The sequence below is a fragment of the Medicago truncatula genome, chromosome 3 (genome assembly GCF_003473485.1).
Source record: "Medicago truncatula cultivar Jemalong A17 chromosome 3, MtrunA17r5.0-ANR, whole genome shotgun sequence".
NCBI lineage: Eukaryota > Viridiplantae > Streptophyta > Magnoliopsida > Fabales > Fabaceae > Medicago > Medicago truncatula.
In genome coordinates this window covers 37,630,851-37,691,798 of record NC_053044.1, presented here as the reverse complement: position 1 = coordinate 37,691,798, position 60,948 = coordinate 37,630,851, and the positions used below count along the sequence as shown (strand labels likewise).

Here is a 60,948-nt window from a genome sequence, read left to right as displayed (position 1 = left end):
ATATTTAATAAAAAAAACATAAAATTACCCTCTTAAAAAAACAAATATAATTACAAAATCAAAATTAATACAAAATTACATTTAAAACATCAGCAGTTACTTCAATACAACATAAAATTTGAGATTCAAGATGATTTATTTTTTAGATTCAAGATGAAATTTATGTCCATTTTATTGAATACAAAAAAAAAAAAATCATAAAATTTGAGATTCAAGATGATTTATTTGTTTAGATTCAAGATGATTATAATTAAATAAATAAGTTTAGGCAACATTTGTATAAAAAAATGTTAAATATAGATATACAAAAGTTGTATTGAATCGAGGGTATGACTCGCATGTATCACTATCGTTGAAGGTAACCATGACCACAATATAATCAATACAAAATACAAAATGGCGGAACTGAACTGCTAAGCCATGCGAAACCAACATACCTATTTAAAAAAAAGAATCTTTGTTTCTCTTTTACATTAAATGTACAAGCACGTTAGCACTATACTACAAAAAATATACACCTCATTTACAAGAGGGAGATTTATGTCTCAACGTTAGCTTTGTTTCCAGAAAGGATGAGGGAGATTTCAAGACCACGGCTGAAGGCTTGATTAAATAGAAGCCGAGACTGGAAAGTGGAAATGAACGGAAACCATGATAAAAATGCTATTGGTGAAAAAATAATCATACCCATTCCAGCATCATACATTCTAGCAAACTCACGGACAGATTCCCAGAGGCCAAGACTCTTCATAATACCCTTCCATGTAATTGCCAACTGCAAAAGAGTACAAAATTATATAAAATGATCCAAGTGGTAATTTCAAGTGCCAGCATTGACATTCAATAAAAAGAGTTGGTTTTACATAAACCAACTCTATTCAGACAAATGGCAGAAACAGTACAATGATTCTACATATACTCGTTGAGAGCCCCATGTTGAAAGAGATATGGTCTAAAGAGTGTCTATCAACCAACTCGATAACGCACGTGGAGTCCTAGGTGTGGGGGGATGTTTTGACAGTCTCATATCAGATGAGATATGACTTGAAAATATGTTTATAAGTGAGAGGCCTTCCTCACTTTAAAAACCGGTTTTGTCGGGTAGAGTTAAGGCCAATCCAAATATTAAAGAGTATGTATAATTTATCAACTTATTTTATCTTTTTAGACATCTAGAAAACAAGTCATTATAGCCATAGCATTTTTATTCTCTAAGTTAACCGGGAAGATATGATAATACCATCCCTTAGAGCAACATACTTTATCAAAAGGCTCTATAAATAATGTATTGCCGAAGGAAATTTCTATGGTGCACACTTATTTTCCTTGACAAATGAACTGGTATATAATGCAGGACAATTCTCAACAGACCGTGATTCAGAGGTTCCAAAAAAACTAGGAAACTTGCTTGCTGATGATTATTTGCTATGTGCTACATGCTGTCTGACATGATCTCCAGATAGATTCAAATCGAGAAAACCCGCGCAAAAATAAACGAAATGTCAAACTTACAGATAATATTCCCCATCCAGTAGGGATAAAAGCAAGGATGCTCGCGAAAAGGTCAGGTATTGAAAGTGGAGTAAAAGCAACAACAAGACACACAGCTGCAACAAGGCCTATAGATACAACTCCCTGTAAAAATCTTAACACAAGCTGAAAATCGGCCGATTTTTTTGGGCTGTAAGTAAAGATCTGCAAAGCAAAGAAATATCATAAACCTAATGAACAGGTGGTGTCAAAAAGCTTAAAGGGGAAAAATAATTAAGATAGCTGATGATGGAAGTAAATAAACGGAAAAAATGCTTTACATAAAAGAGAAAATACAAAAAAAATATATAAAATTATCAGGAAAAAATCAAACCTTAAATATCAAGACAAATCCAACCAATACAACCCACGAGAATCCATATATCTACAGAACAGAAAATAGTCAGAACCTATAAACTAAAGAATTGAGTATGTACTGTGTTAATGAAATATTAAAGAAGCCCCAAGCCATTTCACACGAGTATGATGTATAATTTACAGAGCCAAAGCAGTAATTTTGTATTATGTTTTTTTGTTAGGACTATACATGATAAGTATCAAATACATAGAGCGAGACGAAATGTTTACCGCAAGTGATGTATCATCTCCAGTAAGATGTAGCTTATACACAACACCATATTGAAACAAGAAGAACCTTGCACTCAAAATCGTCTCAAAGATACGACCCCTCAAAGTTTGGATATGCATCTACAGAAAGAGTAATTGTCATTAGATACTAATAGAGGAAGCATCAATATGAAGGCTATAGAATATAGATGTTGATTGGGTTATTAGTATTTAGTTTTTGTTATTTATAAAATGTGTGACTATATCCATCAAAAAAAGGATGCACGGTTTCTTGGATATGTTTCGTAAGCACCTCTGTAACCAAGATAAAAGTATATGAGCTCAAGTATACCTTGGGTTCACACCTATATGAGCACAAGCATACCTTGGGTTCACACCTATAGTTATCAAAAGTCAAAAACTAAACGGGTCCATGTTGTTGAAGTTATGGGATTTTTAGATTGGAATATTATTGATAAAAACCAAGTGATCGGGGCTCAAGTAGTTAATGAGCTCCACCAAAGGACGAATCGTTTGGGAGAACTCGATTCGATTCCTGTGTGGAACAATTCTTGGCCAGGATTTACTTACCTCCCGGCCGAACTCTGGATCACTAGGGCCCCTTCCCCAAGGAACCGGAGGGTTAACAGCAAAAAAGAGCAATGATGTATCTTGACCAGAAAATTACACAAACAATCAAGTGAAACATTAATGTTACCTGTTCTTCCAGCCACCAAGACTCCCAACTATTTTCTCCTTTCACTCCTACTCCTCCTTTGTAAAGGAGCCAACTTGTCCAATCATCAAAATCTTCCACAGTCCTGTGTGAGAATTCATCATAAACTTACACACTTGCTCACATAAAATAAGTTATAATGAATTCAACATCTCTCAAAACAATGAAAAATGGATCAAATTTACTAATGGATCGAAAACCAAATGTCAAGGCATTTGGCCAAACTAGTGTCCCCTGCACAAACTTATTTTGGACTTTGAGCTTCGTCCCCTGTTGTCCATTTAATTTAATACCCATAAATAAACTAGCTCAAAGCCTACCTTGTTCTAAAATATTGAATCACAATAGATAAAAAATTAATGTTACCTTATTATTAAGTATATTTCTGTGTGACTGAACAACTATAATTAATTACCGTATTTACATTATTTATAGCACCAAGTAATTAAAACACCGAGCAACTTACTTTTGCCACTCGAAACCAGAAGGGTTGAAAATGTATGGTGCAAAAAGCCAAGAAATGACAAGGAACCAACTGCTAAGAGTTAGCAAAACATATGTCACAGCACCTCCCTGTGCAAATCCATACGCAATGTAAACTATAAGAAGCAGGGCGACTTCAAGCCTGTTGCATTACACAGATATAATATCATCAATGTAACTGGATTTCTTTCAACATTAGCCAAAACAAAAATAAAATAAATTATAAATAAACTATAAATTTGACTCACGCTTTGACGAAGTGGCTTCGAGAATATAGTCTATAATTTTCAGCAAATTTTATGTGACGGACAACGAACCCTCTACCAGTTGCTCGGTACTATGGTGAAACGTCAAACATATTAAAGGTTTTTTTTAGCAGAACATAATAATAATAATAATAATACTAATAATAATTCCTTCAAAAAAAATAAAATAATAAAATAGACATACTTTGGCACCTCCGTGGAGAACAGTACGCCCAAAATAATGAGTTTTAGTTCCCAAAGAGAATGTGAAGAAGACAGAACACAACTGAAGTTGCATTGTGATGAAACTGAAAACAGCCTGCAAACATTTTCACAGAATATAGACAATATTTAAGGCCACAAAGAACTGAATATCTAGGTTGAAGATATAGGATTGGGATTAAGGAGGAAAGAAAAAAGGAAGGATGGGTGAAAGTACGAAACTGAATATAATTTATACATGTAGGAAAATTTTAAAATTCAGGATATGGGTACGGATAAATATATTAAACAAAAATTTTTTGTCTAAAAAAAAGCTTACATAGATCCAGAACTGATTCTTTTTTTTTTTTATGAATAAGGAATCACTTTTTTTTGCTTTTAACTACAAAAGTAATCCCATCTAGCATAAGAAACATTGTGGCGCAGTGGTACTGTATTTCCATTTTACTCCATGATACTAAGTTGTAAACCGCAATTGAGTTTTTTTTTTTTTTTTGTTGCATTTTTTAAATTTCTTTATTATAAGCGCAAATTTTAAACATTTAAATTGTTATTGGTTTGGAGAAAGCAACAAATGGACTTATTAAACAAGCCCAGGACGCAGCTTATTAGACAACCCGAACCTCCCCATAAACAATATTAACAACGTACAAAAAAAGCTAGCTACCGCCTGTCAATTTTTTCTTCCTGGCCGCGTTTTCTTCTTCCGTCATCTTCGTTTTTTTCTTCCGTCTCATCTTTCTCCACGATTTCTTCATTTATTCTTCTTGTGCACCTTCGTCCTTCCCGTAGCATCGCATTATTCTTCTCTCACCATCTTCTTTGTCAAGTTTTATTATTTTAATGATGTTCTTATTGTGTTATGGTTTTGATGTTTGGCTGGCATTCTAGCCATATCCAAACATATTTAGGAATAATGAAGCCATGTCAAAACTGTATCCGATATTTTTTCTTGAAAAAAAAAAAAGTAAATAAATGATGAATACATATTTGGACATATCATATGCATAGCTGTATCAAATATGGGCCAAATAGATACTTTAGCATCTTTTAACTATCCAGGCTTCCTGGGTAGGTAATAATGTTTTGCAATACCTTAACATTTAATATTCTTATTTTTATCTATACCTATATATAAAGGGAATACTTAGTTTTAGTGTAATACTATTTCTTCTAAGCACAACCTTCATTTAAACTATTGTATTTATAAAAAAAATTCTTTTAATAATATTTTTTAAATCTTTTAATTAAAGAAACCAGTTAAATCCACTACTATATGAACAACCCACTATAATAGTAACAATATCAGGCCCTGTAAAAGGGAGCTTATTTTGATCTTAATTGCCAAAATTATATATGATTGTGGTATAAGCCTGAAAAGTTATAAGTAACCAAATGCAGTAAAATGGATATACAATTAAGCATAATAGAAAAGCGAACAGACGGGCACATTAGTGTCCGTCTTTCTGGTAGTATTAATACTAATAAAACAAAACCAATTAAAGTGAGAAACCAATCAAGATTCGGAGATTAATTAAAAAAAAAAAAAATGCCTCTGACAACATGGACTAACCTTCAGCAATCCTAACTCAAGTATAAAACCCATTATCATTGGTACTGCAGTAAAAACACCAATCTGCACCAAAAATTGTGCATTCAAGGCTGCATCAAGTGCTGTGTTACCCAATAGTTTTGCCTTTTCTGAGACAGCTTCATCAAGACCAGAAAACGCCTGAGAGAAAGCAGATCATCAAAAAAATGGTACCAAGATCATGAAAGTCCAAAGAATATGGATTTGGAAATATCTGAATTTTTCAACAAAAATATTTTCCTTTAGAAATCATGCATGCAACACGACTCTGGATACAATATGTAAACCCAATGGAAAAAAAAAAAACTAGTCACCTAACTATCACGTTTCATGAAACTGACAATGTGACTAAATGAGAAATGTCCCATATTTGCAATAAGACCCCTATCATACAAGCCAGTGCATGCTTAAAGTAATACATGTTAAAAATCTTGAGCATTACTTATCAAGGGAGAAACGGAAATTAATAACACTCTCCAATGTAGTTTCAATTCAACTTCCTAAAGTTCTAATTGAGGGCTGAACAAAAAATTGTTGTAAAAGGAAAGAATAACTACAATAACTAGGAAGATATTATATCCTTTGTAAATAAGCTACAATAAGAAAACAATAGTCCACTCAGAGTCAGAAAAAAGTGGTGAAACATAGCAGATAATCAAACAAAACAATTTACCAGATATGCTCTTCCATATAGGAATATATATACGGTGAGGACTGTCATCTGCATTGTAAGAAATAAGAAAAGGTTAATGGACAACTAAAAATGGTCAACATCACCACGTTTTCCAAGAAAGAAATGAGAGCTTAAGAACTATACCATGGTACAAACATAATAACCAACAGTCGTGAAGTAGAAAGAAAGCATTCTAAAGAAATCAAACAGTTGTCCAAGCCTGTAAATATCCCTGCTAAGCACTTGCTCTCCATTACCACCTGCTACTTTCCCTTCAAAGAGGGCAATCTGGTTTAAACCAACATCCCTTCCTTTTCCAACCTAAAGAAAGTAAAAGCAATTAACAACTGAAAAATTACATGGAGCTTAAACAAGAAAGTATCCATGGTGTAGTTGAATAGTCAACCTGAATGTATTCATGGTGTGTGACATTTCCAAGCCGCAACGTAGAGTTGAAGCCTGCACAATGTATTTATTTCTCAATTTCACAAGATTAATCGTAAAAAATTGCACAATCATGGTCCTAGACAGATGGCGAGAATAGACAAGCCCCAATCCTAGTGAATTTTATAGTACAAATTTTAGACGATGTGGTTTATAAAATCTATCTCCTGAAAATAGTATAATGATCAGTCATTTTCTATCTTACACCACATTCTTGTCAGAAAGGCTTAACTAAGAACTACTCCCTCCGTCCCATATTATAAGCAAAAAAAAAAAATCACACTTATTAAGAAAACTAAAACATAGTAGTTTGCAACATAGTTTCTTGTCTTACCCATGAAATAAGTTTTATAGGAAGATGTAAAAACAATTTTCATTGGTTATTGGTTATTGAGAAAATGAAAGAGAGAGCAAACTGAATGCACTTTGCATTTAATTTTCCTTTGGAAAAGATAATTTTTTGAAACAACATAATTAAAAATGATAAAAGTTGGTCTTTTTTGCTTATAATCTGGGACAAAGAAAGTGGGCTTTTTTTTGCTTATAATTTGGGACGGAGGGAGTATTTGAAAGCTGTACTAACTGCTGCCAGCTAAAAACTGCAGATTAATACTCTTGGTTACACTATTTATTCTGCTGTACAACTAACCAGCAAGAAAATATCCATAAATAAATATGGATTACAGAGACGATTCTTTACTCACCAGCATATATATCTTCACTAATATTAATAACACGTGAAGCTTTACTAATCCCTCCACGAGTTATGTGAAATATTCTGTCAAATACATCTGGGTGCCCATAGTGCATGCGAACTCTGCAAGATTTTTTCCCAACAAACAAAATGTCGGTAAGTATGACAATCCAAATTAATAAAAGCTCTAATTAGCATTGTCTGCAAGAGTATAAAATTAAAAACGGATCAAGTTTCAAGATTAAGTAACACACGATTAAGTAACCTACAAATTAAGAAATTCAATTAAAGTCCGTATATTCAATTATCTATTATTAAAAATTCTCTCTCTCTCTCTCTCTCTCTCTCGTTAATTATGTGCATTTATTCACGTGAGAATAAGGGTACAATTGACAAAATATTAATAAATGTTGTCTAGAATTTCTAAAACAAAAAATAAATAGTAATGCAAATTTTCTTACAGAACAATCATCAAAGATTTAAAATGAACCTCTTGTGTGATTTATTTTATAATTCAAGATACCTACAGTATGATAAAATGATGCAGGACATGTGTATGTTTGAGCACCTCAACCAAACTGTATTCTCTCTTGTTCATCTATAGATATTTTCAAGTACCATGTCGAGCATCTAGATCCGGGGTCTATATGTAACAGATATTATAGTTGCTAGAAAGCTAAAGACTCCATTTGAAATCATCTAGATAAAGCTCTAAAATCTTTTTAATCTAAGATTGAAGGGAATTCTATTTGAGGCATGTTAGGCACTAAATATGGATACTCGTTCCATTCGGGATTTGAACCGTGGTTCGCCACTTTGTGGGAGTGTAGCCCCTTCCACTAGACCCAATCCCTGTTGGTATATTAATGTTATCTTTACTTATGTCGGCTTTGAATAGTCAAATATAAATTGGATTTCTGAAAATAAATCAAACACGTATTGAAAGTGTTTGAGGCTTGCCGATATAGCTTTTTCCCACCCAGTGGAATCAGCACACACGTCAATTGAAATCATCTAGATAAAGCTCTAAAATCTTTTTAATCTAAGATTGAAGGGAATTCTATTTGAGGCATGTTAGGCACTAAATATGGATACTCGTTCCATTCGGGATTTGAACCGTGGTTCGCCACTTTGTGGGAGCGTAGCCCCTTCCACTAGACCCAATCCCTGTTGGTATATTAATGTTATCTTTACTTATGTCGGCTTTGAATAGTCAAATATAAATTGGATTTCTGAAAATAAATCAAACACGTATTGAAAGTGTTTGAGGCTTGCCGATATAGCTTTTTCCCACCCAGTGGAATCAGCACACACGTCAATTGACACAAAAATAATCACCCATGAAACATGTTTGCTGATAGACCAGCACCATCGTAAGATTAGAGGGTGTAGTAAAAATAATAAAACAAACAAATTTATGACTTAACCAATCACTTCAATTATTGTTTAAATGTACACACCATCGGCACTAAACACAAAAAAAAAACACAACTTACTTCAGAGGATTTGCTAAAACGCGTTGGGCCAAGGTTACAAAGCTAGTTTCTTGATTGGACATGAACCAAGCCAAGGATGAGACACTGCAGAAGTATCAGCATGCAATACGTAAGCGAATGAGGGGGAGCTAAATCCCAATACTGTAACTTCATTTATTGAATTTATAAAGGGTGAATGCCATACCTTCCAGTAAAAACATGTTCCCTGACTCCAAGAATGCTCGGAGGGCGAAGGCCGTGTTTCGCATGAAACTCCTCAAGAAGATTTCTCATTTTCATTGCCTCCTCAAGATAATTGTCCTGGAAAACAAAATGTATCCAATAAATATGTCTAGTAAAACTGTTTGCAGTTACTATTTCATTTACAAACATATATTTGATGGAATACGAAATATTTATTATCCATTAAATATCATTAGTCCCGAACACCTAACATAGACTAGCAAACCAAATATTATCCAAGATCAGTAAGTGATGCCTGAGAAACTGCATTTACTAGAGATATGGCCAAGTAGTCCTTCAGAGGGTTGTAAGATTCTCATTTCTAAAAGATAACAAAGCCTTCCCTAGATCTGTTATTGGGCCACCTGTTTTTGTCCATGCTTCAGTTTCAAACGTATGGCGTGAGGACTGTGTTTTGAGATGCCACATTCATGAGATATATGACCAAAGTAGTCTTTATAAGGCTTAAATAAATCTCGTCTCTTCAGATAGCTTTTAGGATTGAGTTAGGACTCAACTAAATCCTAAGATTATACAACAGGAGAAGTAATATTTGCATATAAAAGCAAAAATAGAGAATTTGGGTGAAGTACAATAAGATATAATCTGCTAAAGAGCGTGACTGCAACATATAATGTGAAAGTGACTAACTAAACCATCTATTTTGGTCTGAATAAATAGAAGTACTAGATTCAAATAAAAGTAGTAAATAGAAGTACTAGATTCAAATAAAAGTAATTGTGAAAAGGTTTCAACTTTTAATTATCCATGGGCACCTCATAATTTAGTAACTTGTTCAACATCATGATTGCATAAAGCTTGAATATGAAAAAACATAACCAGATCTTACATAGTTAATTAAGCTTTTGTAATTTACGGTGGAAACCCCAGCTATCACAAGATGCAACAGTGCAATATTAAAACAGATAAAGAGAGAAGGCATAGCGAAACATATTCATAACATGACAGACTAGGATTGAGAAAACCTTCTTTTCTTTCATTGATATTTCTATTTCTAGACTTCGGCTATGGGGCCCAACACAACCCCCCAAAACCAACTTGTACAGTGAGGACTACCCAAGTCTTATAAGCACTACCTAGGCCATATATCTAGTCATTTGTGTCTCTCAACACACTCCTCGAGCTCAGGACTCGATATATGAAGAGTGGGGTGATGCTGGTGGAATAACAGAGATCTCAACACCACCCCTCAAGCACAGGACTGAACATTTGGAGCATGGACAAATGTGGGCTCAATAACAAAGATCTTGACCTTAAAACAGATGCAGGATAAGCCTTTTAAGCACTACATAGGCCACATCTCTACTCAATGTGAAACTCTAATAATAGTTTTAATATGTTCATTGTTGCAGTACTATATAGGGATGTCAATGCAGCCGGCCTGCCCTGTTTAGACACAGCCCGCTAAAAACGGTGTGGGGCAGGCCAACTTGAAAATTAAAAATATAAAAATGAAAATACATAAATGTTGAAGAGACAGAATGAGCAAATATCCATGAGACAATGTCCTGACCTGATTCATATCAATAGTTTGAAGTGCATCACCACGGGTGAATATTATCGCATGATTTTGGTTCTCAGGCTTTCCTTCACCAAGCTTTGGATCCCCAGGAAGTTTGATAGAATATATTTCCTTTTGTGCAAGAAAGGCATAAAGATCACGTCAAGGAAAAGAACACAACATTTAAGGGAAAAAAGTGTAATTGATCAACAATGTTTTTATGACAACTTAGTAATCCTAAAAGTAAGAATATAATGTCCCAAAATAGCACAATGATTTATATTTCAATAATGATTTACAAAGCATCCAATCCAAGAACAAAAGACAGCATTGCAACTTAAAATATAAAGCAAGATGAAAGAAAGAGTTTAGGAATTACAAGACATTTGCTACACATACGCTAATATCAAGAAATAAATTAATAACATACTTGTATAACTTAGACTAAAAAAAGGAATCGAGACATCGAGGCCTAAGAGGTAAGCAAACAATCAACAATAAATCTCTTTGAATAAATTTTTTTTTTTATTAAGATAATGTATCTTAATCAAAGTAACTAAAGGAGGAGAAAAAGTGAACACAAAAATTATTTTAAAAAAAAAGGATGCATATCAGTGAGTTAGAGGTAAAAGCCCTAGAAATAATCATGCGTAGTATGCCAAAGAGAGGTTATAAACAACAAACAATAATTGTTCTAGGTGACTACTTTCACAGTTTTCTTGGACAAATGTTTAGAAACAGAACAAATGCAAACCGAAAATGATTTCTTAAACAAAACAGGACCTAAATTATCTTAAATTATAACAAAAGTGCATGGATACAAAGCGTGGTGAAAATTCTTTTATCTAGGATTTAAACTAACTTCAGTAATCTCAAAGGAGATTTTTGTGTAGGATCATTCAAGTGTTTTCTTTTTCCAACAAGCCAGGATCATTCAAGTGTTAAACGAGTTCATGTATGTTTTGGTTTTGTAGTGTCTGATGAATAGGATATTGCTGAGCTTATGTACTTTCTCTTGTATATATAGGATTCAAACTACTGTTATGTACTCTGTTAGGGGTAGTTAGCAGTCAGTTACTGAGTCTCGGGACTTCTGTATATACTATAACTTGGAGTTGATGAACTTAAAGCTCATAAGAACAATTGCACAATTCAGGGACACTCGTTTCTCTCTTTCATTTTCTCTCGATCAGAAATTTACATGACGGTGTGTCTTACATCGTTTCAGGCCTAATCTTTCTTCGTTAGACTTTGCCTTCCTCTTTTGGTTCCGGATCTTTTCAAGCCACGGTTACACGCGTTCGGACGCATTTTCTCTAACAGTTCCAAAGCACCGTCTGTGGTCTTTTGCTTACTGATTATGGTTGTTTTTAAATCTAAAGGACAGCCATCCACCTGCAAACCTCATCCTAAGTGTGAGCGTTATCATCATTGTATTGTATGACATACTATTGATCGATATTGGAAAGTACATGGTCGTCCTACACATCAGTACACTGATCCTCCCCAAGCCCCTATGGTTCTCTGGCTACTCACGAAGATTTTCTACGGTGGGTAGAGTATTGTCAGCTTCTCCGTATCTGCTATTTTGATTGTACAAACTGGTAATTCATTTGCCTGCATATCTCAGTCAGCTTCCTGTAACCCATGGGTTCTCAATTTTGGTGTGAGTCAACACATAACTGTAATAATTCTCTTTTCTCGTCTCGCACTACATCCGGTTATTACCTTAGTACAAGTCTAAACCAATGGTTCCGAAACACAGCCCTAAGGAGTTGGCTCTATCCAAATCCTTATATATCTGTGAGTTGCATTTGTCGTTTATGTGCATGGATATTCTTTAATTTAATTTCTGCTCTAAGTTATTCTTTCTTCCGTTTGTTATTCAGAATCTATGCTAGCTGGAAACTCTGTCAGAGTTAGTTACAACAAGGGGTGTGCCTTAACCCCTTAGGAAGTGTAGGATTAGAAAACTATATACACTGCTGTACTCTTTTCTGTTACCGTTGAGGAAAATCAATTCACAGAATATTCATAGAATGAAACTTTAGATCTCTCTCATATTCTAAAAAAATGCAGACAAATTCATCAAATTTTAGGCATAAAAGTAGTTACCAATATTATTAATATGCTAATCTTATAAATGGGAAAAAAAAATTAGTGCATCATCCAAGCCAAATGAGGAGTTGCACAAGTTCAACAAATATTTTAAACCATGACCTATGAAGCACACGACACCTACGATTACACTGAAATATGTCATTTTCTCAAATTATTATCTGTGTCGATGTCCGTGCTTCATAGACCGTGACGCAAACATATAACATAAAAAACACATAGTAATGCCACTAGCAAGTGAATGCATGATGAGTGAAAAATGGCATTAGTAGAAGCTTTTTACTACCTGATCCTTTCCGTTTATATCGGCTTTGACAAGCTTTGAGTAAAACACCCGTGGGGTGGTTGAATCAGTTGTACTTTCATCAACATGAATAAAAGCAACTCGGAGACCCTCATTCCTGATAACAAAGACAAAAATTTGATGTCAGTTAGAATATTTTTAAAAAATCAAACAATAACAAAGAAATTATGCTTTCTAAAGGCAGATAAAACCATGAAATAAAATTTGATTGAGATAATTCAGCAATAGGGGCTTCACTTTAAAATATGTATCAGAGTCACATTTTGTAATCTAAAATGCCACGGATGAGATGGCTTCAACACCCTCTCAAGTTATAACAGAATTTACATCACAAAATTTTTAAAACAAACAAAGTAACAACCACAATGTTTGCAGTGAACACCACAAGATGGATACTGATAGGAAATGATTTCCTAAAAAAAAAGGAGTTTATCGAATGCGCTCCACTATGAAAGGTTATTGATGAGGTTTTAGATTCCCAATAGAACTGCAACTGACTATGCAACGGTTTTGGACAACTCTGATGCAATTATGGCACATGCAAAAATATCACAATAGAAAAGATACAGCAAAATATGCAATACACTAACAAATAAAAACAAGAAAAAGAAGATAGATACCCTGAAATTTCAAATATGCAATTGATATTTTGACATTAGGTGGCATATAAAGCACACTACAAACATTAGGAAAGTAGTTATTAGAGTGAAAAGAAGAGAGAGGAGAGAGCAAAAGTTATTGTACTGGTTTGTAGAAAAGTGAATTGTTACATTGATAAGAAGTAGCACCAGTTTATATATACCGTGTTCTTATCTTCAGTTAGTTACACATAGCTGGCAAGCGCTAGAATATAGAAAACAGAATACAAGTGAAAGCTTATAGAACTAATGATCTATCCTCACAGTAGTAATGCTTGACTATCACACATTCAAGGCTACTATCACACAGATGCCCATATAAATTACATAATCATAATGTCATTCTTGAAACTAAAAGTGCTTGGGAAAATATGAGCACACGATTTTGATACCTCTGCAACAACAAAGCAATATCAGCAGCTTCTGGTGCCTTTCGCTGCTTTTGTTGACCATAAATTTGGCATGACACAACATAAGTAAACTTCAAATCTGCTTGTGCTCGTGATTCACGTGATGATTCAAAACCTTGACTTGAAATGAAGTTGTTCCGAGAATAACTGTCCACTATTGATACAGCAGATGTCAGCAAATATACATGCCAAGCTTAAATGGAACAAAAAAAATAGAGATCATAGTGCAGCACAATTTTTTTTATTTAACTACCTCCCAGTGATCTGCTCTCCATATAGCTTTGCAGCATCAAAGCTCTCCTGTAATACATCATACCACGCACTGCAAATTCAAAGAGAAACGAATTGAAGAAACATCAGCACAGTGTTCAGGGAAGAAACCAAAACTACTGGAAATACACTATTTACGCAACAACTCGTGTCAAGTGGAAACATAAACTCAGACAAATAGGATTTGCCAAGAATTTATAACCTGTTCTAGCCAGAGTCTGCCCTCGATAAGACACCCAAAAACGAAGTTCCAAAGAGTCGCTAGAATTTTCTTGAAGTTCTGCATCCTCAGTAGACGAACGCCTCCCAATTCTTTCAAGAAAGTTGTCCCATTCATCTGCAAAATACAATTGTTCAATTTCAACCCCGAAACAGCAAGGATCGTAGAACAAAATCCATTCCATAATGAAGATTAACAAACAGCTATAGCTTTTCACACAGTTCCATCTTGACAGATGAATTAGCAAGACAAATTTATTTCCCCTCTTGCTTTTATTTTACTTTTTTTTGCTCTAAAATTGGCTAATGGGGAAAGGGAACACAATAGGGTAAAAAATTATGTCTCAAGACGTAACGATTAATGGATAAAAAATTGAAGAGCCAAAATTAAATACAACAAGGACAGAAACAGCCTGCATTCAGTCAACATCTGAGAAATATAACATTGTAGTAGTGTTTTTCTGAGTGAAGAGAGCAAAGTTCAATTCTGTGACGAATGAAATGATTGTATTGTTGATTCTTTCAGTGATAGAGTACAATATTTAAATAATGCATACAAAAAATTAGAGGAAATTCAACTAACACTAACTGTTACAACTGAAAGAATTATATAAATATTGTAAAAGGGGATCAAAGAGAAAAGAAATAATACCTGGAAATATCTTTTGAAGATAGAATAGAGTAGATATTCCATCCTCATTCTCCTTTTGCAATTCAGATGTACTATAAAGCACAGTTTCACTATAGTATGGAGTGAAAACACTAACAAATAAAACACAAGTGACAGATGTTAATATTTAAACAGACAGAGAGAGTTAACACAATAAAGTATATGCATATGCCCTCATATACCTGAATGGCAATGTTTCACTGACAGGTTTTGCTGAAGGCATATCCATAAATAATGAATTTGAGAAAAACTCGAGTCTTCTCCTGGCTTCTAGATTTTTTGGAACATTAGCAGCAGAGTCCTTTACAGTAAGCAGAAGATGCAACCGCTTCACAAGCTCTTTCTACAACAAACATGAACAATTATTGTATATGTATAAACACTAAAAATAATGATGACCTGTATAAAAATATTAGGCACTTACAATTTCAGGATCATTAGGCCATTGTATCCTAGAAAAAAGGCGGCCCTCTTCCCTAGCCCTTGCCAAAACGTTCCATGTATCAAGATTCTCCCTGGAAATAAAAAATAAATAAAAAAACGAATGAAGAATATTACGAAAAAATAGTAGTCTATAAAACGGTCAAGTAATTTCACTTATGCAACCATGTACCTTAAATCCGAGGACACCAGGTCATGAGTAACAACATCATACAGCTCATAAACAGCTTTTGCAGCACCTTTTACAAGTGCAGGATCATTTCGAGTCTGACACTGAGGAGTGAGGTGTGGTTAATATATCATTTGTACCAAATATTATAGCAGGAATACCCTAATGATGATTTTCTACATAATTTATCAAGTTATTTCTATGTTAATAGTGGAGTGTTTCTAAACCTTGATTATAAGATAAAGAAAACTACCAACAAAAAAAAGATGGAGATCAGAGAAAACATGAAACAGTATATATAAAATCATATTTCATAATACAAAATAGTCAACAGAAGAATTACCAGGAGTCCAGTCAATGCCGTAAGTCTAGACAAAACAAGTGGAAGCTTCTTGAGAGACAAGGTTATAACAAGTGAACCCTCTAATATACTGTTATTGATCTCTTTAAAAATTCTATCCACCCTGTCAAAGAGAATATTCACAATCTTTCATCAAGCATGCATTTGTCACTGAACCAAAATTAATGCAATGACTGATGAAATAAGCAAAACACTTCAATTTAACATTCAAAACAGATAATTGAAAGTTCCATTAAGATAATTGAAAACACTTCAATAAATAGGATTAGATCACAACACATCATTGAATCAGAGGTGTATTATTTTAACACAAAATCAGACAACGAAATTCAACAACAATTTGAATGGTTTAATGCTATTCAAAAAACATTGTTAATTAGGTTTAGTACATGATTAATGAATAGAGCAGGGTTTTAAAACTCATCATTCACATAATACAATTAACCACAATTTGATTGTTATTAACCACGACTTTCATGTGTATATTTGAACACATTATGGTTAATAAATATCATCTATATTGAAAACCTGTAAACCATGTATAATTCAATTAACCATGTATATTTGAACACATTTGGCTCGGTGACAGCAGTTTAATTAGTGTCTCTCTTATGTAGCGGTTTGGTTGGTAAAATAAAAAGTGCAAACCAAACCGAACCATGCGGTTGAGTCAAAAAATGATCTGAATGCATCCGAACCAAATGCAGTTTTGCGGGTTTCAGTTTCGGTTGGTTCGGTTTGCGGTTTTTATATTGGGTTGGTTCGTTTTGAACACCCCAGGCTCTGACAACATGTTTAGGTTATATTTTCTTATCATTTAACAACTCTCAATAGCTTTAAAATCTACAATCAGTAAATCCCTTGACATTCCTTAGCATTGTTGATGGGCTATGAAGCACGGATATACACCGGACACGACAGTGACACGCCGACACGGCTAATAATTTCAAAAAATCACACAATTCAGTGTAATTACAAGTGTCGGTGTCGTGTCCATGTCGGACAAGACATGTGTCCGACACCGGGACACGCCTAATCCGAGGAGTGTCCGTGCTTCATAGTTGATGGGTTTAATAAACATATAGCCTTTGTTTAACTCAAAAAATGAAACACAAAAGTATAGAACATAGAGCAGTAAAGTTTATACCAAAGTCTTCCTTCCCTATCATCAACTAAGGAATATAATATTTTTTCGATACTGCAGTAGCACTCCTTTACTGCATAAGCCATATATTCATCCCTACAGATCCTGCTCCACAGATCTGCCTGTGTATCTTTGCAGTCCAAAGCCAAATCTACCGCCAACAGGATCTGAAAAAGAAACATATCAAGTTAGAAAGCATATGGAGTCCCAGAAAACTAAAGAAAACTCTTTAAAATCCATTCCAAGTTATTCATATAGCACAGCAGTTCCACCTTACTGCTTAGAAGAAACAAAGGCCATTGAACTAATCTCAGACTTCCTGCATTGCTAGGAATAGAAAGTAGGTCCATTTCCCTGAAAGAAAAAATATTCAAGAGGTCAAAATATGTAAAGCCTGGTACAAAAATATACAGCATAATCCACCAAGTCAATTTGCATAAGTTTTTGTTGCACACAGAAGTTTTGTTGACTCCTTTACAACATAAGAAAAGAAACAGAAAAGAAATTGGTTGAATGATGCAAACCCTTCAAGTTTCAGTGCACAAGATTTTTGAAACATTAATAAAAAAAAAAGATTTTTGAAACATTGTCAACCAGCAAGTTTCCTTCTACTAACCTATTGCTAATAAAATCTTCCTCCCGCAGGCTTTTGATTATCTCATTCCAAAATGGAGCAAACATGGCAGCATATGCTTTTTTCATATCCTGAGAATCCTGTACCAGAATAAATACATTCATTTACCCATACTGCATGCGACATATTCCACACAAAAGAATGGTACATGAATAAGACGACAATAATGGCAAACACAGCATATCTCCACTAGGTGAGGTAGGCAAATAACTTCAAAATGTCATATTATTATCAATCACATAACTTTGACTTGTACACAAGCAAATATTTAAGTTCCACTGACACCAGCAATTAAAATTGACATAGTCACACTTTCAATAACTATTGTAAATATGAAATTTAAACAAAATCCACACTTTGAGTTCAGTAAGCGCATTACTCGCTTCAAATTTGACTGTACAATTTTATTTGACTCACAGACTAATTGAAATTTAAATGTCAGTTTCATCACACATGTGTGTTTCACAATGACACCAACTAATACCCCTATTTGAGAATTCCTAAACTCAAAGTCAGCCTCCTTTCCGGTACAAACTTCTATGAGAGGTTTCTATATGGTGGTATAAATCAACAAATTTTCAACAAAGAATAAATGTTTTTATTCTCTTCATGCTGATCACCTTGCTCAACAAAAACGAATAAATGTGAAGAAAATATTATCATAATGTAGAATTGCACAGAACTACAGGTTCTGAACCAACTAAAACAATTGGTAACAAGAACCAAATAAGTTCAACTTGCTCAAACATATTCAATGGCATATGGAGGACCTTCGATTAGTGGGGGAAAATTACTTAACTTCAATTAATTATTGTCAAGGAAATTAATAATTATTTTACATATAAAAACAAAAACATAAATATTAAAATCATTAAATTTTAAAATAATAAAATAAAAGTATTAAATATCACTCATGTATATAATAAATAGTTGTTTAAACCATCATCAATGAAGAGAAATATTCACATTCAAGTAGTTGTATCACGTTATATTCATTAATCATCCATTAAACGTAATTAACCCCATATTTGAATGGCATTAACCACCAAAAATGTTGTCGGGTTTTGTTGTCAAATGAGTATGTCAAAATATCATTTCTGATTATATATTATAGTCTAAATTGCACAACTTAAGGTTGATTGCAGCATCACAATTATACCGATATCCCAAAAAAAAATGGACGATTTCAGACACCGCTTATTATGCGTGAGCTTGAATTATCAACACGCAATTCAAAAGTTTTATCCTACTGTCACTTAAGTTACCTTCAGAAGAGACAAAAGTTAATTAGACTTCAAAAGCTACTAACTATAACCATGGCCTTGGGCAGTGAGTGTGTGCCAAGAGGCATGAGATAGAGGGTTGGGACTTGTACGATGGGTGCAAAGTCTCATATTTAGTGGGTAAAAATACAAAAAAAAAAAGGGTAGTGTGTGGAAATTTTAAAATTTGAGAGGCTGCATCGGTGCATGTGCCCCTGTAACACACGTGAGTCCAACCCATGACATGACCCTCCCTCGTAGTACCGGTAACAACAGCAATCATAATGATATTAATGATGATCACCTCAGTTGATTGTCCATTGTCTGGATTGGGAATCCTGAAAGAGCACAAACAAGATCGAATTTATCATGAAAATACATTAGATAAAAACCTAAAAGTGAACTTCAAATAAATCAAACAGTAAGACAATGCATCGTATATGGTCACAACAAAATAAAAAGGGTGTAAAAATTTTACAAAAAAATACCAGACATAGGGTATTAATCATTTTCGTAAATGGATAGCGGAGTATAATAAATTGGAGTAATAAACACAGTAGTAATTTAGGGGGAAAATTAGAAAACAAAATAATTATTGTTTTACTCAAAAACATGAAACGGCCGACAATTTAATTATTTTTTTAAAATTCTAAAATCACAGTCGTTTGGAAACGGATGGAGTATTCACCAAACCAACAAGTTTTGGCTCGAAATTTCTAGCAACCGGACTGCATTAAGAAAATTTCATATCCTTTTTGCACCAACTTAAATGATGTCCCACCAAGCCATATAATATAAAAAAATTAAGAATCTACAGAAAAGTAATATAAGTACAGCTTGCCGTATAGAAATATATCAGTTCAAACAGCTATATCCTAAAAAACCCACCTTTTTGCTTGCGGAGAGACCAAATTTTTAACAAATGCCCCTGGGAAACTCTCAAAACGTTTATGCACCATTTCAATTGAACGTATCTGTTGGAAATTATTAACAAGAAGCAATTCATACACGAAATGAGACAACCATGGAAAAAACAGATCAGACACAGTAACAAGGATTTCTTCAGGAAAATAAATGCGGAATTTTATACTAGTTCCCTAAGCAGAGGCAGACCTCTAGAACTCTCAAAACATAAAGGGGGGCGAGAAAGCCTTAGTTTTAAATTTTCCCTCTACCATAGGTAATGTATGATTTTGGTCCAAGAAAAAAAATAACCCTCTTTTTAAATTATTACGCTCATGTCCCATTGTTTTATCTTCTTATTTCAAACTACCAAATTCTTATTTTCTAAGCAAAACATAAACAAATTGAATTGATAAAATCATTTTAATTTTTAAACCTTCTTTCAAAACTCACCAAATAAAATATTAAATTTCACTCAAAAGTAAAAGAACAAAGCTTCACCATTTCAATGAAGGACAGCACAAGAACCAAAATTTAGCTACCCAAATCATTTTTATCCTACTTAAAAAATATATTCTCTCTCTTACCACCCTCCCCTCTTTGTCGTACTTTATCAGCCTTTTTTTTTAAGCCCTCCTTTTTAGGACATATCAAACTCAAATACTTTACTTTTGATTAACAATTGAAATAAATGAAGCAACAGAGAACAGAGTCCAAAAGGTTACCACATTGGAACCAAAATACCTCGCCTAGACGAGCCCGTGCACCAATTACACCACCGACGATAGCTGACATTACAGTATACCAGATGTGGAGATCCATGAGATAAATCTGTAGAATGTACAGGCATTAGAAAAGATTGCCAAGTATAAGTGAAAACAAGAAGAAAATTATTACCAAAACAATTATAGTTGTTAGAAGTGTGCTTGGTATACTGTATTTTATAATTGTGAACTGTTTATTTTAAATAAAGGTAAACTTACAAGATATAAAATATATGTAAAATTATATTGCGTGCATTTAACATAAGAATGAATGATGTTTAACTCAGCAACTGTTCCATTCTCCACAACCCAACATGTTATAGGGAAATGCCAATTCACATATAATATCACGTGCACTGCAGAGATAGTACTTCGCCTTCCGTTGAAACTTGGAAGTATTACAGCTACTGAGAGCTCCGTGTCATATCCTCCAATTTATTGATTTTCCAGATTTCAACATATGCAGGTGTTTTCATTCTCCCCAACGAAATATTTTCGAGTAACTCATTGGTTTAAAGATAATACACTCCCTCTAAGGCAATATGTGCATGGGTGGGCTAGACAATAAATACATGGTAAGGAGTATGACGAAATGAAGGATAATCCAAAACCTAGAGGAACGAAGTTTAAGGAGAACAAAATGGTGACCTATCGTTCGACTAAATTCATGACAATCATTATGGGGTTGTTTTGTAACTAACTCCTCCAATCAACTGTGTGGTGCAAACAAATGCTGATTACCACTAACTAGCTTTTAGTTCACTGTATTCCTCCGTAAACATTAACAAGAAAATTGCATGAATGCATGACCAAACAACGGTTTTCTAAAATTAACAAAACAAAAAGTGGAATTGTAGAATACTCACAGCCACAACAGGAGCCCACAAGCTAACTATAGTCAAGGCATTGTTATTATCTGCAAAACCCAAATCCTAATATCAGCAACAAAGTAAACACAACTTCATAATGTATTCACCCTATGAAGTAGAGAGAGGAGGGGGGGGGGGGGGGGGGGGGGGAGTCTGGGACTAAAAAATAGGTGTCATTGCACTCTAGGTCCCCTTATTTTATCACTCACATAAACAGTCCCCCCCCTTGACTAATCAAACTTTTTGGGCCCCGATTTTCATATTTGTTGAGAACATATCACTTTTGGGACAAAAATTCACTTTTTGGCACCAAAAATGACTACTTTTGGTGCAAAAGATATGAATTGGGACCAAAATTGCAACAAATGTGAAAATCGAGGGGCCAAAAAGTTGGACTTTTAAAAAAAGGGGACTATTTTCATGAGTTTATAAAACATGGGGACCAAAGGTGCAATTAACCCAAAAAAAATCTTTATCTTTAAGCAATATAAACATCAAATATATAAGAACCACATAATTTGCGAATTGTTGGAAAGTTTCTCACGTGGTTAAGGGGCTGCGTGTTTTCAGTAAATAATTAGGATGACATGTATTGTTTTTCACATTTCCTAGTTTCCTTTGATAAAATGTAAATAGAGTAACGATATGTCATATAGCATCTGATAATTATGATGATTAAGGTAACAGTATGCCTTTCAACATGCAAAATATAATTCCAACAGGTAGTATAAATAAATGATATTCATTCAACGTCTCCAATTTTCATTATTTCCTTCATTGTTTGACATGGTATCAGGAAAAATGGTAGAATATACATGGGGCTTAAAAATTGAACCATCAAACAACATTAAATAATAACAGTGTATGCTTACTCTTTGAGATGAAATCATGCCAGGAGTACGTCAAAGATGGAAGACCCCTTATGATATTGGTAGGTTGAACGAGAGGTTTTATCTGCAATATTAGAAATCAGGAATTAGGAACAAAATAACACAGAAAACTGTGATTTCAAAAAATTTACGTACAATATCTATATGGTACTATAGATCGACAAATTTACACGCACAGAAAAGAGATAAAAAGCAACTACTTGCCTGAAGAAAGTATGCAAAAGTGAATTTGCAGGCAAGTACAATCAACCAGTAGACCACATACCTGCAGAAAACAACAAAAATATGAAAATGAAAAGTGAAAAACCCATGTCACAGAGTAGCACTGCTGACAACAAGGCAAATATAACCAATAAGGAAACAAACCTACATGGATCATCGGCATTGCTAATAGTGACAATTAAACGATGCACAATTGACATGCCTCAAGGACGGTAGTTTACAAATGCAAGTTGAAATAAACATTGCCAGAAGATTTATTTTTTTTCTTCAAGATAAACAGAGTAAAACGATGATGCAGTTCATAAGTTTCCTCGTTTTAGGAAAATTGTATAAAGCCTTGTTGCACTTTCGAACGTTATCTTCATTCAATCAATCACTGATTCAGTCAGTCATTAAACTCCACCATTTGTTTTATAAAAAGGTTATTATCATGCAAAAAAGCATCATTATAGAGAAAAGTATATTGACTAATTTGTGGGGGAGCTCAAAAGATATTATTGATAGATATTACTGTTAATGTGGGGGACCTCAATAAGTAAGACAACCTGAGACAGTTTGAAGTTTGTGGTTTTTCTATTTTATCATTTCAACGTAAGAATAAAAAACAATAATATATCAATTTTAAGTTAAAAACATGAATCAATGATTTAAATTATATAAGAATAAAATATTAAGATCTGTTTCCCAATAGTAAGCTAGCTCTAAACTAACATAAAGGCTTATGATAACAATAACTAAAGTTCAGAGAAAAACTGAAACAATATTAAACTTGAAGGTGACTGTGCAAAAGACATTATGTTCAAAAGGTGGCTCTGCACAATTTCCCCTTCTAATTGCAGTCGCTCCAGGATAAATGGTTCAAGTTGAAACCAAAAAAAAAATAAAAAAATAATAATATAAGCGAATAGGTGTCTCATCCTATATGTGAATGAAAGATTTGCTTTTCCGCACACAACCCACCTGCAGTAGTCACTCATTTTCTCATAAAGACCACGTCCAACATAGTACCGTTCCTGAATTATTTCATTGAGAAAGCAACTGAGTCATAACATACAAAAATAACCTGAAAATAATCTTGGCAGGTATAATTAGAAAGAAAAAAATAACTCACTTGATATATCCACTTGAAAAACTGAAAAAATGATTGATCAGACATATCAGAAAGTTTATGACAAGCTGGAAGTTTGAGCAGCAACGCAAAGAATAGGCGTATAGCTGCATAAACGCCCAGTACAAGCAGGTAAATCCGGAAATAGAATGAATTGTCAGAGTTATTATTATGCCTTTCCTGTAAAACCTTCCTGCAATTGTAGCATAAATACTGTTAATACTCAGGTAGTTAAGATGCAACCCTAATTGCCAGTGTAGTCAAAATTGGCAGATTTGCCAACCTAGGAGCTGAGGTAGGGCATGAAACAGCCTTAATGACCCAGATGGCCTGCCTGCACAGTAGTTTTTGGCCACATCAGGGTATTGTTGGCTCCTTTGGTCAGTGGTCATGTTATGCTTTTCGGCCAATTTATTTAAAATGCTCAGTAGCCAACTGGTATTGATATAATGTGCAATTTCAGCCCACTATACCTCATAAACTTAATGACCAGGGAATCCAAGAAGAAACCCTGAGAATATGATCTGAAGTAAACAGTCATACACAACTTGCAGTCTAGAAGCTAAACGCCCTTACCCTGTAATTTCATGCCATACTAATATTCTCGACTGAAGCTACTAATTTTCACACTATATGACTTTATTTTCTACCATGTGTCTCAGTTGGTATGTTATATATTTATGTTTTTAGGATTGCCAATTTGATTTACTTGACATTGTCAAAGAACTGTTGAGGCATAATTTGTATCTAATCCATATATTGGTTGTGATTAGTCATCATATGAAATTATAAATCATTATAATTATTTTTAAATCCTTCAAAAAAAAATTATTTTTAAAACATCTGCATCACCTCATTGATGTGAATGCATCGCTTTAACACATCAATTTGATAAGGACCACGGCAACCCACTTTTAAGTTAAACTCGCAACAACACTGTTAATTACCTAATAAAATAGCCAGGGGAAAATCAGAAACTCACACGTAAAGATATGTTACAGACGCAGAAGTCAAGCCACCCCAAAAAAACCTTATCACTAGCCTTGACACGGCCATGCCCCTTGCAGTTGTGTATGACCCAAATGTGAGCAACACATCCAAGCAACCTATTCATCATAAAAATAGTATTTTGAGGATTACTTGCAATTCACTAAAACAAAAACAGCAGAAAACACAAATATCTTACTCTTAATGAAATTCATAATTGCAAATGATGGCCCGATGCTAAGTACTGTTTTAAAAGTGTCCAGGTTGATACTCCCCTTGTTGAAAGCAATAATTGTCAAAGCCTGTGAGAAGCAGGAGTACACATACTTTATGCAAGAATTCATCACTAATTACAGTTCAGACTTCAGTTTAAATATCAGGATGAAAAAGGTAACCTGAAACATTAATGCCAAGAATATCCAGAGACGATGGAAGCTTCGATATAAGTGAAGAAACGTTCTATGTTCAACAAAACTGCTTTTACCAGTCTGCCAATCACATGTTCAAAATACAAGCAAGAAAAATTAATTGAACAATCATTTCTGATCAAGTAAAAAAACAGTCACCATAACCTCAACCCATAAATCACCTTCGGCCAAACTACTCAGACTCTCGAAATACAATGTTATTACCAAAAAAATCTTCAAAGGAAGTGTTTCAATTCAATCGATCCATCAATGCCAATTTTTATAAGAATATATATTCTCCAAAACAAAATTGACCACCAAACAAAACATCAAATAAAATAAAAATAAATTGGTGATAAGCCTTCCATAAACTACCGGTATTACAAGCTAAGGGAAGAATCTTCCGTCACCAAGTACAGAAAAAGAAAAAAAAATATAAATTGCTCCTTTAGTAAAAATGGGGACAGAACTCGATGACCCTGTTTCATGGGCGTCGATCCTTTCTAGTTACTTGACAGTTTCAGTTGGAAAAAGACTGATAAATCAAATGAAATTAAATTAAATTAATTTAAAATGCATTTTATTTAATCTGTTGTTCTCTCTCCAACTGAAAGGGAAGTAAAATTACCCATCTATTAACAAAACAAACGGCAATCATAATACAGACAAATTAATTTTAAATTACTTAAAATCTTGAATGCTGGACGAAAAAAATTCAAAATGGTCCATTCAAAAAAACATCCATCTTTGGAAGTAGAACAACTACAAAATTATCGAATACAACCTACTATACGCAATCGCGATGGCTTCAGAAATAACAGCGCAAGTGTAAGAAAAAGAATTGTATTAACGCCATATTCGTATAGAAAAAAATGTCAAAATAACAACATAAAATTTATAAAATGAGAAAGAAAGCATCAGAACTAACCCTTTTCGATTTTTTCGGCTTACGTAAGAACGGCGATTCAGTCCTCATTGGCCAGCCTAATTCAAAACAAGCAGGCGACCTACACATAACCGCAAATTAGAATGGAAAATTGCCTACTAGTAAAAAATGTTACATGTCATGACAGCTGCTAACCAAAAGTATTCATTGAAGTCATCATAATTCCTCCAAGCTGAATGTGCAGCTTTTCCATTTTTATAATGAGCTTCCTGCATTTTTTAGGGGTCCGGGCAGCACGTAAGCATGTGTACATTGAATGAAAACCAAAGATGTGAAAAATAGAGACAAATTTCCTGAATGTGCTTGAATTGCATAGCACTCAACAACATGCTTGCTTGATTTATATACATGGCATCTACGGTGATAGTAAATGAAAGGTGCAATTTACAAGGGAACATTTAAGCTAGCACTACTTCCTAAGATACATTGAACTTGTTCTACTTGCTATACAATGAATTTAAACTAATTGAGAAGTGGGGCATTAAAGAGGTCTAGGAAAGTGAAACATTGGTAGTTTTTTGTTTCCAACACTCCCCCTCAAGCTGGTGAATAGGTATTCTCCATTCCCAGCTTGGATACTATTCCTTCAAATGTTTGGCTGCACAATCCTTTAGTGAGAATGTCCACAAGTTGCCTTTGCGAAGTTACGTACGGAGTACAAATCAAACCGGAGTCAAGCTTTTCTTTGATAAAATGCATATCCACCTCAATGTGTTTTGTTCTCTTGGGTTATGCATAAATTGACTGACCAAACTAACAGCTAATGCAATGTCTAGTCTTGTGTGAGACAGATAGATCAATTTTCCAACCAATCGTTGATACATCTCTTTATCCACTTCTGCACATTCATCTGCATTTCCCAATTTCACACACTAATCTATTGGAGTGCTTAATGGTTTACAAGCTAACTTTCATGTCTCCCTGAGCAAATCAGTGATATATTTTTGTGGGGTTGATTTAGGCCCAAGCCAATTGAATCGAGCTCAATTTTCTATCTTTGGTTCCTTCAGAGGTACCATTGCCATGTGTCTTCATCATCAGTTGAGTCTCCACCGCCTTCGAGAACCAGTATGGCATCGCCTTTGAGCGACAGTTTGATCCACGCGCTTCAGCTCTTGTTCCAAGTGTTTCCACCTCTCCTCCAGCTCCAACTGTGTCTGCTGGTTTGCCTATTGTCATCCGCAAAGGTGAATCCCTTAACCCCAATCATATTTATACTTTCTCGTCTTCATCATCAGTTGAGTCTCCACCGCCTTCGAGAACCAGTATGGCATCGCCTTTGAGCGACAGTTTGATCCACGCGCTTCAGCTCTTGTTCCACGTGTTTCCACCTCTCCTCCAGCTCCAACTGTGTCTGCTGGTTTGCCTATTGTCATCCGCAAAGGTGAATCCCTTAACCCCAATCATATTTATACTTTCTTGTCATAGCCTTGTTTATCCCCCCCCCAATTGAGCTTTTGTGTCTACATTTTCATCTATTTCTATTCATAAGACTGTTAGCGTGGAGACAAGCCATAATTGATGACATATACTTTGGAACTTGTTCCACTTCCTTCTGGGAATTCCGTCATTGGTTTCAGATAGGTGTTTAAAAGTTAATGTGGGCCCTAATGGATAGGTAGATCGATTGAAAGCGCATCCAGTGGCAAAGAGGTATACTTCAGTCCATGGTCGTGATTATAGTGAAAATTATTCTCCAGTTGGGGATTATGTCACATGTTCGACTATGTTTAGCTACAACTGCCATATTAAGCATTGGCCTCTATTTCAGTTGGATTTGGATATCAAAAATGCATGCTAACATGGTGACTTGGAGGAGATTTGTAAGGAGCAACCTCCTGAATTTGTTGGTTGAGGGGGTGTAATCTAGATGTAAGATGCATAAGTTTTTGTATGGCTAGAAACAATCACATTGGGCATGGTTTAGAAGATTTAGCGAAGTCTTGCAGCAATTTGGAATGATTCGTTTCAAGGAAGACGCTCCATTTTTACTAAATGTGTGTCATCAGATAAATATATCTACTTGGTGATTTATGTGATGACATTCTGATGGCTATGAGGGTATCGAGCCTTATAGATTGCAAACCAATCAACATTTCAGTGGGTCCTAATGAAAGCTTCTTCCTAATCAGGAGACATCTATCCTAATCCAGACAGATAAAAAAGACTTGTGGGAAAATTGAATAATCTCACGATGACTAGACCAGACATCCTTTACCATTCAGTGTAGTAAGTCAGTTCCTCGATTCCGATTGCGATAGCCATTGGAATGCAGATGTTTGAATTCAGATGTTGATTCAAAGGATCGCCTGGAAAGGGCTTGCTTTTACTGATAAAGGCAACACTGATATAATTGGGTATTAAGGTGTTGATTGGGCAAGAGATGTGCATGATAGGCAGGCTAGTCAGGCTTTTGCGTATTGAATCATAACCATGTTGTGCCTTATAATTTTTTAAATTTAGCTGTTTTCCTCGATTCAAAATATCATAAAGCTGTCTGTTCCATGTCACATACATGCTTTCTTGAGCAGGAGTATGCTTTTTAGGATGTATCATCTATTTGCTGATATGGGTTTTCAGGTCTCGTAATGTTACAGTGCAACTAATTGAGTTAGTTAACCAACTTTAATATATATATATATAGATGAAGTACACTCGTAGTACTCAGATTGTTTGTCTCGTAAACCTTGTCGTTGTATTTATACTCAATTCTTAGAAAGGTGTCATTTAAGAGGTAAGTGATATTCTTTGTTGAATGCATGTAAACCTTCTCACCACATGTATCTTCAATTCTTAGAAAGGTGTCATTCACAAGGTAAGTAGTTTTTTTAAAGGTATGAAGTACTCTTTTCTGAACTAACATTATCAATACTATTTCAATTATAATCAATAATATTTCTAACTTAAGTTATATTCATATATAGATTCATATTTTAAACAATCGGTAATTATATAATTAAATTGAAGTCAATATCACATTCCTAAAACTCAACTCAAGTCAAATTTAGTATCGAAATAGATTATTGATTGCTACGACTTACAATACAATGCACTAGTAGCAACACCTATTTATACTACCGATCAGGGTGATAGGGTCAAGTACTAAAATAGTACTATAGTATAACTATTAAAAACCCAATTCTCATCAATCTACTAAAATTATGATAAGACTCTTAAACCTAAGATTTTCAAAGCCACTGGATCCAGTAATCGTTTTGTTTTAGCCCCTCACTTAACTAGGTGTTGCTTCAGGTTGTGGCATTTTACCCATCACAAAAGGTGAATAATTATGCGACAGATGTACGCACTCATACAAACAAAAAAAATGTGAAACCAATTAAAAGAATATTCACGCATAACAAAAATCAAGTATATGACTGCATTGTACTGAGGATTAATAAAGCAACTCACATCCGCTAGCGTTTCATATATAGGACAAATTACTTTCTCTAGGAACTTTGCAGAACCTTCTTCAGTTAAGCAGCTTGCTGCGGCTTCAGCTTCTCCACGATCCAAAATAGCATCCAGTTCTTTTGCCATCTAAAGAACCCAATAAGAGAGGAAATTTTAGCATTCTTTAAAAGTGACTTGAAACAACTAATTCTCGCAGGGTGGGTTCAAGCAGGAGTGTGGGCCACTCACTCTCCCTCAACTTTTTAAGGAAAAAAACTATATAAATAGTGACTTAATGTTTACAGAACCTTTATCCATAATACTATGGTGACTGGATCCAACCCAGACTATAAGCTTCATACAAGTCAAATATTTAATATTATGAAAAGGGACATAACCTAAGTAATATTCAAAGCACAAAATCACATAGTACTTTCTTTGTTCTATCAACTGAAAAAGAATAACAAATGTTTTTATTAAAAATTCAGTTACAACTTTTGTGTCTAACATTTTGAATTTAAAGTATACAAACAGCTACAAGATACCAGCAAAATGTATTTGCAAGTTAAAATAAAATTTGACCAGAACAATCCAAATATTAAGATGCAAGTTAATCTTCAAAACAGGCAGGTTAATATTAAGATGCTTTCCTTATGCGAGAGTACTGGTACCCTAAACAATTAGAGGTTAATACTTTTCCATGCTCAATACTAGTGAAATATAAAAATCTATAATCATTTTATATTTGTTCCAATTGAATGACAAAGGTGACTAAATTCCGGCAACTAATCGCTAAGGCAATTTGAAACCCCCATCCAAACAGAGGGAATGGGAGTTATCTCTGTATAGTGTATACTTAAGGCAAGACAACCATTTTATGAAAGGAAAAAAAGTGAATCTCTGGAGTCTGGACCATTTTGATTTATAGCGTTTCTGAAAGCAAAATAGAGTAATCTAAACACAAAGCCTCCCCCCACCAAACAAAAAATGTATTGAATCCCTGTAAAATGGTACGTGTAGAATAAATAATGAGGTATAAAAGTTAATCTCGATTATTTGAAGAAACAACGCTAAGAAAGGCAAACATAACCCAAAAGTCAAAGAGCACCATAAAAGACTTACATGGTGAAATATATAGCAAATGCACTCGGGGAGAAATCGGACATTTGCAGCTTCACCCCAAATAAGAAAATACAAAGAAACCAAAATGAGCTTCCTATCACGATTAATTGCCTCGAAACTGCAGGGGGAAAAAACCCTATCAAGCAAACTCAGAGAAAACTAGTTCAAAGCAAGAGACGGTTCAAGTAATGACCTATTCCAAGCAACACGAATTCGCAAATATCTGCACCACTTGATATAGTTATCTAGCACCTTCTTGAAAACTTCATTGATTGTTTTCTCATCAATTTTCTGTATATTCCATCAGACATAACAGAAAAGCCACAAAATTAATTTTCTTTCAAAAAGCATAAATCAAGTGGGATACGTATTATGTGGGTCAACGTTGTAACAGGTAACAACGTGGTCAAAGGCAGGTAAGGCACAGAGGGCAGTTCAGTTAGGAATATGATAAAAAGAAAAGATACAGAGGAATGGAAGTAATAATAATTCAGTTCGGGAAACTTTGAGAGGAAGTTAACCCATAAAAGAGCTAGCTTACTGGCAGTCATTGTCCGATTTTCCTGTTCTTTATCATTTCTGTCTTTTCTAGGTTAAATTCCCATTTTCTGCTAGAGAAAAGGAGGTTCCTATCCTACCAGTCTTTGATATAAAATATAATTTTTAAGTTACTGCATTCATGTACTGATCACACATATAGTTAGATTAGCTGTGTTAAAAAAAATAACATTCTACAAACCCGTTTTCACTCTTAACACGTACTAAAGTGAGCTTTTAAAGAAGAGCTCAAAGGGTGAATAAACAATTGTTTTAAAACTTAACCTTCTCTTCACATATAACAAACACATACCAAATGGGCGACAAAATTTCACACCATTTAGTAATTTCCAACTTCAGAGTAAAACTAGAACTCTTCTATGCATCATAAAACAAACAATTTAAATGTATGAAGCTCTCTGATCCTATCAACAAATTTAACCTTCTCTTCAGAAAACAAAATAGCCATAAGCAAGCATAACACTAGTCATGCACTCTTGCCCATACATTGAAAATCAAATCCTTGCACAAATTTAACCTTCTCTTCAGAAAACAAAATAGCCATAAGCAAGCATAACACTAGTCATGCACTCTTGCCCATACATTGAAAATCAAATCCTTGCACAAACAATCAAAGGAATCAATGAATATAAAGATGCAGAAAATTTGAAAATCTATTTAAGATGTACAACATTGAAGAACAAAATTATATCCTTAGAAAGCCAACTTCTAGATCACTACTTTCTACTTGAACAAAAAAATGGTATTGAACTCTTATATAATTTCACGCATAAGTTTTAAAACAACCCTCACAGAAAACCAGAAAGTATGATATCAACGTATATTCAAAATAATCGAAAATTCTGTGAACACAGAAAATCAAGGAACATAGCACGCTTACAAACTTGAAAGATAAATAGCAGATCATGAAGCCGCAATTAATTAGAAACTTAAAACTGACTCACCGGATCAGCTTCAGCAGGTATGCCAAGTCGCGACTGCGTATTTGCTATTATCAGAACAACATTTTCACGCTGGTTCCTTACATTATCTTTCTGCATAAAAGAAAACTATGATTACCAATGACAGATATTAAACATGGTTGGAACCAAAACATCTACACCTATAAGACTCATACTTCAAGGATAATCTTATTTATTCATAATTATAACTATAAAACGTGCATGATAAAATCTAATGTACCATTAAACATAATTAATGAGGGCAGATTAACCGCAGAATTGGCAGGGGGAAAAGGGTCTTACTTCACCTAGAGATTTGTATGATGTAAATTTGATCCATACTCTGGGTTTATCGGTATTGGAACTGTGTCATTGGCGGTCAGAAAGAAATGCAGCTGGTTCATGGTGACCAGAACTTGGTACAATAATAACGAAATGGTGTTTGATTCAGGAAAATATTAGGGTTCAGCCAGGCCATGAGTATGGATCAATCAGAAGTTCTTATTACCGCAGTGAAGAAATAGAGATAGAGGGCTTGCTAAGCAAGCTTTCAAAATAAAAAATGTAATACATACGAACATACATATATATCCTAACAGTAAGATAGGTCTGTTATGCTAAACATCAAACCAAAAAGAACCTTAGAACCTTCCTTGATGTAGCAGATTACAAGATACAAGATAGAAGTATAACTGGGGGAACTAGAAAAAGGGGAGACAATCTCCATCATAATGGTAACAAAGCAATTACAATAAGAACTACAGGGGATACTTAAAAAATGGGTGGACCTAAAATTTGTCCATTCCTAAAAAACAGAAAATTGTGAAAACTAGAAATGTATAAGTCTGAAAATAGATGTTCTTTATCAATGGAGAAGAATTTGACATCATTGAAGCAGGTGGAAGTTGTTGTTTTAGTAATACAAAATGCCCTTGCATTGTTCCTTGTTAGTAGTAAATGGTGACATATTGTTAATATTTGGAACCACATATCAATCTTGATAATAAAAATTAAAGAGATGAACCAAGCAGGAACCTATGAAGAGAGGTTTAATTACAACCGGATTAGCCATGGTATACAGCAACAATGGAAAAATTTACAACCATTACAAACCTGAAAACCAAACACGAATTCCAAAAGATCGAACATGTCTGCATCCCGTTTTCCAGATACTTTAAATCCAGCAGGAAGTCTAGGGAATTGTTCAGTATATCTGATTGAAGAAATTGCCCCTTTAACCTGAGATTATGAATAAACCTCACAAGTCAAAGAAACTACCATGCATAGCACGTAAATCCAGGATGACATTACAGAAATCATGCAAACAAACATAAATGGATCTTTCAATGTTTATAACTTCACCATTTAAGTGATTATCAAAAACAAAAACATATCAAAGAAAGGTCACTGAAAAAGAAAGAGGGGGGAGGAGATACCACAAGTATTCTGAAGGATTCAACTTACTTCTGGGAAAATTCTGATAGGATTGGTTAACGATGGCGCTTCTAGCGGAACAATATTGTAAGGCGTCAATTCACCGGATAATGTCGCACTTGACTTGTTTAGTTTTCTCAACTAATAAAACATATAAGACAGATGAAAAGTTATTTGTACAATCAGTTTGTTAAAGTAAGTATTGTTAGAAGTTTGCCGAGTTCATGTAATAAAACTTTCAAGAGTCGAATAACGACAACAGATAGTCAAAAGAATTTTATTTCTCAATGTCCCAAAAAACTGAGTGGCAAAAAATTTCGAAACACATACCAATTCCTTATCAATAATAAATTTAATTGTTAAAGTTTAAAACACTATCTTGAACAATTGAAAACCGGACTGCAGACTACGAATAATCAGCAAAGTTAATTTGCTTAATGATAAACATCTTAAAATTATGTAAAGGAGTACCTCCTCTGTTATGAGACCACCAACTCCACTGGGATCTGCATCCTTGCTGAGTGCCTCCATGACCTCCACTAAGGCACGTAGCGTGGAAATTATCTTTTTCATTTCGGAGGATCGGAGTTCTAACCTAGAAGAACAAATCAATGAACAAAAATTAGACCATAGTAAAGCATAATCTAGATAAGATATTCCAATAGTTATATTCAACATAAAATGGAAATATAAATGAGAGTCTTTCTTCATTTTTAAGACAACAAACAATGATTTCACTACCTTGCACATCATGATAGCATATTATCATTAACATATATAACGTACGGAAAGTAAATGGACAGTTCATCTTCCAGCTTCGGAACCATGTATCACTATTAGCTTATCATTTTGCAAATAAACATATGTTTATGTGTTGCGCGCTGTGATTTATTAGTCACAAGAAACTTACTACGTTGTAATTACCTGTGCGAAAAATGAAAGGCTAAAAGCTGACCTCATATCAACTTTAGCAACCAAGGAGGAAAAAGAATATTTCAAGAACTTATTAAGGAAGCTATCAAACAAAGGCTTTCATATTTATTTTCACTGTGATAAATTTTGATCAACATACATAGACCAAACATTGAATTTTCATGAACATAAAAAAGCATATCCTATGAAACAAGTTGATAATTTTAACCATGCAGAAAAATAATTCAGAGTCGTAATTTAAAATATGCATCAACATTTTAGTCAAGAATAAAAGAATAAATAACCACTTAGAATTTGGGTTTGGACCTAACTCAAACTGTGAGGTTTGCTCGAGTCGAGGCTAATAAAGACTGCTTTGGCCATATCTCTAGTCTATGTGGGATCTGGACACACTCCTCACATCCGGAACTAGAATTTACGAGCATGGGCAACTGTTATCTTAATCAAATAATAACAACACATCATCATGCCTAGGACGCAACATTTTAGTTTGTACCTTTACTGATGGGTAAAAAAAACACATTTATCAGGTTATAATATCATCCTAGGTTTGAGTCTAAGTCGTCCCCGACAAACTGGCTTAAATGCTGAGGATTGTCTACCCTTTATAAGCTTTTTTTTAGTCCATTTCTCTAGTAGGATCACGACAACCTTCTAATTTCACTCAAGAAATAAATTACGTCATTGGAAAGTTTAATTAGCTAAAAATTCATAAGTTGGACATACTCTCCCAGTGTAGAGCTAAAAGTTCCAGACTCTTGCATTCTCTGTTCTTCTCTCTGAATGTCATCAACTCTATGTTGTCGCTTGTACCGTTGATAAAACTCCCACAGGTTTTCAATATCACGATTGCGATCAATTCGAACCCCTCCCTCTTTAGCAAGTTTTTGCTATAGAATACAGTTAAATGAAAATCGTTAGCAGGTGAGCTGTTAAGCCCTTAAAATTCACATGAAAAAAATAAATAAATAATCAAATCACGGAAAAGATTTCCTAAACCTTTTGCAATGTAATCCTAAAAACTCGCTACAATTACCTTAATAACAGACATTAAACCGGTCTTGAATTGAAGAACTCCTCTACCATCACTTTTGGGATCAAGATTTTGAGCCATACTATAAGCCTGCTCACACACTGAAGGTTGAAAGTATAAGGTCGTATTCATACAAATAGAACAGACAAACACTATGAACTTACTCACAGTTGACACATACTAAATTTATTATTTATTATATAAGCATGCAATCAAATTATGATACCTTGAGATTTCTAGCGCATAAATTTAGTTATGAGTAATATCTATAGCAATTTAAATATACAAATTGAACAAACATTTCAAACGCAAGTCACTGTAACACTATATAGATCTAATATTCAAAAACAACTTCATCAACTACTGCATTTGTTACGCATAGTTAAATTTCGGAAATGAATTATGAATTCAAAGCTTACAGATCCTTGCGACGTTGGGATCCTCCGATTGAATATCATCTGCAGCTTGTAGAATCAAATCAACGTTCGTCGTTTGCGCGAGCGACGGCGGAACAGCGCCAGCGATTCCACTGGCGTGTCTAGCATGTCCTTGACCGGCATTTCTTAGCTGCTCCCTTTTCAACGTCGCACGAACGAGCTTCTCCCAGTTATCGCGCGGCGGAGGCCGAACCATGGCGCCGGAACGAATCGGGAGACCTAGAAGCGCGTGGTTTTCACGAAGACGGTTACAGTTTTGTGGTGATGTGTGCGATGAGTGTGAATGCGGTTTTAATTAGAAGAAAAAGTTTTCCGTTGTTAGAGTCTTAGAGAGTACTTAAGGAGTAAGATTCTCTGAAGAAGAAACGCAGATCGATGGTAATGCCAAAGGTAGCTGATTGTAGTTGTGTTTTTTTGCTGGCTTTTTTCTTTCGCTTTTGCCTTTGTCCTTTTTAGACAACAAAATTAAAAGAAATGGAAAGATGGAATTGAACGATACTGCAGTTATCTATTTTGAACACGATCGCGTGTTTTTTTGTTTTCATTTCAATCTTTAAAATAATAAATAAATGTAATATAGGAATTAAATTGAGATTTTTTGTTTACTTAAAATTTTTAACATTGATGTTATCTTTTTATTTCTTTTTGTGGATAGTTTTATTTAAAATAATATATCAACTCTGTAGAGAAAGCAGGATGATTTTATGTATAAAAGGAAAAAAGAAAGTGTTTAACCCACTCGAATGAAAAATAAAAAAGATATAGTTGTTTTTTTAAACAAAAATATAATGTGAGCAGTTTTTCTTTAGTTGAAAATTGTTTAAAATAAAATAAAGGTTAAATATTGAATAAAATGTTAAAAAAAAAAATACACAAACGCTACTTGATGTAGCTTTTGAGAAAGAAAATAAAATTGACAAAGGAAAAGTTATAAACTAATGAAAATCATTCACCTCACTTTATTATCATCACTAAAAAATCACAAGCGTGTCCCATAAAAACATTCCTTTTAATATAATCACATGGAGAAATGGTGAGAAAGAGACAATTGGTCATAAAACTAAAATGTGGTTACACCTTTGTTACACATTTCAAATATCTCTCTCTGTCGTCGCCATCTCCTCCAGTCTCCGATCTCCGACCGTCATCTCTTTGTAGGAGAATCTTTGTCGGAATCGATTGATAGGGATAGTCATGTTCGAACATTGTTTGACATGAACGAAGTTATTGATATTAATAGTGTACATTCAAAGATGGGGGTCCTTCAAGAAGGGGACAACATAGATGATTTTTGTAGAGTTTGCATCCTATTCGCCTTGTGTCTCTTATATTTTTTGAAATCACACAAGGATGTTAATTTAAAAAAGTTTTCTTTAATCTCGTTGATGATTTAGACGCTCTTAGTGCATATAATCAGGGTATTGCTGTTTACGAAGATTTAACGGGTAATCTTAGTAGTGCAGCGTCAAGTCATAAATAACTTCTATAGATAACTTCTTTTACAATCTGCGAGTTTATCACGCCTAAAGACGGACAAGTCATAATTTATGAAACAATAGTGGTCACGCACCTGTAAAAATATGGTCACACAAACCATATATTTGACTAGTTTATCTTTTCCAGGTATAAATAATCTCGTTTTAGGCGAATCGAACACATAATCTAATTTGGTCACTGCACTAAAAGTCTTTCCAACCATGAATAACTACTTTTACAATCTGCGAGTTTATCACGCCTAAAGACGGACAAGTTCTAATTTCTGAAAAAATAGTGGTCACGCACCTTATAAAATGTGGTCACACAGACCATATATTTGGCTAGTTTATCTTTCCCATGTATAAATAATTCTGTTTTAGGCGAATCGGGCACATAATCTAATTTGATCGCTGCACTAAAAGTTTTTCCAACCATAAATAACTTCTTTTACAATCTGCGAGTTTATCACGCCTAAAGACGAACAAGTTCTAATTTCTGAAAAAATAGTGGTCACGCACCTTAAAAAATGTAGTCACATTCAGGTTTCTTTTATTATTAACACATGAGTGACATGACTAAATATCATATTTTTACATTTGCATAGTGTCACAACACATAAATACCATGATTTTCACAAGTTCTTTTGTGACACAATTTAGAAGCTAATAAATATGTCAACAAGAATAACAAATTCATAAATCAAGCACAATTATTAATTTTGTTAAAAGATTGACCGATAAAAATGGATTAATCTATCATGTGTTCATACATAGACAAAGAAACTAGAGTTTAGAGGTAATCCACAAATATTGGCATTTCACTACACTCTCCTCTAACACTTTCTTCAACACTGAACCAATTGATAAATAACATGATTCTTCATCCTTCATATGCTTGCTAGAAGGGTTGATGGAAGCCAAATTCAATCATATGGCTTCATGGTTGCTACAACAACTTTTCTTTGGTGATTTATTTAGGATTAGAGTAAACTATCAGTTAATCATCTTGTTGTCGTTCCTCACAATAGTTCAGCATCTGGCGGTTCATTTCAAAGTTTCTAGTACTGCTATTCTTTCTATTTCCTTTAAAATCTAAATCTTTTGACCTTTTGCAACCACTATCATCAAAATCACATCCATAAGTAGTATTAAGGAACCTCAGAGCAATTTCATTTTCCCAATGCACATTATCAATCAAAGGAGAGAGCTTGTTTATGCCATTTGTTGAAGGATCCATCAATGACCTTACTCTCCTCAATGCATCTAGAGTTTTAGGAATATGAACAATAACAAAAGTCTTCTGACATCCATCTTGCCTTAATCAGAAACCACTAAAAATTAAAAGTACAAGCAAACCTACATGAGAAAAGAAAAAAGTAAATGGAAAAACCAAAAAGAAAGGGAAAACACAATTATGTATCAAAAACAAACTTAGCAGAAATTTCCCAGGTTTGGATTAAGGCTTTAACAACAAATTTCAAAATCAAAATGTGGTCAAAATAGAATTTACATATTTCACATCCTATAATCACATAACCATGTTTACCAATATCCAAACAAATTTAAAAATCATAGTATGGTTAAAAACAGAATTTACAGATTTCACATCTTATAATTACAGAACCATGTTTACCAATATCCAAACTAATTTTGTTATCCAAAGGGTTTACCCATTTTTTGAGAACAAACTTCAAAATACACAAACCCTAAATACAAAGTCTCAACACAAAATGGAATGAAAAATTTGAGATAAACCTCACCTTCAACAAAGATATTCGATTTCCGATGAAAAGATTGAGTAACCGACAGCTAAATTGTGTCTAAGATGTTTCCAACGGTGAGAGTGAGGGAACAAGGAGGCGACGAGGACTATGAGACGATGACACAACGGTGACTGTGAGGCGACGGTGGCTGGAATGAGACAGATCAAGTGGGACGTCGACGAAAATGATGGATGAAATCTTCTCTCCGATGAGGTGGATAAAATGGAACAGGGGTTGAAGAGAGAGAGAGAGAGAGAGACGTAACTGGAGAAGAGAGAACATTCCATTCATTTTTCTTTTCTTTTTTTCCTTTCTTTTTGGAATGACATGTATTAGGTAGAATTTTTTATTGTTATAATTGCCAAATAAGGGTGGTAGGGGAGTGGTACGTCCACCTAAGGTGGTTCACGTATCAACACTCAATATATAAATATATACACGAGGCAATGGCCACTCATATTGATGTATGGATGTTCAAACCACCTACACAATAACAAAATAAAGAGAAATTTATACTAGTTTTACTAAACAAGGTCATTTTCGAACAGAATTTTGAACGGTTTTGGGACAAAATTTACAAACATTTTCCACAAAATTCGAACAGACACGGCGTTGTCCGAAAAACGCGCGTCGCAAATAATAGTTTCGTTCCAAATTCCGTCCGAAATATATTTCAAACGAAATTTGCACGGTTTTCACGCAAACTTTGAAATTTAAGTTTGTGGGATATTGCACTGAAATTCAAATGAATTTCGGACGAAAGTAAGCTTAATTTCCTACGGATTTCGGACGGAATTTGTAATACCTATTTTTTTATATTATTATTTTTTTAACTTTTAGTTTAATTTTTCTTATTTATTCATCTCGTTATATGTATAATGTAATAAATTGGTATGCCTAGAATAATCTAATACTTATATATCCTAATGTCCTTGGCTTGGTAAATTGTATCCATGATATTGCTTATTGAGTTATATATCGTTTTTTAATGCAATAGCTTGGTAGTTAGATTATTATTTATTACTATTATCATAATAGTAAGAATGGTGATTAAATATATATAGTTTTGTTGGTGAGTTAATTGCAAAGGAGAGAAAAATAAAATAAGAAAGAGGAACGTGGTGTGTGGGTGCATTGAGCCATGAGATTAATGAGTAAGTAAATTGAGATTTGTTATTATTAGTAGAGAAGTTTTGAGGAAAATATAAAACATGTGGGAAAAATCGGTTATGGGTAGACTTAGTCATCCTTAGCTTTTGCATCAAGTTATTAGCATACACACCTCCAAGACCTAATCTGTCCAACCCAGTTCAATGGTTAAGTCGGTTAGAGCTTGCACTCACTCACACGATCTCCTCCTTAATCTTCTCAACTTCCTTCCTTTTATACTCTTAATCCAACACACTAACTTCACGTCACTTCTGCATCAGTATCAAACTCTCTCATTCATAGACCCTATCCTAGTGCAAGTTTGAGGTAAGAATAACTCCACTACCTTTCCTGCCATAATTTCAATTCAATTATGTTCTAATAATAGACTCTTTTATTTGAAGAATATTCACCTTCTGGGAAGCTTCATAAACAACTCACTTCACCGTGCCCAATTTCGTGGAGTTGGCTGTAGAATCTCCACAAAATAAAAACACATAAGGAAAGCACTTAGAGGTAAGGGTATTTCCCCATACTAATCATATTAGACTAATGGTTAGGTATTATAAAGTAGAAATTGTGATTCATAATCGTTTAAAGAGAGAAGAAATTTAACTATAAATTTAATTAGTAAGTTATGAGTGGTGTTGGAATCCTATAGAATGCTAGTCTTGTTGAGGTTGGGGTTTTGGATTCTTAGGGGCGGTTTAATCTCTATTGTTTCTGCAGTGTTAGTTTAATTGTCTGTGGTGCTGTTATGCTGTAATTCCTACTGTTGTGGTCTGTTTTCTTTGGCAATGCAGGTGTTTGTTTAGGTGCATGCGTGGGATGCCTTTATGTCCCTTGAAATCTCGAGTTCTTTCCACTTCCTGTTGGGCTGTTTGTTCACTTTCTTGAATATAATTAGCGGTTCAAAAAAAAAAAACAAGAAGAAGAAAAAATAGTAAAGTCTGAATAGTTGTCTATCATATGCCTCTAAATAAAACCTTAATTTCCCTTGTTGTGTTTGACTGTTAAGCCACGGATTTATTCACTGATATAATTGATATAGCAGTCCTATTTTTGAGGTAGTTGTGTTCTAGTGCACAAGTTTATGGCTTCATGATTTTGGCCTATATTTATTATCATGCACGTTGTAACGCCCTCTTTGAATTATTTGATTTATTTAATTATTTAATTGAGTCTAAAATTTATTAAGAAGAGTTTAAAATATATTTATTTGATTATGTGATTTATTAAGTGGCTTATGTTGTTATTTAATAGATTAAGATTTGAAAATAGAAATAAGATTGAGTTGAGAGTTTGTTATGAGATTTTAGAGAGTTTTGGGGGAGAAAGAGAAATAAGATAAAATAGAAAAAGAGTTATAAATAGGAGAAACCTAGTTTAGAAAAAACATAACGTACGATCAATTTTGGAGAAAAGGGAGAAAAAGCCGAGAGGAGGGGGAAGACCTAGGAGTGCTGCGATTTTCATCTATAAGGTAAGGGTGAGACAAACATTCAATAATCTTAAGTCATTGATTCTAAAAATTGGATTTAACATGTTGTAGGTTTTAGTTTTTGAGAATTTGGGAATTAGGGTTAAAAGTGATTAATTGATGATTTTCTAAAATAATGTTTTTGGTCAAGTTTTATATGGTTTTGAGTCTCTTTTGATTTATATAAATGTTTAGACAAACTTTGGGATCAAATTTGGGCATAGGGAAGTTAAAATTGGGATTTTGGGGTGAAAAGTGTGTTTTTCCCGAGTTGCTCTCTGACAGCATGTCATGTTTCATATTCTTGCGTCTTGTTCACACGTTTATGTTTTGAATTAGCCTTTGGTGTAAACATGAAAGTTGTAGATAATTGGTGTGGCGTAAAAATGAGTTTTGGTTTAGGAGTTATGATGAAAATACTCCAAGGAGGTCTTAGTGAATTTTTATGAATTTCAGCAAAACTTTGTCCGAATTTGAAATGAAAACTGGTATTGATTGGTATAGAATTGGTCTTAGGTGTAAACACGAAAGTTGTAGGTATAAATGTTAGCTTTCTAATGCCGTTGGTTTGACTTCAAAATGATTTATAGAACTTGAGTTATAGTCAAATTACTGCACGTAGGTCACAGTGAATAATTGAATATGATTGATGAATTAGTATATGAATGTATATGTTGTGAATACGATATTGTCCATGATTGATGAAGTGTTATATGTATATATGATGTTTTAAGATGTTGATTATTATTTGATGTTGTTATATTGTGATGTAATTGTATATGCATTACTTGAATTATATGTGAATAATTGAGACGTTGTTGACTTGCATTTGATATTATTATGTCATGCTGTTTTTGTATACTGTTGTGTTGCTGTTGTTATTTAACTAAGCTGCATGAGTCGGTCTAAGTTGATTAAGATGATGAAGTTCCAAATTATTGGATTATATAAGAGGTTGTCGATTTAAGATATTACGAGGTCGAGTCCATGCATTAGCATTTCATTGTTAGGGGCTTGATGCCTTGGAGCCTTTGCTCAATTAAGTTGAGGGCTTGATGCCCTGGGAGCCTTTTTACGCTCAAATAAAGTTGAGGGCTTGATGCCCTGGAGCCTATTTACGCTCAAAGATTGGTACCACATGCATGATTAGAAGATTAAGTTGCATAGTCAAGAGGTTAAGTTGTCAAGTTGTCGAGTTGTTAAGTTGTTAAATCATGAAATTGTTTAAAGCTGTGATTCTTTATATGAACTATTAAAGAAGTGAATTATGATATATTATTATCTATGATGATTACATGATGTTGTCTATGAGTTGTTAAACTATGATTGATGATGCTTATGTTGTTAAATGTAATTGATGAATTATATGCTTAATATTATTATTTGTGAAATCTCACCCCTTCTGTTTGCCCACCATGGGTAACTAACAGGTAACCAAGAATAGTTGATGTCGTGTGAGCTTTTCCTTCTCGTGTGTCTTAGGTGCTCTGATACGTAACGGGATGAGAACTTTGTTATTGCTTTTCTATTCCTTACGTATTGTTTTTGAAGATTTATGACTATGTTTTTAGATTGGATTTTTATGAGACATTTATGAAGAGGCCTTCGTGCCAAAGACTGTTTTAGTTATTGAAATAAATTCCGCTGCGAAGTATTAAAGATCTTGTATTTGAATTTTAAAGGATAAATAATTATTTATTCAGTTTATGATTTTAAGAAAAGAATGTGACATTCCGTTTATGTTGAAAGACTCTGATTATTTATGCGAAATTTTTATGTTGGGAAAACGGGATGTTACACACGTACTAGCAGTAGGATACATATAGCATATATGAGCTTAAGTCCTAATTCCATTACTTACTTATGTTTTAAGAATTATATGATGCTAGTTTCATCTCTACTACTGTGTTCATCAGATTGTTGAACTTTATGGTGTGTGGGATTAAAGTTATGATTTTAATATGATTGTATACTATGATTGCCTTAATTAGTGGCGGATAAAAAGAGAATGTGTGCTTTAGTGGCGGAGTAAATAAACTATGTTTGCCTTAGTGACGGTTAAAAAGAGATTGTGTGCTTTAGTGGCCGATTAAATAAACTATGTTTGCCTTAGTGACGGTTAAAAAGAGATTGTGTGCTTTAGTGGCGGATTAAATAAACTATGTTTGCCTTAGTGGCGGTTAAAAATTGTGTGTGCCTTAGTGGCGGGTTAAATAATATGTTTGCCTTAGTGGCGGTTTATATCCGGTTCATGTGATTTCAGGAGCATGCATAATATTGCATATGAACTAAATTAACTTAACCATATGTTGGTTTAATTTGTATGGATTGTGGTTTATGGAAGCTGACCCCTTACACCAACATTTTAGGTACTCAAGGAGATGCATAAGATTGATGGTTGATGCTTGTCCGCGAATGGAAAAAACACTATGGGTTTTTGTCATCTACTTTAAAATAAGAATTTTATGTTTCTTTAGTTGTTATTTTGAATTATTTAGTACATTTGGAAATGCGGAAGCGAGTTAGCTTCCACTAGGAACTTTAGACTAGTTTCACTATTGTTCTTTTTGAAAGTGAATAAACTAGTACTTGGAAATAAAATTATTCTACGAAATTTGGAATTTATTAGTAATTTGTTTTTGGAAAAGAAAAAAAAAAAGCAGTATTTTTCTTATTTGTTTTTGAAATGTTTGGACCAAAAATATAGGATGTTACAAAATTAAGTTAAAATTTCCTACGCAATTCAGACGGAATTCGGTTAAGACTTCATACGATTTTCGGACATATTTAAGTTAAATTTTTCCACAATTTTCAGACAGAATTAAGCTAACCCTTATATTCAGTGATGACTTTTAAATTTTAATGCTCAACATTTTGAAACAAAATTATGAGCTTATTTGCGAGAGAACTGCCACATAACTAATAATTTAATTTGCTTTAAATGCAAATTCTTAAAATTTATATTCAATAATACATACTAGATTCAAATAAAAAATAATAATAATAATAATAATTAAAGAGTAAACAATGCTCATTGTTTGAAACAAAGATATACAAACTAGATTCATATATGTGCTCAATGTTCTGGCACAATATATCACAAAATAACATGTCTAAATTGTTCATCATAAATTTGAATAATACTTTGTTCAAAAGATGACGTGCTCGAACACGTGACAAACACATACACGCTCAAGTGCACACCAGCAGGGCACTCATTTTGCAGATTGAGAGCATTAATCTTTTTATTATTACCTGCAATTCTTCTTTCACCGTTCCTTCTCGTCTGATGTCATCTTTTTCACAAGGTCGAGGCTCCAAACATACTCGCTTCGCAAGCATTGACGATAAACAACTCAAAACGATGCAAATAGCTAAGCATTATAGGATAAGAAAAAACTAGAAAAACAACCGGGCTCTATGCACAATGGAGATAATACAACTGCGTTTAGGCTCTGTGCAGGTCCTTCAATATATCAAGTGTACACGTCCTTCAAGAACTACGTTTAGGCTTTATTCATGTTATTTATATTTCTATTACATGAGCTTAAAGAATTCTCCCTATGTGAATCCCAACACCAATACTTTGGCTTGAAACCATGCTTATACAAAACAACAATGCTTTCAAGTAGTAATATTAATATCTAAAAAAAATTCACAACAGGCTCAATCTAAAAAATTAACACGAGCATTTCAATCAAGCATCAACCAAATAAAACATAAAGTTCAAGTGATATATTAACCTAGATGTTCAAAACAACACCAATCAAAAAAGTAAAAAAAAAAAAATTCTACAAAAGGCTTAATTAGCAATAATTGATTGATTATAATTATAGATGTAACCGCATAAGTTAAAAGTACCAACAATATCTGTGTCAAAATATTTGTGAAAGCATCGATCAAACCGCTAGGAACTTCATTTGGAGAGGCCAACACAACAAAGGTGTCCATTTAGTGAATTGGAAGAAAATTGCGAGGCCTAAACAGTTGGGGGGTCTAGGCATTAAAGCAGCTAGAGAAGCTAACACATGCCTCCTAGGGAAGCTTGTTTGGAATATGGTGCAAAATACTAATAAACTGTGGGTGAATCTTCTCTCTAGCATTTATTCAAGTGGTCCACAATTTCTTTTCAATGCAGCACCTCACCGAAAAAATTCACCAACCTGGTCCTCTATAATCCGAGCAAAAAATGTCCTAAAAAATGGCTATACTTGGAGAGCAGGCTCGGGTAATTCATCCTTTTGGTATAGCAATTGGAGTCCTCTTGGCATTCTTGGTACTCAAGTCCCCTATGTAGACATTCATGATATTCATCTTACTGTGAAGGATATCATCTCTAATGTGGATCCTCACACTCAAGCTCTCTATACAATCCTCCCTACTGACTTATCTGAAGCCATCAACAACACTCATTTAAGTTTCAATCCTTTAATTGATGATTCTTACATTTGGTTTCATAATAAATCTGGCGTCTGCTCCTCAAAAAGTGGCTACCACTGGTTACTATCACATCTTGAATCTGACAACCTTGCTAATGCTCCTTGGAACTGGATTTGGAAATTAAAAGTCCCTGAAAAATTTAAGTTTCTGCTTTGGCTTGCTTGTCATAATGCAGCCCCCACATTAACATTGTTGAACCACAGGAACATTGTTAATTCCGCAACATGTTTCAGATGCGGTGAACATGAAGAATCTTTCCTCCATTGTGTGCGGGACTGTCGATTTTCCAAGAATATTTGGCAGCAAGTTGGCTTCTCCTCTCAGACTTTCTTCACCCCTTTATCGGTGACTGATTGGTTAAAGGAGGGAGCAAATGGCTCTCGTTCGACAATTTTTCTTTCGGGTTTGTGGTGGATATGGAGGCACCGTAATCAAATGTGTTTTAATAACGAAACTTTGTCTCCTACCTGTGTCAGCTTCAATATCATCAATTCTGCCAACGTCATCAGTTCTTGCTTGCTGAACTCTGTCAGTGCCACTACCACTACCAGGCTTATTCGTTGGAATAACAACAATCACGTTGGTACAATTTTGAACGTCGATGGCAGTTGCATCGGAGACCCAGTTCGAACAGGTTTTGGTGGAGTATTGCGCAACCATTCCGGCACCTACATATCAGGCTTTTCAGGTTTTATAAACAGCCCTTCGGACATTCTGTTCGCGGAACTTATGGCCCTTTATCAAGGATTAAGGTTAGCAATCAACTTAAATTTTGAGGAAGTGGCTTGCTATTCAGATTCTCTCCTCACCGTCAATCTCATCAAGCAAGATACCTGTCGGTACCATGTTTACGCGGTTATCATTCAAAACATCAAAGACCTTCTGAGCTCTAGAAATTTCTCACTTGAACATTCGCTTAGAGAAGGTAACCAATGCGCGGATTATATGGCCAAATTTGGAGCTTCGACTGATGTTGCTTTCACGGTTCATTCTTCGCCTCCGGAATTACTTATCCCTCTGTTGAGAACAGATGAGATAGGTTCTATTTTCATTAGGCGCTAATGTTTTCTTCTTTCTTTCTTTTCCTGTTTTTCTGTTCTCTAATTTGCTTTGTAACCAAAAAAAAAAAAAGTACCAACAATATCTAATGTTGAAAGAAAACTACACACCTTAAAGCAGGTAATATAACAAACTATCTTGCTAGATAGAAGGGGTGGCTCAATGCTGATTAGGCATGGCAACAATTTGACGGATTTTCCCCGTTTTGACTGGGTTTGGATATGGGTATGTGTTTTCCCCGATTTCAAAACATGGGTATGAAACGGGTAACAAGAATATAGGTACCCACCCCGAACCCATACCCATACCCGTCCCAAATGTAAAAAAATTACTTTATGTTGATATGTTATTTTGTTTGATAATTGTCATGTTAATAAAAACTACCATTGATATTTAAAGGATCAACTAAATCATTATGTCTAACAAATATTAAAGTGAACATATTGTTGGATAATATATTACAACGTTGCTCTTAGGGATGCAAAAGATCACTTCTATTTTTTATTAAAAAAAATTAATCGATAGGGGATGGGGATGAGGCGGGGATACCCGAACCCGTCGGGGACGGGGATGAGATTCAATTTCTCATCCCCGTGGGGTATGGGTAGGGTAACGGGTAAGTATATGTGAATCGGGTACGGGGACGGGGAAGGTAAAACCCGTCCCCACCCCGCCCCATTGTCATGCCTAATGCTGACATCTACGTAGCAGACATCCTGGAAGAAAAAAAAAGAAGAAGTAAGCCTCGTTTAAGTTGCAGGTGTGTACAAGTGTCTGACCTGTTTTCGTGTATGATACTCATTAGGCACTGAGACACGTGTCTATGTGTTTGTGTTGGTTTTGTTCAGTGGCGGAGACACCACTCGACGGCCCCGGGCACTCGTCCGGGCTCAATCGATATTTTCTTTACACTAGGCCCAACCCAATAGTTAATTAACCCACTTAAAAAACTAATAAAATGGGCAAACTCTAATATTTTTCCATTACGCGCGCACAACACAACAAAAGCCAGAAAAATGTCCAGGATCTATAATTTTTTTGGCTCCACCACTGGTTTTGTGTATGCGTGCGTGTGTGTCATTGTTTTATAAATGTCAACAAGATTGTGTCTAATCCACGTACAATTACAAGTAAAAAGAAAAACATTCAATATATCATGAAAATGCATGCAGTAACTAGAACACGCAGACGTAGGAACAGTGTCATTTGGATAATTGTAGACACTGTCATGCAACAACAATGGTATATCAAACGAAATTCTACTCATGAACTGAATCGTGAAGCACATGTCGTGGTCATATAAAAATCCAAAACCAATTTGCCTTGATGTTTTAGTCAAATAATTATATGCTATAACTCATTCATTTTGACAACTATTACTATCATAGTATACCAGATAATAATAAACTTATTTAAACTATATGGATTTACGACTAATAATTTCCAAAGCTACTCTTCTGTTTGTACATATCTCGAGAAAAATCTAAGAATGCAAACAACTAAATATAAAAAATCTAAAACTTAAACCAGTTTTCATATAAATCAAAATAAACCACTAGTAGGTTTATGAGTGATGTCTCACCAGCAGGTTTACAATTAATGTCGTTCAAACATCGTTTGAGCAAATTTATCATAAAACACTTTATAGTACAATTGCGAAATCAGCGAAAAAAAACTCTAATCAGCAGTGTTTCATTGTAACAGGTTACCCAATAATGAATATTAATTTCTTACATGCACAACTTTGAAGACCATTTCCTTCATTTTTAGACGATCCAATCAATCTAAGATTAAATTATAAAATATGTGTACTAAAAAAAAGGATTAAGCTTCAAGGCCAAACTTGTAAAAAAAACCTCGCCGTTGAGTCTTGAAAATTTACCGCAGCTTATTCATTCATGGGAAATAAGAAAGTCTCTACTCATAAAACGCATTTTGTTGGAGAATAAGGGTAAACCGTAAACGATATATATATATATATATATATTTTTTTTATATAAGACACAATAACAAGTGTTCCTGCCTTGTGTAAACACCCACGTTCGATTTCATGATGATAATTTAACACACTGGTTATAAAAATTATTGTAACCAATCAACTACCAACAAAAGATATTGCACAACCATCCAACCCACAAAAGATTGCAATGTGGAATATAACCATCAAGTTTAAAATTGTTTACTTTAACTAAAAACTAATTTTTAGTTAGTTTTTAGTTAGATGCAAGAAGAAAATTTATACAACGTTTTAAAATGTGAAGAAAATCATTCATACTTTTGTCAACTTTTCTACACACAATCAAAAGTGGTAGTAATGATTTATGTAAAATAACTATCTCATTTTGCATGGCAACGATGCTGATGATTTATGGACAATTAAATATGCCATAGTTTTTTAGTTGTTGAAAGAAATATGTCATAGAGTTGTTAAACCATCAATTTTATATCAACTCTTAAAGAATTTCACTATCTATATTTGAAATTAAAAAAAACGCACGAATGCATAAAAAGTACAAATCAATTTACATATTTCTTGTTGTAACTTATATATAAGTTTTTGAGTATTTTATCTTTTAATTCGTAATCAAAACAAATAAGTATCCATTCTTTCCACATTCAAGAAAATCAAATTTAAGTTTCAATGACATAGAATGGGTGTTTGTTTCACGGATGCAAAAATTATTCCCTGGAATAACTTTCCCAGGAATATATTCCTTGGAATTATATTCCTAGGAATATTTTAAAAAAGTGTTTGGTTACCAATTTGAATTCCTTGGAACTTTCTTTCTAAATTCCTAGGAATACTAAAAATATGTTTGGTTTAAAATGTATAATCCCAGGAATAAATGTCAAAATTATTAAAATACCCTTTTACATTCAATAGATGAAAAATAATATTTTTCATGTTTTTTTTATCAAGGAAAGTAAATTATGTGAGTCAACAAAGGTATTGGTCAGGGTATATACTTATTTTTTAATACATAACAAGAGTACCCTGTTTCAAGTTGTTGTACGCCATTACAACTCACCACACTTTTACTAGTATTGCATATATCTAGCACTAGTAAGAGATGAAAAAACAAAATCAGCTTAAAATCTAAATATCGTTGGAGAGTAACCAAGCTAAATTTAGTCACTATCAAACTCTACTAAGCTAAAACTCCAGTAGAAGAATTAGGACTCAGCAGAAATTAAAACCAGAAACATAACGACGCATAGCACAGTTGCAAAACTGCAGGAAGATAACAATTCAATGCAGGATCGAAAATACAGAATAAAAATATGTATAAACCACTCTTATACACAAAGAAACAACATATGTGTTGCACTAAAGCTCCTCAAACATCCTCCGATAAATATATTAAAAGTATAATTGAGGTATCATTACAAAATCAATAAAGATCATAATAACGATTGAAACTAAATAATAAGGCAAATAAAGAAAATATCTGCATGAGTTTTTTTATTAAATTCAAAAAACATTGAACAATCTGAGTTCTACTCAGAACCATTGTTTTTTAAAACAATGTGCACAAATTCCTTCTTAAGTTCAGGAGTATCCATAGTGAAAAAGTAGTCACAAAGGTTATTGTCTTTAGTGATAACCATACCAGCCCTTACCACATCAACAGCGGACAATCCTTCTATTTCTTTTAAAAGAGAGACAACTTGGTTCCTCCTATCAGCTGTGAGCTTCTCGTGCATAAAACAAGACGTGAGTTGTTTAATATTCTCCACGCTTCCAGCATAAAACTCACCTAACTTATTCAATGAAGATAATAAACTATCAGAAACATCATCAGTATGCTTAGCCCTTTTAGCTGCACGCTTTCCACTCCTATTTGATGTAACGTCACGTTGTGATTGATTTACTTGACTTGGTACTTGAGTAGTATTATAGGTAGCTGTTTCAGATATTTGTGATTCAAAGTTCTCTTCACCTAGATTCAAATCAATGTCAAATTCATTCCTTGGTGATGATGGAAAAAATTCTTTCACTATGTTATAAGCATGATCTGCTGGATCTTCAGATGTATCACCACATGCTTTATCTTTTCCAAATACAATATGCAATCTCTCATAGTGAGGAAATGGTTTTCCAAACAAGCCAGTTGCATTAGGATGGGACTGCATTAAAGTAAAACATTTTTGAAGTATAAATTAAATGTTGAAAAACATAAATTAAGATATATTATTCAATGTTTTAATATAAAATGGTATGTCACCTTGCACCATTGTCTGTAAACTTCCTTCTCTACTACAATCGTCTTCGTAGTATCATTCCATCCAAAACCACTTGCACTTGGACCCAACATATCTCTGATTGCTGAATAATGTAATTTCAGACGTTTCACTCTTGATTCAATGTGAGGATTAGCTTTTAATGTGCAGTCTGAAATTTTTTTCAAGAGATATCTCTCTAGTACTTTAGTATACCCTGGTTTAAATGTGCCTGCATCAGCCTTCCACCCGTCGTCCACTAACTGCAATAAACCTTGGACTAATACCGCATCTTCTTCTGTAGTCCATTGACGCTTTGTGCCTTTTGCATTTTGATTTTCAGATTATTCATTCATCTATCAAAACTCAATAATTATGCACGTTAAAATTAGAATATGTAGCTTTTAATTGTAAAAAAAGTAGCTATAGTGCAAGCAAATTGCACCATCACAGAACAAACATATAATACTCTCTCCAAATTGTCTAACACATGAAATAAGACAACATTCTAGCAACCAAACCAACAAAACAGATCCTTCTCAACTAGCGATACTCATGAAGTCACAGCAGAACCAACATACAAACCTTCCATTATATATGAAGAATGCAAGCAATATAAATTATTTGATGCTTACAATTGCAAAGAAAATAACATACGAAATTAAAAATGACAAATAACAAACATGAAATTTATCTATGGTTTCCCCCTCTCCATCTATTAAAGTTTTCCAATGCTAAATTATCTCTCCACTGACTCCATGCATTACTTGGCTCCACAACCGTTATCATGTCACCGGACATGAACTCATTAGAGGACTCAACATCTCCTAAATCCCTTTCCAAAGGGTCTCGTGCCATTTCTTTCCGAATATGGTTATGTAGAAGACAACAAGCGGTTATAATTCTTATTTGAGTTTTCAGAGGATAGAAAGACTTCTCTCTCAATATAGCCCAACGTCCTTTCAACAGTCCAAAACATCTTTCTATTACATTTCTAGCTGATGAATGTTTCATATTAAAAAACTCTTTAGGTGTAGCCGGTTGTAAGCCATTCCTCCACTCACTGAGGTGATACCTTTGACCTCTATAAGGAGTAAGAAAACCTTCTCCATTCATATAGCCAGCATCACATAAATAATAATACCCTATCACAAATAAAATTAAAATTATTTTCCTATAAATATGTAAGACATGTTCTATATTAACATGAATTTATGTTGTGTATACCTTGAGGAACCCTTAACCCCTTTGTTCGAGAAATAGCATTTCTGAGGACTCTAGAATCAGCAGCTGAACCTTCCCACCCAGGCAACACATATATAAATTGCATATCTGGTGAGCATACACCCAACACGTTTGTTGCTATCTCACCCTTCCTTGTTCTGAATCTAGTTTCGTCAGCTTCGGGCACATTGACCTTGATGTAAGTGCCATCAAGAGCTCCTAAACAATTCTATATAATGGTATAATTACGAATGTTACTACTTTTAATGGAATATTAAAACTCATTCTAATTAGAAAAATTTAATAATGGGCTTTCGTTTTATACCTTGAAGTATTTCCATCTTTCATCGGTATTGTTCTCTAGAATTGGTTGGGGTTGTTTTAACAACTCCTTGTGACACTTCACTAGAGCTAGTAATACACTCATGAAATGCCTACTAATCGTTTCGCCAGATCTAACAAATTGTCTTCTAATCATTCTATTCTTAACATGGTGAGCCAATATGTGTAAAAACATAGCCACTAACTCCTCAACACACATATGTCGAGTAGGAACTAGTCCACCAATACCTTTCAACATTTCGCACAATTTATGGAACGTGGGCCTATCCATCCTCGTATTCTCAATACAAGCCACATCACTTGTGTAAGTAATTCTTTGAAAATGCACTTCTCTTACTAAACTCCTTTCATAACAATCCCATTTCCTTTTTCGCTTTTTCAAACGATTACTTAGAGCAAAATAGCATAACATCATTGTCATCAAAGTAAATAAATTCAACATCTCCAAATGCATGATCAATATTGTTATAATCCTTTTCTTTCTTTCACATGCTTCCATCAAATGAGCCATGATCAAAACTTAAATTATGCATTTGCTGAAAATATCTTTACACTGTTTAGACATTTTTTTAAAAAAAAAAAAAAGTTAATTCAATAATACGCTCTAGCTAAATGAGTAAAACATAATACACTAAAGTTTGAATGAAATCAAAACCTCTGCTAGAACCTGTACAATAAACACAACACCTAATACTCCCTCTACAATATCACAAGATTAAGCTTGCATACATAAGCATCCCACACAAGAAACAATGTAATTGCAATCTAAGAAAATAAAAACAGCAAGCCACATGACTTTTCAAATCTATGAGGCAACAATATGGTGTCTACTTCTACCTCAAAGACATTAAAATTCCATCACAGAAAGAAACAAACGCACAGTAGCATTTACCTCTAACACCTAATAGCAAGTAACCCAGAAAATGGACGGACAACACAACAAGTAGTATAATACATCACAGAATAACACAAAAAAAAAATCATCAAATCTGGAAAATGGTTACCTTCCAAAGTAGAGCAAATTCCAAAGCCAAATAGGGGAGATATAGATGAAAAGTCGGTCCTTCTAGGACAAAAACCTTTAAAAAAAAAAAAAAGAATAAATATAGAGAAATTAAAAAAAAAACGCAAAAACAAAACAAGACACAACCTGTTATGGATGGATCTGGATTCACATTAGTGAAAAGAGAGAGCAAAGAGGGGTTTATATATGTATGTGGGTTTCTATTAATTTGGAAAATGAGTGGGAAAAATTAGGAGGGAAAAAGTGGGGTAAAATAGGGATATGGGTGGGTTTTCAATTTTCACCATAAATGTGGAGATTTCATTTCCAGGAATTGAAGATTCCAGCCCCCCAACCCCAGGAATAAAAATAGAGTCAATGGGTTAATAAGATTCCTGGGAATCATTTATTCCTAGGTATATTATTTTTGTTCCCTTCTACCAAACATAGGAATATCGTATTTAATGCCATTATTCCCAGGAATATATTTTTTATCTCCCAAACAAACATCCCATAGAGATCAACATAATTTAATATTTATACAAAAGCTTGGACTAAATTTAGTGCAACAATAATAATTTTTTTGTTTTCATATAGACAATATCATTAAGTAACTTTCCTTCAAAAAATTAAAAAGTATCAATATGCAATTTGAAACATGCATATAGAATTCGATTTTTAACCAAATGTACCGGAATAAAAGTATAACAAAGTACATATTTTCTATTTTATTATGTTTAAGTTTCAAGTTAATCAAACAAGTATTCAGTTAGTTATGGTCAAAACAAGATGATCATGTCAAACATATCACTCGTCTTCAGTTGTAACTTGTGAGTAATATTTCTTGCTCAATGATTAACCAAACCAGATGACCTTGGTGCTTTTTTGAATGGTCTTTTGTTTAGGTTCCACAAAAAATAAACAATATAAAATCGATAGAAAGCAATGCGCGAAAAATAAAATGATATGCATTACTGGTTCATGAACATATTTACTACATTTCATCTTTCAATTTTTTAGCCTTATTAATCATTTATAGAATTCACAAACAACAATCATTCAAAATTATATATGATAAAGTGATACTATTGAAATCCCTAAAAATAACTTGCTACTACTATTTAATATTATTGACATTGACAAGTTTACAGTGTGAAATCACAATCCAGTATTAATATTCCAATTCAATCAAATTTCTTCAATTTGATCGTTCATAGTGGGTATAATCAATGAACATTAAAAACATTATCACTAAGATTCAATTCATATAATACAAGTATTATTGAAATGTGTTAATTTACTCTAACAAATATTTAAATTACATTCCCTAAAAAAAAAAAAATATTTAAATTACATGTTTTAAAAAATAAATAAATAAATTAGTTTATTTTAAAATAAATAATACCAAAACTTACATTTTTCATTCAAACACCGAGTTGAGTATAAAAAACAATCTAATCGTCATTCTTTTTCGTTGTAAACCTGAGTTTATGTGAATTTTTACTAATCAATCAAAGCTTTTGCCTAGATATTACCGACATTGCGTTATTTCAGAATTTAAGGATATTGATTTTCGATTCAAGGATTAAAATGACCATTTTATACTTTTATTTTAATCCATGTGATACCTCATACCTCTTGTGAGCTCAAAATATTTACCACCTCATCATTGAACATAAAATTTTAACGTCAGAGATTAAACTGATAACGAAATTGCACATTAAAGGATTATTTTATATTTAATATTGAGTCAGAGACTTTTTAACAGCGAGGGGCAGAGTCAATATGAAATAACCATTTGCTCGGTAAATAAATGTATTAAGCAACTGATATGATAGCACTAACACAACAAACATTTTAACTTGATTGACTAATTTAATTAAGAGAATGTTAACCGGTGTTCCAAGAGCATTGATTAAGCATCCAAAACTAGTAAATTTTATGAACAAATTGTATAATTATTACTTGATCAAAAATAACATCTTATATTTCCAACACAAAATTTATATTAGTAAATTTCTTAATAGGGTTTAGGGGCGCACTAGTTAACAATGCCTATTTAATTAAAAGATTGTAGCAAGACTAGTTTAGAATTTCAAATATATTCAAAAATTATCGTGATTGCCGGTTACCATAAAAATAAATTAGGAAAATATTAACAAGTGCCCCTGGAGCATTGTTTAAGAAAATCAAATATAGTATGAATATCTTGAAATTCTTGTAATCAAAGTTTAAAAAGTGTAAAAAATGATGTTTTCAATACAAATATTTTCTTTTTTATTTCCTTAACTAATGTATAAGGCATCAGACTCAATTATTAGAGAAATGATATTTGTACAACTATTTTAGTATAATTTTTTATATCTTTCTCTTTCATACTCACGTTATGTTTTTATTTTATCTCTACATTTGTTTCTCTCTATTATTTTTGACCAATAAAAAGAGATAACAATAAAGTTATTAAAATGGTTGTCAAAATATCACTGCCCTATTTATTATTCCAAATACTATCTATATTTGCCGTGCTGTCTTATCCGGCCAGACACAGATCTAGACTTTTTTGTACACGTCACAACAGTGATCAGACCAAACAGTGAAGTGAACCTATGTGTCATAGCATAGCATACAGCCTTTCTGTCATAAAACGTGCAAACCAAGAAACCAATCTCTGAACTCACAACTCCAAACACAATAAATAAATATGTACGACATATCAACATTTTTATATTCAACTTGTGAAGCTATATTGAACATTCTTTGTCCCAAAATCAGAAAAGGTTATATTCAACACTTTCTCCATCCTAGGGTTTTCCTTTTCATTCTTCTTCCATTCAGAGCGCCGAGAGAGAATAAGAACAGTGCAATGGTTCGCAATCAACAAGTAAAAGTGTGTAGTTCTTGTACTCACCACTGTAGATTCTTTGATCACTTTCAACGAACAAAATCTACCTCGCCCAACTCTTTCTACAACCTCATGCTTTATCAACGAGATTTCCAAGTTTTGGTACTTCAACATCTTCCTCAATAATTTACTTTCCTTTTCAGTGTTGAAACAAAATGTTAAGAACATGCATGTTACAGATCTTCTTGCAAAATGTGAATCTGTTTTTGAGTTTGTATTTATGATGATGCTGCATATTTTTAACATCTTTTTAAACTGACTGCAGGATCTTCCTTCTAAGTTAAATCCTACTATGTCATTGTTGGTTGATCAGAAAATCAATCTTGAGGATTCAACCGGTAAGAGATGGGCTATAACAGTATCAGAAGTTGATGGTTCTTTTGCTTTTAAGAAAGGATGGGATGATTTCTCATCGGCTCACAAGCTTGAAATTGGAGATTTGCTTGTATTCAACTGCATTAACAAGTATAACTTTGATGTCAAGATCTATGACCAGTCTATGTGTGAAAGGATTGATTTTTCTGACAAAAGAAAGAGGAAAAAGAGAAGTAGATGCAGCAGTGGCTCACTTGATGCAGGAGGAACACCAAATAGCGTAGAAGTTGTTTCAGAAAATGTTAATGTGGATAGAAGCGTCAAATGTCCGCGCACATCAGAAGACACATCATACATAAGAAACCATGTATATCTAAATGATGCTGCCATTTTTAACAATGATCCTATGTTTGAAGAAGTGTTGGGCTCAGGGGATACCTCATACGCTTCTAAATTTGGATTGTTGGATAGAAAAGATTTTTTTTGGAGTCAAGTTCAAGATAGCCAAGTCACCGAGAGTTTAGGTACCATAATTTATACAATAACTTTGTTTTTGTTTTGTAATGGGATAAGTTTGTTAAAGATAGTTCAAGATAGCCAATTTCTTGTAATACGTGTGATGATTTCCTACAGTTGGTTTTTTATTATTTTTTCATTACATTGGCTCATTTTTAGGAAGTGATCAAGCCGCGATATTTAAAGGAAATCATGTTTCATGTGCATTTGGTGCGTCCACAGAGCCACAGAGCCCTATATTAGAGGGAGAATCCATTACGTCCACAGAGCCACTTGATTCTCAAATTCATATTGGTGCGTCTTTTCAGTTTATATATATATATATATATATATATATATATATATATATATATATATATATATATATCCCACAGAGCCACTTGATTCTCTTGAAGTGCCTAGGAAAATGACTCCCAAAATTCACAGCTTCAATGATAAATTGCATGCAGCATATCATATGTTTACTTTTATGTTTCTTGCTACCATTGTTTGTGGCTGCATCCATTGGTCTGTATTTATATTACAGGATTCTGTCTCACCGGTGAATATGTTCAATTGCAGAGCGGCCAAAGGTTGTTAAGGGAGAGTTGAATCGAGATAATAGCGAGAACAGATCGATTATTTCCAATGGAGAAGTTCAGGAGTGCCAGCTTGGCGTGAGCTTAGGTAAGATAATTACAGAATAACAATAACTTTGATTTTGTTTTGTAAAGGGATTAGATAAATATTTCACAACTTTGTTTGTTTCACACATTTGTAGAGCTTCCGGCATCATGGTTTATTTCTTGTAATATGTGTGAAGATTTCCTAAAATTGGTAATTTATTATTTTCATTACATTGGCTCGTTTTTAGGAAGTGATCAGGCGGTGATATCCAAAGTAAATCATGACTCAGATACATTTGAACTTGAAAGTTTTCGAAAAAATAATTTTCTAGGTGAATCAGAAAAAAACACATATGACAAGACGTCTACTTTGAAACTTGAAGAAAATAAAGAGGGCAGATCCATCATGTTTATCAGAAACAATAGGATCAAAGAGATGAAGGTGAAGTTCATAGGAGAAGTAGGCATTAGAGGTAGAAACAAAGGAATAATCCTTGTAATTCATATTGAATTAGATTGAAAAAGATTGCATGAATGAGTACATGGTTGGTCCTTTTATAGAACTCAATTACCCTAACTACTTGTAACTAACTATAGCTCTCTCTAACTAACATTTAACCAACTCTAACTACCTTAACTAACTCTAGTTATCTCAACAATGTTCAAAAAGGAAATTCTAGAGTGCCAGTTTTCTGAAGGCTTCGGTATGACAATTCACAGAATAGCTTCTTTTTCTTTTTGTTGATGACTCAGATAAATTTTGTACAACTTGGTTTGTTTCACACACCAATACAGGGCTCTTGGCTTCTTGGTTTATTTTCTTATAATTTGTTATGATTTCCTATAGGGCCGATATCTGTAGAGTTGCTCGATGAGATGACAAATGATCTAGATGCGCAAATGCACATTGGTGAGGCTTTTGAGTTTATATATATATATATATATGGCTTAAATATGTATTTGATCCTTGCAATTAGGGGTCGTTTAAAAATTGGTCCCTGTAATCGTTAATACTGGATTCTGTCTCACGGATAACTCTGTTCGATTGTAGAGTTGCCAAAGCCAAATGTTATTAAGGGAGAGATTAATCAAGATATTAAAAGTCACTTTGAAACTGCAGCCACTATCTCCTGTGAGGTGCTCACTCATAATGACTATTAAATTAACCGTCCCTCTTTGAGCTTGTTTATACATTATTATATAGTTTATACAATTAATTGATTTTGCCTCACAAACTGGGTTTTTGGTAGCAAGATTATGGTTGCAAATGCGTAGAGCTAGTTCAATGATTTTTGAATGCTTGTTATTTTCCATCTGATCAAATGCTAAGTTGCTAACATGTTTTGCATATTGATATTTGTGGTTTTCAGAACACCAGACAGAGGTTCAATGAAATGTCCAATCTCTCAGATGATCAAAGTCACCTTGGTGCGCCTTTTTGGTCGACATGTTTTTTTTTTTTGTTAGAGGAGCCTCTTGATTCCCCCGAAGTAATCATCTCAGTTATAATTTCAGGTGTAAAGAAGAAAATGCCAATGGAAATGACTCCCAATTTGTTCATTTGCAATGAAAAATTGAATGCAACAGGTATGTTTATCATTATTATTACATGTGGCTTCATGCAATTGTACGCGCTTACATTAACCTTTTGATTGCAGGGCCGCCAGAGATTATTATTAAGAAAGAGTATAATGAAGATGAAACTGTGACCTGTGTGGTGCTCGCTGATAACAGTCATCTTGTATGAAATTAACATACCTATTTGCGCTTGTGTTATATACATTGTTATTGTTTTGTAGTTTATTTATGTTATAAATTGATTTTGCCTTACAAACTGGGATTGTAGGAGCAGGGTTTATGGTTGTATCTAGCCCAGCACTTTATTTTGTTTTTCCTTTCTATTTTGAAAGCTTGTCATTCTCCATCTGATTGAATGCTAAAATTTATCACTACTCATTTAGGTTGTAATTTTAAATGGCCCGTGGTTTCTCATTCTTCTATCTATATCCGTTTTGAGTTTTGACCATTTGAACTTGCATGTACCGCAGAAATTGTCAGAATGCTTGCCACTATCTCGCGCTGGATTGCGTTCAAAGAGGATGGTGGTGATACTTAAGGATGCACTGGAGAGATTGTGGCCGGTCCTTTGCCTTGAACAAACTTCGTTGACAAGTGGATGGCCAGATTTTCGAATAGCAAATAATATTAAATCAGGTGATGCGTGTGATTTTCGGGTTGAGGACAAGTCTAAATGTATCGTTGCTGTAGATATTCACCACAAGTGATGTTAGTCGAGTCATGTGCTGCGATGTTTAGGCGTTCTTTTGCTACCTCTCTGCCTTGTGTACTATAATAGTTTTGTATCAACGAAAACCTGAGCACTGTTCTTAAATTATATTACTCTTGTTATTATCCTATCATTACTTTGGTTTTGTTTTTCAA

General features: G+C 33.8%; 2 protein-coding genes across 3 annotated transcripts in view; one reads left to right on the top strand and one right to left on the bottom strand.

Moving 5' to 3' along the window:
• Positions 1-250: 250 nt before the first annotated feature.
• Positions 251-36,502, bottom strand: LOC25489506 (callose synthase 10). Its single transcript, XM_024779751.2, has 51 exons — positions 35,995-36,502; positions 35,579-35,676; positions 35,269-35,432; positions 34,081-34,204; positions 33,640-33,750; positions 33,289-33,414; positions 32,179-32,268; positions 30,870-30,967; positions 30,677-30,794; positions 29,573-29,701; positions 26,297-26,370; positions 26,144-26,222; positions 25,204-25,296; positions 25,008-25,110; positions 24,804-24,927; positions 23,825-24,014; positions 23,674-23,726; positions 22,696-22,756; positions 22,474-22,555; positions 21,599-21,648; positions 20,713-20,799; positions 19,954-20,039; positions 19,370-19,403; positions 17,786-17,883; positions 17,442-17,523; positions 17,173-17,336; positions 16,008-16,128; positions 15,668-15,768; positions 15,479-15,569; positions 15,237-15,397; positions 15,037-15,146; positions 14,368-14,502; positions 14,149-14,217; positions 13,878-14,049; positions 12,830-12,944; positions 10,438-10,557; positions 8,866-8,981; positions 8,682-8,765; positions 7,196-7,308; positions 6,454-6,506; positions 6,192-6,368; positions 6,048-6,095; positions 5,357-5,515; positions 3,767-3,880; positions 3,565-3,653; positions 3,300-3,458; positions 2,816-2,918; positions 2,119-2,238; positions 1,865-1,915; positions 1,513-1,695; positions 251-775 (listed from the first exon to the last, which is right to left on the bottom strand). Exons 1-51 carry the CDS (start codon positions 36,206-36,208, stop codon positions 539-541), a joined length of 5,733 nt encoding a protein of 1,910 aa, XP_024635519.1. The 5' UTR covers positions 36,209-36,502; the 3' UTR covers positions 251-538.
• Positions 36,503-56,831: 20,329 nt separating this feature from the next.
• LOC25489503 (B3 domain-containing protein Os01g0905400) overlaps positions 56,832-60,948 on the top strand; it is a 4,140-nt gene continuing 23 nt past the window's right edge. The window contains exons 1-10 of one of the 2 annotated variants that reach the window (XM_024780049.2): positions 56,837-57,172; positions 57,336-57,909; positions 58,061-58,195; positions 58,463-58,567; positions 59,354-59,416; positions 59,558-59,643; positions 59,877-59,934; positions 60,022-60,093; positions 60,165-60,247; positions 60,555-60,948. The exon at positions 60,555-60,948 is cut by the window's right edge and continues 23 nt beyond it. In XM_024780049.2, coding sequence (XP_024635817.1) covers positions 56,870-57,172; positions 57,336-57,909; positions 58,061-58,195; positions 58,463-58,567; positions 59,354-59,416; positions 59,558-59,643; positions 59,877-59,934; positions 60,022-60,093; positions 60,165-60,247; positions 60,555-60,791 — 1,716 coding nt within the window. In that variant the 5' untranslated portion in view covers positions 56,837-56,869 and the 3' untranslated portion in view covers positions 60,792-60,948. Of the gene's footprint in view, positions 57,173-57,335; positions 57,910-58,060; positions 58,196-58,462; positions 58,568-59,353; positions 59,417-59,557; positions 59,644-59,876; positions 59,935-60,021; positions 60,094-60,164; positions 60,248-60,554 lie in introns of both variants that reach the window. The other variant, XM_024780050.2, reaches the window with a different exon arrangement.

What these genes read in the sequence shown, in the direction of transcription:
- LOC25489506 (XM_024779751.2), bottom strand. Translation starts at nt 36,208, where the DNA reads ATGGTTCGGCCTCCGCCGCGCGATAACTGGGAGAAGCTCGTTCGTGCG. An exon ending in ATTCGTGTTGCTTGGAATAG is followed by an intron (nt 30,795 to 30,869) that starts GTCATTACTTGA and finishes TTCCCCCTGCAG; the next exon opens with TTTCGAGGCAATTAATCGTG. An exon ending in GTTTTAGCAAATCCTCTGAA is followed by an intron (nt 7,309 to 8,681) that starts GTAAGTTGTGTT and finishes AAAATCTTGCAG; the next exon opens with AGTTCGCATGCACTATGGGC.